General features: G+C 41.8%; 5 protein-coding genes across 6 annotated transcripts in view; 3 read left to right on the plus strand and 2 right to left on the minus strand.

Moving 5' to 3' along the window:
- The first annotated feature begins 1152 nt into the window (after positions 1 to 1152).
- Positions 1153 to 24894, plus strand: LOC141014827 (tyrosine-protein kinase Yes). The gene is made up of 12 exons (XM_073488750.1): positions 1153 to 1207; positions 12596 to 12903; positions 15499 to 15598; positions 16078 to 16176; positions 16374 to 16477; positions 17179 to 17328; positions 17802 to 17957; positions 19044 to 19223; positions 20024 to 20100; positions 20338 to 20491; positions 21788 to 21919; positions 23087 to 24894. Exons 2-12 carry the CDS (start codon positions 12609 to 12611, stop codon positions 23293 to 23295), a joined length of 1656 nt encoding a protein of 551 aa, XP_073344851.1. The 5' UTR covers positions 1153 to 1207; positions 12596 to 12608; the 3' UTR covers positions 23296 to 24894.
- A 702-nt stretch (positions 24895 to 25596) lies between these two features.
- enosf1 (enolase superfamily member 1) lies at positions 25597 to 32444 on the plus strand. The gene is made up of 15 exons (XM_073488737.1): positions 25597 to 25723; positions 25808 to 25910; positions 27927 to 28042; positions 29004 to 29090; positions 29188 to 29214; positions 29300 to 29372; positions 29472 to 29510; positions 29702 to 29784; positions 29858 to 29980; positions 30054 to 30188; positions 30973 to 31014; positions 31105 to 31234; positions 31451 to 31550; positions 31647 to 31728; positions 31848 to 32444. The coding sequence occupies exons 1-15, from the start codon at positions 25628 to 25630 to the stop codon at positions 31938 to 31940; spliced, it is 1329 nt and encodes a 442-aa protein (XP_073344838.1). The 5' UTR covers positions 25597 to 25627; the 3' UTR covers positions 31941 to 32444.
- Positions 32445 to 32492: 48 nt separating this feature from the next.
- tyms (thymidylate synthetase) lies at positions 32493 to 36017 on the minus strand. 2 transcript variants are annotated; one of them, XM_073488546.1, is made up of 7 exons: positions 35681 to 35978; positions 34607 to 34680; positions 34134 to 34308; positions 33420 to 33521; positions 33137 to 33312; positions 32975 to 33046; positions 32493 to 32887 (listed from the first exon to the last, which is right to left on the minus strand). In XM_073488546.1, the coding sequence occupies exons 1-7, from the start codon at positions 35892 to 35894 to the stop codon at positions 32750 to 32752; spliced, it is 951 nt and encodes a 316-aa protein (XP_073344647.1). In that variant the 5' UTR covers positions 35895 to 35978; the 3' UTR covers positions 32493 to 32749. The 2 variants fall into 2 exon arrangements, with proteins under 2 accessions (XP_073344647.1, XP_073344648.1); XM_073488547.1 differs by having other exon boundaries at positions 32668 to 32887; positions 32975 to 33312; positions 35681 to 36017.
- Positions 36018 to 37505: 1488 nt separating this feature from the next.
- Positions 37506 to 40405, minus strand: LOC141014139 (clusterin-like protein 1). The gene is made up of 7 exons (XM_073487805.1): positions 40315 to 40405; positions 40081 to 40229; positions 39272 to 39442; positions 38725 to 39181; positions 38510 to 38638; positions 38005 to 38216; positions 37506 to 37715 (listed from the first exon to the last, which is right to left on the minus strand). The coding sequence occupies exons 1-7, from the start codon at positions 40403 to 40405 to the stop codon at positions 37506 to 37508; spliced, it is 1419 nt and encodes a 472-aa protein (XP_073343906.1).
- Positions 40406 to 47088: 6683 nt separating this feature from the next.
- LOC141014337 (collectin-12-like) overlaps positions 47089 to 70700 on the plus strand; it is a 36416-nt gene continuing 12804 nt past the window's right edge. The window contains exons 1-2 of the mRNA XM_073488075.1: positions 47089 to 47133; positions 47808 to 47922. Coding sequence (XP_073344176.1) covers positions 47089 to 47133; positions 47808 to 47922 — 160 coding nt within the window. The remainder of the gene's footprint in view (positions 47134 to 47807; positions 47923 to 70700) is intronic.

Raw genomic sequence — 70700 nt, forward strand, 5'->3', positions numbered from 1 at the left:
TGGAGGTTGGTCCCTGCCTTTTGATTAAAACATATACAGTTTACAGCCCTGTGATGAACTGGTGACCAATGTCAGCTGGGATCAGCTCCAGTCCCCCCGTGACCCTGAAAAGGATAAGCGGTTACAGACAATGGATTGATGGATGGATAGTCTGTATGTGGCGGACCCTGCCACCTTTCTAGCTTCATTATTTATTTATTTTCCTCTGAGAACAGCTTGTTTATTCAGTTAAGTGGAAATAAATATTTATGTTTGTATTATTACCTCATTAATATTGAAAATATTTTCAATTCTGAGTTTGAATTTCTTCTCTAAAACTACACACTGCCCCTTTAACATCAGACACTTTAAGTACTATTTGTATGGGTGACTTTCACTTTTACCAAAGTCACATTCTAACATCTTTATTATCTTTATGTCCTCTCTCAAGCGTGATTTGTCTGACACCACTTATATCCCACCAGTTATAACAGCTGCACACTTTAAAGCGCTGCAGATGTGCAGCTGCAGTACCACCGCTGCACCAGCAGAGGGCGCCAGAGATCCGTACTGACATCGAGGTCGCTTCCAGTCCTCCTTTTTTTTTCCCCACATGAAAACCATCCTCCTCTTCCTCTTCCTCCTCTCTCACATGATCATCTCTTTATGATCCTCCTCCTCTTCCTCCCCCTCCTCCTCCTCCTCCTCCTCGGATCGTCTCCGTGCTGCTCTCCGGACCGGCAGCTGTACCGGACGGATCCGTGTCTCCAGCTGTGGTGGCTCCAGTCCCGCAAGGCAGGGTCGGCCATGTTGTTGTGTGGTGGTGGTGGTGGGGGTGGATGCAAGTTTAGTAGTAGGAAGTAGAGCGGCGACAAAGAGCTGGGACACTTCAGGGTCTCACTTTTTTTTTTTTTTCTCCTTCTCCTCTCTGCACATGCTGGCTGGATTCCTCCTGTGTGACAACAATGACCGTCTCCTCCACCTCCTCCTCCTCCTCCTCCTCCACCCTTCAACACTGTAACACCGCTCTGATTTAACTTCACAGTTGCTCTCCTGGATGGATGAAGTGAGGATGAAGGCGGTTCGGTCCCGTTTGGAATAACTCGGGATTTTTTTTTTATTATTATTATTTCTGTTTCCTGGATCTGATTGAAGGAGGAGGGTGGGAAAAACACCAGAAGAAGAAGAAGAAGCAGAAGAAGAAGAAGAAGAAGAAGGATCTGTGAAGGTAAAGAAAATCATACATGAAACGTGTCTTTGTCAGAGGATTAGATAAGGATGGGCCGAAAAGGCAGCTGCTCGCCTGTCTGACCTGTCATCAACAAAGGAATGAAGCTGTCTTATGATCAGACACACACATATATATATATATTTATGTATATATACCTGTCTGTGTTACTGTAATCAATGTATCTGTTTTATATATCAGTGAAAAGACAGCATGTGCTCCAAGTCCCTCAGGAGTATCAGTGCAACCATATCAGACAGCAGAGAAATACTTTAAACTAGGGCAAGGTCACCACACCACAGATATATTACAGTTTAATATCATTCGCATATGTGTGTTAATAACAGATGGTTTAATCAGCAGAGAGCTTAACTTGTCGTTTAAAGGAGCAACGCTGCAAAAAAAAAAAAAAATGTTAAAAGTTAAAGGAGCACTGTGAAGAAATTCAAACTCAGAATTCAGATATTTGCAGTATTAATGAGGCGATGATACAAAATGCAGACGTGTTTGTGTTTGCCAGCTGTTCTCAGAGGAAAACAGTTAGAAAGGTGGCAGGGTCCGCCACATATGAGCAAAGGATATGAGGTCGGTTTGTTTATTCAGTCGTGAAAACAAAGAGAGGTTGTTTGTTTAGTTTATAAAATAACACTCAGTGAAGATATTTATCCTTCCTCCACAAAACTACATAATGCTCCTTTAAAACCTGGATGAAAAAACAAAGACTTAATTGATGTTTGTGTCTGTTTTCATCACTGGAGTGAGGATCTCTCCACGTATTGTATTAATTTAAAGTCATATGGAGGCAAAAGTGCCAGCTCATCATCAAATATCAAACCCATCTTTGACTCATGCTGATTCAGATTATTTTCAGAGGAGGAGGAGGAGGAGGGGGAGGAGGTTCGGGCCCTTTAGGTGATGTCAGTCTGAATTCAAACTAACTGATCAAACAGCTGAGTCACAGTTTCTGTCCTCACTTTGTGCTCCTGCTTTATTATTCCAGTCCTGTCAAGTGTGTGACTGTGACTGTGAACCTGACTGGAGATCAGTCATGTAAAGGATGCAGCTCTGCACCTTCACACAGCTGTGACTGAATCATATGTTACTGTAAACCCATATAAGGGCAGGTGAAAATGGGGAGTTAAAGGGGGAATGCCGTGATTTCTAACATGCACGGTGTTAAAATGAGGCATCGCTGCAGAGACGATGAGTGGACGGTGACTTTGTTGACCCATTGGGCGAGTTCGTGTGATTTATAGTGTCATGAATAAAAGAAAGATTTGAGTTCCTGTTCGTTCGTCCTGTTTTATACGGCTTATTTAAAGGTGACAGCTGAAGTCAGGATGCTCTGATCCAACCTTCTTCTCCTTTTACAGATTCTCAAAACTCGATTCACGATATCGTCCAATACCGAAACTATTTGTTTTTTGTTTTTTGTGCTTACTGTCTCCTGGTGTTGAAATCACCAAGCATTAACTCATCAGAATTGAATCAACGTTAATATGAACAGCTGGTAAAATAAGCAAAGTGACAGAATACACTGATAGCTGTGGGTATATAAAGCATTTATAGTAACATTTTTAGATGTGATGATAAAGGCTTCACGAGTCTGGACATTTCAGGCTTGAAAGTGCTGCGTGAACCCTGAATTTACAATCCAATTTATCAGTGAAGGCACCATGAGGCACAGATTGAATGGCTGTAACTGATAGTGAAAACTGAATCTTAAAATGACATTGACCAAAAAAACTATTACGTAATTGCAGATCCCCAAACAGCTTACTGGGGTCAGTGTCAAGCTGACACCAATCTGGTGAATGAGATGGGTACTGTGATGTTTAATCAGCGTGGATCAGCTGATTCTGCTGAAGTTCTGTCTGTACAGCTTCAGGACGACTACTAAATAAATGTTAAAGGTGTAATATGTAAGAAAATTAAACTAAAATTATCAACAGAATGTGAAGAAATACAGTTTTGACTTCTATGTTTTGTCTATGTCTATGTTTTGTGTTGCAGAAATGTCTACTGAAGTTAGCATGCTAACCAGCTAGCACCCGGGCCTGCAGTCCAAAGGTCCTGTGCCAGCGGTGTAAACATAAACACTCTGGCTAGCTGCACAGCTAACTGAGCTAACACGTGTAATGTATTGCTTGCAAGGATAATACTTAAGTTAGCACACTTACCAGCTAGCCACCTCTCGTCCCAGTACTTGTTATGTAAACACCCCCGGTTCCCCCGATCTCCAGTACTACTCTAGTGATATGCTGCTGTCCCCTGTTTGTTTTGAGTATGTTTTCGACAGGTGGTCAATTCTTACATATTGCACCTTTAAGTACAGCGTCGTCACAACATAAAACTGGTTCCACTGGGTGGTTGCCAGGTTTGAGTGGACATTAAGCGGCTGTATAACCTTCCCTACTTTGCACCTTAAACATTTATTAGTTTTTGTAAGATTTACCTTCAAATAAGTCAGCAGCATTTGACAAATATACCCAAAACAAAGAATGGAAAGGCTTCTTCTGTTGTCCTGAAATGAAAGCTCTTTAAATCCTGCCAGCCAGGAGCAAAAATCCATTGAATTCACATATAAGGATTGGGCGTATTAATCCTTTACCGGCAGTTCAATACACACAAGAACAAAAACAGACAAAATGTGGTGGTAGTGGGTTTGGATATCGTTTTTCCAGCCTAATCCAGGCCACCACATGGCTCCTACAGTCACTGTGTTTGATGTTGACAGTTCAAACACTCGACCCTGTTATGTGCTGACAAACTGATGATTGCAGACACACTCACATTCCCAAAAATAGCTCACACTTAGCCCCGACTCAGGTGCCAGTATTCAGGTATTCCCAGAAGACCTGTTATTGTAGAAAAACCTGTGATGTCTGATCTGTGGCAGCACAAAAACTCAAGTAAAATTTGTGATAACATCAACTCAAATCTCAAAGCGAGCGTGAGGAATCAGGCTACTATGTTTTTCGAGTGAAACAGTCGAGCACTCTCAAGCCAAGTTGAGTTTTCTCTGCTTGCAACAGAGCTCCACACCCATCGCAGTGTAAATCTCATTATGAGCTCATTAATGTTCCCGTAGACGCTCTGAAACATCATCACATGACATTCCTCCAGACCCAGTTTTAACCCTTCGGCATCAGAGGAATGCAGTAGATGGTGGCAGGCAGCATCTGTTCCAGATCTGAGGCCTAGTAAAACTCCAGAGAGCCTCCCCGTCTTGCAGCCGCAGCGTCAGCTGCCGACAGCTGTCCGGCGGGATGCTGGGCAGCGTTTCACTCAGACCTGATGGATGATGGATGGAGGAAGTCCACCGTCGTGCCCCTCAGCCGGGCTGCATGACTGTCATCCAGCCAAATGTCAACTTCATTAGAGTCTAGATAATCTAAACCCCGGGGGAGCGGAGGCTGTTTAAACAAGCAGGATGCTTAAAGGACCAAAATATATTTGAGATTCAGGGTTCAGTTAATTTATAATGCATGATATGCAAAGGAGAGATTGAAAATGCATCTGCTCAGTCAGATTCTCCTGTGAACAGAGTGACTTAAAATATTCAATAATGAATGTCCAATAATGAATATTTCATGATTTCACAAGTTTGTGTTGTAACTTTACCCGTTTGATTCTGACAGTGTTGCTTCAAATGTGTCTCTTCTCGCCTCACTCCTCTGCGTAGACACTCCAGTTATACCCTTAAAGAAATTTAAGACGTGGAGGGCTCTACATAATGATTATTAAGTCTCAAATCACCCATCAAAATGCTTATTTTTTCCATATAATAGTGCAAAAAAGCAATAAAAAATAGCGAGTCCTCATTGTTGAGGAGCTTGAATCAGTGATGTTTTTAGCCGCGCTAACAAACGACTTTGAAACTCTCCTCCACTCTCGTCCTGATATAGTCACTTCTGGGTCAGGTCTTGAAATCAGCAGTCACAGTTGGTTTGCGCTTGTGTAACACAAAGATAGCAGCAAATCCTGATATTTTGCACGATAAGCAATCAGGCCAACCAGTTGTGCATTCTTTGCTGGTGAACTCCAGTAGAGAAAAGGCATCTCTTTGTTTCTGACCACCAGGACTGTAAATCTGGATTATCCTGCACTGTCAGCACACTCAACTGAACTTTTGTCTCTGCAGCTCTTCTTTAAAATTCTGAACCATGACCCGCTCAACCCTCCCAAACTTCTTCGTCGTCGCTATCAGCGAGCGCGAGAGAGAAAAAACGCAGCTCTCGTCCGTCTTATCAGCATTTTGTGAAGCCTGTGCTGAATTCTCACACTGTGGTCGGAGCAGGGGGAAGGAAAGCGTGGGCAGGTCGCTGATAAGAAGGGTGCAGGTTGGAGTTATCACTGTAACAGAAGAATATGTAAAGTTTTGGACTGCATAGCTTCAGAGCGCAGACAGCCGGCTCGAATAGTTCAGATAAATGTTTTCCTCCAGCTGCTGATGATGGAAACGAGCGGTCTGTTTTTGGTTTAGTGTGCAGAGGCAGAGGTATGCGTCGACTGAAATCAGGATTATATGAGCGTACAAAGGGGAAGCGGATAATAGCGAGCGTGCTTCTGTAATAGGCCTTAAAACTATGTGTATTTTAGGTGCAAACCAGCGGGGATAAGAGAGGTCAGGCCAGGCTTTGAACTGTGGCTGCTCATGAAGGACTCGGTCCCTCAGGGGGAACATCTGGAGCCTTCTCAGACTTCCACTAATACTTTTAGTTTTTGTTTATTATGTATTTCCTGTGCTACTTTTGGGTTGTTGCTGCACCTCTTGCATGGAGTGGGGCTGTATGGGCCATGCTGGAAGCTTGAATAATGCATCACAGCAAGTGGGTTGAATAAAAAGATTAATTTAGTGGATTAGTCAACTGTCAAAAAAGTTCATGGGTAATTATTTCATAATCAGATAAGCTCATTAGTCAGTTTTAGTGCCAAATAGTTGCTGTTTTTAGCTTCTCAAGTGTGAGTTTGATGCTTGTCTTTGTTATGAACGGCAGTAAACGCCCCCTGTGTGGAGAAGCAGCATGTACTGCACAGGCTGCTGTAAACAGTACCGGCAGCAAGACGAATATTAGCCACCTAAAAGAATATGTATCCGCTATATTTAGAATTTGTGGCGCTTTAAATTGCCGTCAGACAGCCCTTTCCTTCGTGACTACACTCCCTCCACCATAAAACACCCGTATCCCGTATTTTGAGAGAGTGGTGACCACAAACACACAGAGGACGCTGCATCAGAGCAAAAGCAGCACAATCATCGGTCCATTCCTGCATTTTATAGGTTTGTAAGTTTTACTTTTATTGCAAGTGTTAAACTTCATGACTTTGCTGTACAAGTTGTTATCTTTTGTGCACAGGATCAAATCAACACGATCATTTCCGCATTACAAACTGTCAAAATGATGATGATGTGACATTTATCGTCTTAACAGAAGATTTGTATGTCAGGACATCTCTGCAGTACTCGTAGCATATTTTACCTTTATCGACTGGTACTTCTGCAATTTGGATGTTGTGCTTAGCCATATTACGATTTTAATTATATTTCAATTAATTGTGCCGCCCTACTTTCTGGTTATTTGTAGTGACGCTATACAGAGAAGGACTGTTGTGTGTTCATAAATGGTAAAAAGTAGTGTGCACATGCTGCTAAATCTGTCTCTACAAGTTGAATTGGACATATGGGCTCGATGGCTGTGATGTTGTTCCACTAGTGTTGGATTTTTTTTGGATGGACATTTAACACAAAGATAGTTTAACGGTCGTTGTCAACAAAACAGTAGCATCAAAAATCAGCAATGAATTCCAGTTAAATTCTTTTCATTTCACCCGAGTAAAACTTCTTTAAAGTAACAGGACTTTTCACCAAAGAAAATCACAATTTATAGGCAAAAACGGATCATTTAATTGAGAAAATGCTTCCCAAAGGCTTCAGATACTCATATGAAAGCAGAAGATCTGCTGCCATAGCTCTCTTTGTGTAAATCAAGTCTTGCCAATTCCAAAAGATAATCATCCTTTTCGAAGTGTCTCAGGGCCGCTTTGTTTGTGTTCACCCTCCAGCTACCTGCTGGGGTAGTTATCATGTTCCAGACAGGTGTTGGCAAATATCTGCCTCGGTGAATACACCGATTCCCTTCCAGATATTAGTTGTACTGTTCTTGTTAGAGCAGTCTGACCCGCCTGGAGGAGGAATATTAAACAAATATGCCAGTAGGTTGAAAGTATAGAGAGAGATTAACATTTCGGGAGTAAAAGATGAACAGTAGTAGTAGTAATTTTTCTGTAGTTCACTCTAAAGAAAAGGCTTCTGCCAGCGTTGAATAAAAGAGTCTTTGTTAGTAAGATTTCGCAGTCATGTCGGCTGAAGAAAGGGGAATGTTTGCCTGTAGTGCCGGATCATTTCAAACAATCTGCTCTGATTCACGGCGCTTTGATTGAAGCTGAATGAAAACTGGAGCTCGCGCTGTCCTCATTCTCTGTCTCAATCTGTCAGAGGGGATCAGCGCTGAGACAATAGCACCGCGCCTTTTCCAATCAGATAGAGGAAGGAGCCTCGGTTTATACATGTTTGTTTTTCAGTGATGTCACGTAAACTTCCTCATTCAAACTCTTCCACCCCCCCATTGTCTCAACGTGGCTCTAGCTGGTGCAACTGGGAGCGCTCTGGAGGCTTGCATGCGATGTGCTGTTGTAGGTCATGTTTTCGTCCTGGGGGCAGTGGGATGTTGTCGGCAATAAGAATGAGTTGCTATAATTAGCAGCGAGGCAGATTTTCCTTTTGGTCTCGTGGCTGCGATGTTCAGGAATGATCTTGTGCTGAACCGAAGAGACCTGCAATAAAAAGGTCCACTCTTTCTGACTCTGTCTGCGCTGAAGACACATTATTTTTGGCGTAGGTTTTTACCTCAGGGTGGCTTCGTTCTCACTTTGGTGTTGCAATATGAAGTATGAAAAAAGCCCATGGAGCCATCATGTGATGGATGGCGGGTTTAAAGGTGCTATATGCAAGATTGGGACATCTTTATACAAATTGGAGGCAGCATATCACCAGGAAGTTGGGGTGTCCATTCCTGTTGTGAGAAACAAGGAAATGCTAACCGTTTCTTTCACCTAACATATATAAGACCAGCAGCTGTTTCCTTACCAATCTCGAAGAAGTGAGTTCATCATCAAATTTAATTAACTGATAATGAAAACGAAATGTCGCAGCCTTTATTCTAACCATACACTTGTGGCAAGAAACCGGGTACGGTGGCAAACAATGCTAACAACAGCTGCTAATGTTGGTAATTGTAGGTAGCTAATTGTAAATGTTACTGACAGTGCTAATATGTTTGCTAAGTTAGCTGTCTGTCAAAAGAAAGACCTGTGTGAGAGACCTTCCTTGTTTCTTACAATAGGCGTGGACACCCAAACTTTCTGTTGACCAGATCTTGTTCTTTAATCAATATGGCACTCACACAGGGTCAGATGAGCTGATTCAGAGGCTCTGCATCATATCATCTCAGCCAAGAGTCTGTAAGAGCCCACCAACAGAGATGCCTCTCAGCCCTGAAACACATCTCTCCGTTCATGCCTTTTCCAGACGAATGTGACAAATATTGAAGGTCGCTACAGGTCCGTGGTTGGCGCAGTTTCAGCCTGGTTGTCACTCCTTTTTTTTGTTTTCTGTCATTATCCTCTTTGGGTAAATCCTCCATCCTCATAATCCTCCTCGTAGCTCAAGCTGGTGGAGCTGGCACTGTCTGCCTGGTTGCCCCCCTCCCTCATTCAAACAACCTGCTGTGTCCCTGTTTCTGTTTGTCTCTTAGACGAGAGTCTAAATCATTTTCTTTATGCCCACACAGCCACTAATGGGAGCTACTTCGCAGTGCTCTACTTATCACCCTGGGTTTGGTGGGAATCAGACTGAGATATTGTGTTTTTAAGTGCATAAAGGCAATAATTTACCCTCTTTTACATTTTCTCCAGGAGAACTTATTTCATCTGTGATAAGCAGTTTTAGCTGAGCTCTTCATAACGAAGAGAAACATATTTCACGCTTTCACGCTTTCTAAATTTTAAGGTTTAAGTCCATGCTAGCGTTTTCAATAACACTTATTTTAATCATTGACCGATCTATTTCCTAATTATTTGGTAAATAGCTCCTAACTGCCTATAGACAGGTTTTTGCTTGAATATATATTATCAAGTAAATGTTGATTGCACTATATAATGGCTATAGAGTGATGACACCATCAGTGTACAGATTGGTTCGCTCTCACTGTGCAATTTTGTCTGAATCCGAGCTCAACATCTCCCAGGAAAAAGCAGGCTGACCATCAATTCAGTCAGGCTGGCAGCCTGGCACCATTTTCTATCTGCTTCCACGTCTCCATTCTAGAGTCAATGAATGAATAAACACATTTTGTCCACTGCTGTTGGTGGTTGCTGCTCCTAGGAAAACAGAAATGATCCAGTTCTCTATGCAACAAGAAGTTGTGATAATCTCAATTTTTTTACAAATAAATCTCAGGCGCACAGGTGATGACAATGTTTGGTCAGATTTTCCGGTGCATGTGCGACCTGAATAGTCGCCTCCTGCAGCCCTGCGCAAAGCAGAAGCCAGAGTATCACCAACGTCATTAGAATTCATTTTTAGAGTCTGAGACTGTGGACCTCTCCCGAGACGAAGCTTGGAAAAACACACCCACATGTAGGCTATTCTATGTGATCTCCTTTTGATAACTCATTTGATATATTTTCACTTTCATTCCATGATCCTTTCCCGAAACTGCTCAGAGCCCCCTTGAGGAGGCCCACCTCCCACTTTGAAAACCTTCATTCGAGGGACCTTGAATATCTGTAGCAAATTACACTGCAATCCATTCGATAGTCGTTGAGGTATTTCTGTCTGGACCGCATGGCTAAAAACGTATTGATTTTCTTTTTATAGTTATTTTTGGTGCGTGTTTATGCCTCTGTTATAGCTGACAGTAGACAGATGGCAGGAAATGAGCGGAGAAAGATGAGAATAACATGAAACAAAGGTTGGATGTGAAGCAGGGACAGTACAGTTCATGGTTGGCACCTTAAGGTTACATTAATCCTTTTCAGGAAAAATAATCATAATGCTAATTATTATAAGGCAAGCTTCTTATATGACAATATGTTAATCTGGTATTGTATTTTGTTGGAGGACTTAGATTCTCTTCAGAAGGCTCCATAAGTTCAGCTCAGTCTCTGTGCAGTTGTGATAATTTTGGAAGAGTGATGTCACCTCTATGAAATGGCTGATGTCTCCTTTTTGGAAGGGAAAAACATCCTCACATTAAAGTGCAAATACTCCTGGGACAGTGTCCAGTGTTTTATAGCGTGGTAAGTTCACTGCTGAGCCAACGGGCCAGGCTCTCGTCTGTGTGATGACGACACACAAAGCCCACCATCGTCGACTTGAGCCGCTGAGTGGAGACCTCTGCTTTCCATGTCACTGGTTTTATCTTGAGGTTAAAAGGAAAGTTTGGCTTGGAAAAAGTCTGTTTCCCATGCCAACATTCTCAGCGTGTTGGCTCTAACATCTGAGATTAGATTTATTGGCCTATTCCTTTGAAGACGTTTTTAAGAAGTCTGTTTTGCTTTGACACATCTCCAGTGAGTGACCACTCATAAAATGGTTTTGTAGACGCCGGCCAGTGTGCAGCACGAGCTGTAACCTGCAATTTAACCAGTTGTAGGGTTTTATTTGAGCAAAGTGTTCTGAATCTTTGGAAGGTTTCTGTGGTTTGTCCCCGTTTTGTTGATTTCCTTGGCAGTTCAGCTGGAGAACTCGATGAACCCTCGATGCGGAAAAATCCCTCCCACCTCGACACATCAAGGCTGCTGCTCCGAAATGAGTGAAAGGTGTATCGCTGCGCCAGCAGATATGCATGATCGTGACCCTGTAATTCAATGAAGTGCTGCCCTCGTCACTCCCGTCACCAGCTGTGCCACAATGCTGCTCAGTAGCACCGTGTTGATTCAGTCTCCTTTCATACTCCACGTCCTCTCCACACTGAATAAAAGCTCCGATTTCACTTCAATCCTCTATTGTTTTACTGTCTTGTAATGTGTCAACGCCAATTAACCAGGTCCAGCTCTTCGAGCAGCTGTTGTTCTTGGCGAATGAAAACGTTCTGATCTCCCCGAGCTCAGACGTCTTTACGAGCGTGTCTGATTGTCTCCACATTTTCCGGGCCTTCACCTCACAAAAGAATGCCTCAGTGTGACTCCGGCCAAATTATGTTAGGAGGAGGAATGACAACAACCACGCAGATGGAGACGCGCCGATGTTTTGAATCTTGTAGCGTGGTCGGGCTGAGGCGTGGACGGATCATGAGCCAGTGGACCCCTGGGTACAGACATGGAAAAGACCCTCCAACCCTCATACATGAGCAAGACACCCAGACTGTTTCTGTTACATTTTGACTCAGAGACACAAAAACAACTCAGAGATGTTATTTGTTGTTGTTTGGTGTCTCTTTGTCGTAATGTTGTGTTCCGTTATGGTGGTTTTGCGTCTCTTTGTGGTCATTTAGCCTCTCTTTGTAGTTGGTTATTAGTCTCTTTGGGGTTGTTTTACCTCTCTTTGAAGTGGTTATTAGTCTCTTTGAGGTTGTTTTACCTCTCTTTGTAGTGGTTATTAGTCTCTTTGTAGTTGTTTTACCTCTCTTTGAGTCTCCTTGTCGTCTTTTTGCATCCAATTTCATTGATTTTCCAACAAGAAATTATAACTGTCTTACTGTAAAGAGGCATTGACCCCTCCTGGCCACTCGCACCCCTGAGCCAGTGCCCAGGAGGCGAGTTAGTAATTCCTCCATGGGCAGAGGCCTCCAAAGAGGCCTCTTTGGATCACAACAAAACAGGCAGAAATGTAGAACATAGCCGCAAAGAAAGGGAGAAGGGTTTTATATTGGCTTTAATCTGCCATTGGTATGTAAATATTAAGTGATCTCTTCGTGGAACAACAATGACAAGGTCACAACAATATAAAATGATAATCACCTCTTTATCCCTGTGTTTTCCACTTGTTTTACCACAAAACATGCACGCAACGTTGAATCTACATGTTTGAGTTGACCGTGATTCAAAGAGGATTTAACTGAACCCATATGTCCCAGTTACCACATGGCTTATAGTCTTAGCGATTGCAACAACAACAAAATGATTCACATATTAATATCTGGTCATTAAATTTTTCATTTCATAACGCATGTTCCTACAGGCCGTATGTTGCAATCCTTAATCCCGCACCACCCTTGGCCCTTCGCTTTTCATTTATGGATAATGAAGCCGAGTCATGAAAAATATACTGCAGTCTTTGCTGTTTTGGCATCAAACTGACAGCTTTGTGTTGTGTCTGTCCAGGCAGGGCGAGACGATGGGCTGCATAAAGAGCAAAGAGGATAAAGGCCCTGCGATGAAGTACAGGCCAGAAAATTCCACGGGGTCTGACCCCAACGCCACCGCCGCCACGCCTCACGTAGGTCACTACGGACCGGATCCCACGCAGCTGCAGCAGAACCAGCCTCCCTCCTCCTCATCGGGCTCCGGGGCTGTAAACTTCAACCACACCCTCACGCCGTTTGGCGGCTCCTCTGCCATGACTCCCTTTGGAGGGGCGTCGTCCTCCTTCTCTGGCCCCGTGTCCAACTCCTTCTCTGGTGCTGTCTCAAGTGAGTTGTGAAATAATCTAATGTTTAATAATAATGTTTAATGCACATGTTTTAGCCCATTTATTTACTGCTGACCACATGTTTTAATAAGTACCACTGGGTTTTGACTTGTTGAATGTATTTTTGTTATCATCCAGCCAGCCACTCTTCTTCAGTCTGCTCTCTGTGGTTATATTTCCATAATGCTGTATGGTATTCAACCTTTAATACAATATCTTTATTTAATATGTATTTAAATCAAGTGGTAGAGACTTGACTTGCTGCAGATGTGTAATCCATCATGTTTTTCATCATTTTAAATCATGCTAGCGGCTTGGCTTAAAAAATGCTGAACTTCTAGTTCACAGGGAATAAAGCCGACTTAGTTTGGCGATTTCATATATTTCCACTTACTAGCAGCATGAGGTTGACATTTTTGGGTTTTGACTGAAATATCTTGACCATTATTGGACGGATTGCCATGAAATTTGCTTCAGATATTCATGAGGATCAATCCTAATAACTTGTGATCTCCTGACGTTTCTTCTCCTGCCACGAGCAAGCCAAACTTTTCTCTTATCCTGACCTCAAATCAGGTATGTGGCTCACAAGCGACTCATCCTAATGAATTTTGTGATTGAATTGGCACCACGTTTTTGGATTTGAGTAAAATGTCTCAATAAGTATTGGATGGATTGACTTTAAATTTTATACGTACATTCATGTCCCCCTCAGGATGAATTATAATAACTTTGGTGATCTGTTTTAATCTTTGGATTCTGACAAAACACATGCAAAAATGACATTCTCGCAGCCACAGCCGTACTTTGTGTTGAGTGCTTATTAGCAAATGTTAGCATGCTAGCTAGGGATGTGTGCAATTAGAAGTTGCTACCCACACTAGGCGGCACCAGAAATATCGCAGCCTACACATTTAAATCACCTTTTTGAAATAAAATCGCACTAAAATTTCATTTCTTCCTCGTCAAAACTAAAAACTAAAACAAAAACAGTGTTAGCTTCAAGTTGAAAACAAGGAGAATGGCCAGCAGTAATGTAGAGTGTTAATGTAAATGGGCTAAAACATGCAAACATACGTAACATTGACCTGATCTCCATGTCGGTGTCACAGCTAATGCCCCTGTCATTGTTATTTTAACTAGCTTTTCCTTGTTAGACCTAACACTGGTCCTGCTATCAGCTCTGATCGCTCTAAACGTGCCTGAGCAGCTTAAAGTGATCCTGAGAGCAAAGAGATGAGATTGAACCCTCCTGTTTCAGTGGGATTTAGGTTGTAATCCTCCTCCATGTTGGATTATCTGCTCTCAGAGGAGGGAGGGGGGTGAAGGTGGCACTGCCATGATATTTGCTTTCAACAGGAGATAATGGGATTACTGTTGACAGCATTGTTGTCAGCGGTGGGTATATGAATGTCATCTGTCGGGGTGCGAGGCTGCACAGTGGGCAGAATGTGTTACAGGATGCTGACATGGGCTGGGAGTCCTATAATTCACTCAACTCTGTCTTTTAATGTTTAATTTGAGCTTAATTTGAACACCTTGTGCCAATAAAATGATCATACCTATAGATTTTGACATTAAGGATAAATTATGACGTCTGTGTAACGTGTTGCAGAGATATCTACAGAAGTAAGCATGCTAACCAGCTAGCAACAGCTCAGTCTGGACCACTAGATGCATGGCTAATCGAGTTAAGTAGTTATTGGCACCAACTAGCCTGTGTCACGTTGGATGGATTTTAATCAGCAGTGGTGGTTGTTTAATGGTGTGTTTATTCGCCCTAAACAGCCACATTACTGTCCATTAGCCGTAAGCTAGTGTATTTAAATTAAGGTCAACTCTCAGTACACTCAGCACTCAGCAGAGACTCTGTTCCTCTTGCTTTCTTTCCCCTCTCCTCTGTGTAATGTCTTCATGAAGTAAAAATTTTACCTCCAGCTCCAGTCGGCAGTCAGCTTTACAGTACACAAACACCCGACAATGGAGGTCGCCTCTGTATATCACTGCTGCAGTCAGGCTGATAAACAGGAGTGAAGATGAATCCCCTTATTAATCCCAAATGTTTAAAAAGCTGATCTGACGTGACTCCGGGTGTTTATTCCTCCAGAAGGTCCGGCTCTCTGTAGCCCTCCCCACACAACACTCAGCAAATGTCTTTTGTTTTCGATAGACAGAAGCTCGCTGCAGATGTTACATATTGTGTTTTTAAGGGAGACTATTCTATTAACAGCTGGTTTGATTTACTGACTCTTCCTTGACTCTTGGTCTTGAGTGTTATTATCCATCTTTGTAGAGTCTAGTCACAGTCATACTTCCTTGCCGGCGAGGTTCTCATATAATACAGAATAACAAGCCGAAGAAAATCAATACAGTGAGAGCTCTCAGACCTTGGCGAGACAGATTTATCTTCTTTAATTGGCCTTTTGAATGGTCACACACAGACAAACAAACCCTCTGTGTCCTGATGTGGTCCCTCTAAGGCATTATAATGACCTCTACTCACGTTGCTGCCTGTTATTATCTGTTTACTAGCTTTCACAAGCTCACGAGGTATTTATTCATGTCACATGGGTCTGTTTTTTGTTTTGTTTACTAGGTGGTGTTACCTTCTTTGTGGCCTTGTACGACTATGAAGCTCGAACATCAGATGATCTTTCGTTTAAAAAAGGAGACCGCTTCCAGATCATCAACAATACGTAGGCATCCTTCGAGGTTTCCCTGCTCCTCGCTTTTATTCTGTAATCTTAAACTGCACCTGTTCCTCGTGTGTCTGTATTCATGAATGAGTCTGATTGCAACTGGCTTCCTGACGCCGGCTTTCTGCAGAGTGTGGTGAATCTTTTATTTAATTCAGGCTGTGGCAGAGATGTCGCCTGAGGTTACAGCATTGTAATGTAAAGTAGATTAGTCTCATTCAATCCCCTTTGTGACAGCTTTCCAGTCCTGCCTCACATGTTGAGTTCACGGTTTTTGTATCAAATTTGGAGGCTTAAATGAATGCAGTGGGGTTAATGTTAAACCCTTGAACCCTTAAATTATTAACCAATAATCATTATTAACCAGTTTTCATCCAGAATATAAATCATAGCAGGATGCGCGAGTACCAGGCTTTGGTTCAACCGTCAAATGAACGAGTCATTTGTCTCATCTCTCCTGTGTCAACGTCCTCCTGCAGAGAGGGAGACTGGTGGGAGGCTCGCTCCATCAACACGGGGAGGAAAGGCTACATCCCGAGCAATTACGTGGCCCCTGCTGACTCCATCCAGGCTGAAGAGTGAGTCTTCTTATAACCTCGTTACTCCATCCATGGCGACTGCACCAGGAGACTAATAGCACTAGCATGATCTGATCTCACGTGGCTTGCAACAGGCAGAGAGCTTGACGAAATAGATCAAGCTTCATAATGTGATTTTCATGCTCTTAGGTTTTGAGTTTGGCAATTTTTTTCATGCTGTTGCTTCCTCTTGATAGGTGGTACTTTGGTAAAATGGGACGCAAGGATGCTGAGAGGTTGCTGCTGAATCCGGGGAACAATCGAGGAACTTTCCTGGTGCGAGAAAGTGAAACCACGAAAGGTGATGATCGCTTAAAGGACTAATTCAGGCATCCATAAGATTCTAGGTCTGACTGGCTTCTTCTACATAGCAACGTCTGCTGAGGATTATGGGTGTCGTAGTATTTAAACCGTGAGCTAGGCAAGCAAGTGAACTTGATTTATTCAGCGCTTTTAAAGACAGAAGCATTCCAGGAAGAAGAAAAGTAAAACAACTGAGTTTAAAAGAAAGAAATAAAAGGTTTGTTACAAACTGCGAGTCTGCAGTCATGCTAATGGCTCTTTGAGCTTTGTTAGCATGCTCATATGCTCAATGGCAATGCTAATATTCTAATGTTTAGCAGGTGTGATACTCACCAAGCTCGCTATCTTACAGCATGTCTACACAGGAGACATTTAGCCACTTGTTTCAGTCATTGTTCATAAACCAAAGAAATGAATGGACAGATGAATCAAAAATAAAAAAATATTGTTAGTTGCCACTGTAGATCCATCTCTGCCAGACATTTCTGTGCCTTACAGAGTAATGAAATTCATTGGGAGCTATCAATGTGCTGATCTTTTATTTTATCAGTTTGTTTCTTGATCCATCGCTTCTAAAGTTGTTCTGATAAGAGTATTTAAAGACAGTGGCCAAATCTGCAGCTTTTACACTCAGCAAAGGGCCCAATCACTGACGCTTGAGTTTAGATAGATGAAGAACATTTCCCTCTTCTCCTCCAGGTGCTTATTCTCTCTCCATACGAGACTGGGATGAAGCCAAAGGAGACAACGTGAAACACTACAAGATCCGCAAGCTTGACAACGGGGGATACTACATCACCACGCGGGCGCAGTTTGACACCTTACAGAAGCTTGTCAAACACTACACAGGTATGTAGGGTGCGATGTTTCCCGCTCACTCTTCACTCGTTCATTATTCATCGCAGTCTTTCATCACACCTGAAAATTACTCTCAGTCACACCCGTCGCTCTGTGCCACCAGGAGTGTTACCAAGGGAGATGAATAGGCTGTAATTTTAATAACAATCGAGCAGTTATGATTTGGAGCCTCCTTCCTCGTCTGCAGCCCGAGGTGCGCTGAGGTGAAAATTCTGTGATCCCACTCCATTTCAACCCTGGCTCTGGAGAGGGTTTTGCCGTGTTATAAAAGCCACTTCATCTCATTTATATTTCATCACAGTTAGCATAAGAGTATAAATTCATCCACATCAAATGGAATGAATCGATGCATGAAAGAGACGGGCTTTAAACGGCTGCATCCTGCTGCTTCAAAGACTCTTATTGGTGTGTGTGTCTTGCCCTGCTGGGTGTAATGTAGCGTTTTTGATCTCGCTTTATCACAGAGCACGCCGACGGGCTTTGCCACAGGCTGACCACGGTGTGCCCCACGGTCAAGCCTCAGACCCAGGGGCTTGCCAAAGACGCCTGGGAGATTCCCCGCGAGTCCCTGCGACTGGAGCTCAAACTGGGCCAGGGCTGCTTCGGAGAGGTCTGGATGGGTAAGAGGAAGAGACACATGACATGCAGGAACATGTTCGGAAAATTCTGCATTTTGTTTTGTGTTCGGTCGTAATTATGTAGATATGTCAACACAAGACCGTCCCAGATTTATTTAGGAAATGCAGACATTGTGCGCATACATCGAACACACACAAACACTCTGAAGCCTATATTTATTGTGTCTATTTTGGGGGAAATCATCCACTTCCTGCAGTTGCTTCCTCTGTTTGTTGTATAATCTTAATCTCCAGAGATCGCCTCACTCAGGGGAACAGGAGACCTATCATGCTTACAGAAGAAGAAGCCGCAGTAACTGTTAGCATGCTAGCTACTGCCGAAGTGTTTGGCTACTACGTTGAATGTTTATAAGCATTAATATCGCTCTCTGACTCCATTTCACAAAAAGAGGAAAAACACAAAGCAGTTCAAGATAAATTTGATGTTTGATTAATCGTCCAGTAATCGTCCAGCACCAACAGAAGCTCCTCTCTCCCACAGAAAACACTGCTCCTGAAACGCCTCGTCAGTAGTCCCGCCTTTAATTCCGTGACTTGGTGACATCACACTACGTCACCATGTTTCACATTCGCATAATTTATGCATAGCAGCTAGTTTGACATGGAGGAATTGATTTAGCACAGCTGCTCTGTTGTTGTTAGCGGTGCTGGGTCAGGCGTGTGTGAGCTGACCAATCAGAGGAGAATGGGTATTCGGGAGAGGGGGGGCCTTAAAGAGACAGGAGCTAAAACAGAGTGTTTCAGTCAGAGGATATACACTGCTGCAGAACTGGACAGTATGAGAAAACTGATGTGCTTTTTGAGCATTAAAGCATGTAAACCTGCTCTAGTAGGAAACAAAAATAAAATTATGAACCTGAAAATTAGCACAACATGTCTCTTTTTGAACTGTGAGCTCGTATCCACTCATCCCTGGCATATCTTTTTGAGAGGAGCGCCTGCATGACAGCACATGTTTGAGCAATTACAAGACCTAATTAATGATATTGTCCTGCTCCCGCCCCCATTAACAACACTGATTACCCCTGCGGCCTGTGCGCTCATCTCTCCCTGTCTCCGTCTCTGCAGGCACGTGGAACGGCACCACCAAGGTGGCCATAAAGACGCTGAAACCGGGCACCATGTCGCCTGAGGCCTTCCTCCAAGAGGCTCAGATCATGAAGAAGCTCCGACACGACAAACTGGTGCCTCTTTACGCCGTGGTGTCTGAAGAGCCCATTTACATCGTCACGGAGTACATGGCGAAAGGTAAACATACCTGAAAAGCTATGGCAAGCTCCAGACTGGCATATTGGATGAGCAATTAAGCTGATTCTATGAGAGCCCTGGAGAGTAACAGGACTCAGCTGTTTCCTGTTACGTGACACTGATGAGGTCTATTTTTAAAGAAAGGCAAAACAACATCAAGCCTCAACAAGACTTTTTAAGGCGCAAATTGATCACGCAGCCTTGGCTCTCCAGGCACTGATGTCAGATATACGCATGGTGATTTCCTTAAAGGGAAAATGTAAATTTTTATGGGTGTTTTAATTAATATGCTGAACACATTGAAAGCCCTTGAAAGTCCCTTGTGGTTCCCCGAGGCCTGAAACTGGGATGTTTAATTGAAAACTGCAGTAGTTTAGTGGGAGGCTTTCATAGCTTCAGCTGCAATGCGATTCTTTTTTTTCTCAGGCTTTTATGAGTAATTAGATTTATGTGTGTGTAAATGTTAACTCTATGACATACGCCTCTGTGTGTGCAAGCGTATCTAAAAGCCTGCAGTTTGTTGAGAGCAACTGCTGTTATATTTTCCGTCGTTCCTTCCCCTTAATGAGGCACAAGTCATTAGATGAGTCTCATACCAATTCACAGCCAAGCTTAATTTAATATTCAGCTTAATTTTCCAGCCAGGTATGGTCAGGATGGAGGCCTTAATTGAAATATTTAACATTTCATATAGGAGCACATTAGTATGCAGGTGGCATCGTGGCTCTTTTTATTGCTCCTGCAGTATATCACGGCTGTCCTGCAGCATTTATGACTTCTCTATTTTTCTGTTTTAATAGGAAGCTTGCTCGACTTCCTCAAAGAGGGTGACGGCAAATTCCTGAAGCTTCCCTTGTTGGTGGACATGGCTGCACAGGTGAGACAAACCACAAACATCACTTTTTTTTTCATTTGAGCTTTTCTGTGCTATTTTAAGCCTCTGGTTTTAAAAAAGGAACGACAGCCTCGGGTAAACATGTCTTCCTCTCCCAGATTTGGCACTTTTGTTCTTTCATTATTAGCCTCCTCTGTGTGCCTCGTCTTTGTGCGCGGAGCTAAAAATTATTTGCCGAAGCGGCCGTCATGAGATGCTGTCAAACCGTTCTGTTTGTAGATCGCTGACGGCATGGCTTTCATCGAGAGGATGAACTACATCCACAGGGACCTGCGTGCTGCCAACATCCTCGTCGGAGACAACCTGGTGTGCAAGATCGCCGACTTTGGTCTGGCCAGGTTGATAGAAGACAACGAGTACACGGCGAGGCAAGGTGAGTACACGCACACGCTATATACTGCGTGAGTCACAGGTGAATGAGGGGAAATGGATAGGGTAGTGACCTCACAGCAAGGACGACTCCCTGTTGTCTGCTATCATGGTGAATTTGGGTAATAGTGGAAACCAGATGCTGCTGTGCTGTCTGATTAGTTGCGCTTTCTCACACACTGGGAGAATTTAGCTCACGGCCATCTCCTTAAAGAGCAGATTCACCCAAATGACAACCTTACAACCGTCTGGCTATGTGGATAATTTTAGTTTTATTTACCCAGGGTTTGAGATTTCAGCCGCCACCTTAACACAATGGAGGTATGCGAGCTAAACACACTTCCAAGAATGGTTGAAGAAAAGAGTTAGCCTCTTTCTAGTGGAATCATTTGTGAATTTGTTAAAAAAAAAAAGCATTGGACAACAAAGTCAATATAGTCAAATTTTAAAAGAGATATCACAGTCAGTAGATGATACGTATTGTAGCAAGACTGAGTGTAAAGCTGAGCTCGCAGCTCTGTGAGTCTGAACTAAGGCACAGCGGTGATTAGGCTAAATGCTAACATCAGCAGACTAACATGCCCACAATGACAAAGCTAATGTGCTAATGATTAGCAGGGATACTTTTTTCCTTAGACAGCATCTTAGTTTAGTTAAATACAGCTGAGGATAACAGGAATGTCCTTACTTCTGCAGGTAATTTGGTCATAAACTAAAGCACTGGACAACCACTAAGTTAGTAAGACACATTCTGCACAGCAGGGGTTCCCAACCACCGGGTCATTCAGTACCAGGCCACGAAAACCCAGTTGGAACCAACAGGGGTGGTAAAATTGCCATTTATGTACTGCAATGTGTTTTGTTATTTATTTTCCTGGAAATTGCAACAAGGTAAATCATTTTATTGGGCCTGTGGAAAGCCACTCTTGTGACCTTGGTTTAACATGGTTGAACTGACCCTTTAAACACCAAATAATAATCTCCTTTATGCTCAGTTTCATCCCTTCAATCTAGAATGTGAGAGCTGTAAGACTTTTCTGGGGCCTGTGTGAAACTGAATACCAAAAACTGATGTGATTAATGATGTCATTGTGGGTCACTGTGACCATTGTGATTTCCTGGAAGCAAGGAATGATGGAGGCTTACGCCCTCTAGTGGAATGAACTCACCCATCTCCTCTCCTCTCCTCTCCTCTCCTCTCCTCTCCTCTCCTCTCCTCTCCTCTCCTCTCCTCTCCTCTCCTCTCCTCTCCTCTTCCTCTTCCTCTTCCTCTTCTTCCTCTCCTCTCCATCACGTATAGGAGCTAAATTCCCCATTAAATGGACGGCCCCAGAGGCAGCTCTGTACGGCCGCTTCACCATCAAGTCAGACGTCTGGTCCTTTGGGATCTTACTCACCGAGCTCGTCACCAAAGGCAGGGTGCCCTACCCAGGTGAGTGACAGTGACACCACACACACAAACACACACACACTCCGGATGTGGGAAAAAAACGTGAGGTCAAGGTGGTGTCTGAGGGCGGTGATTCACGGCCGGAGTTATCAGCTTCCCGTCTGTCAGTCGACTACAAGCTGGCGTTCTCGTTAATGTCGGAGGATGAAGTGAAGCTGTCAGACATTGTCTGTGCTGGTTGTTTATGCCTCTGCAGGGGGAATAGTGACATCCACACACACACACACACATTTGAGATTAGATGAGACCATCTGGTGGAGGACGATCAGGAGATTGAACACCACTCTTGTTTATAACCATCTGCCAGACTGATATTGCCCCGGGGAGCAGTGCCTGCAGTGTTTTGCACCACCTTCACACAACTCCACTGTCTATCAGATGTAGCCCTGAAGCTACTAATACATTAGTCCATTGAGAGAGGAGTATTTATAAATAAAGTTTAAAATTGAGACAGACATGTGCACTTTCATGCTAAAAGTCAAATGAGAAGATCGACACCGGGTTGTTCCAGCAATGCTGAAGTTTCACCCCTCGAGGAAAGGTGCCATTAGAACCTTTTTAGAAAATGGCCGGCACAAAAAGTTACTTGGCAGATATGTAATTGCATGAACCATCTATCTGTCGTCGTCTATCAAAGGTCTAACCTCAACCAATCAGATCAACAGTGTGAGAGTGCGACCACTTGCGAAGCCAGTTGGTAAATCAAACTCTTAAAGAAATCAGTCGAGAGAAGAGCGAAAACATCTTTTTTCCATCCAGAAAAGCCGCCAGTGTCGTTCTTTGCTTTTCTTTCAGAGTAATAAACAGATGCTAAAGCAGCTACGCTAACCTCTTGAGGAGCCAGCATTGTTGTTTCAACAAAATCTGCCTAAAGCATCGCCAAAGCTCACTAGTCAATTAACATGTTGTAGTGTACCTATTCTTTTAACTATTTACATAACTATCAGGCAAAAAAGACATATTTTCTAGTTTGAGCCTCTTGAATGTTAGCATCTGCCTCTTTTCTCTGTTGTTTATGTGATCTGAAGACTTTGTGATGAGCACTTATGTATGCTAAAAACATCTATTGTTTGAAAAAATAACTAAAGAAAAAGTTATTTAAAAAAGAGTGATTAAAATCTCTGACTGACTTTTCTGCCTCCTCCTCAGGCATGGTGAACCGTGAGGTGCTGGAGCAGGTGGAGCGAGGCTACCGCATGCCCTGCCCCCAGGGGTGCCCCGAGTCCCTGCACGAGATGATGAAGCTCTGCTGGAAGAAGGATCCGGACGAGAGGCCGACTTTCGAGTACCTCCAGTCTTTCCTGGAGGACTACTTCACATCCACAGAGCCACAGTACCAACCTGGAGAGAACCTATAGCCTGTCTGGACTCTACCTGCTACGTATCCCTACGCCTGGGAGCGGATCTGCTTGACAACATTAGCTCTTAATTATATGACTGGAAACCAGGATAACCAGTCGCATGAACCACTACTTGCTCCACCCATTCTTGATTTATGTTTGTTTTGCTTTCAGCGTCCGCCACCATTTCATTTCATATTCATATTTTTTGTTTTCATTCATGGTACTACGCAAGTTTTAAGCTGTGTGAAATGATTTTAAATGTGGATTTATCACCGTGTACAATAATGACGCTGGCAGGAAGGAACAAAGTCATTTCAGTTCTGTGTATTGCTGTGAAGTAAGCTGTGATAATGCCTCGCATTAGAGAAAAACATGTTGTTGAGCGTGGCAGTCAGCTGTTGGGCTTTTAATGTGGAGATTTCACGCTCCACTCGCCTCCAAATTGTCTTCTTTTGTGGTGAATTGGTAAATTATGCATCAAAACTGTTAATTATTAACAGAGATAATATATTAAGCTAACAGGGAGAAGCTCTCAGGGGACTGGTGATCATTATCACAGTCCATTTGACTGATTATTTAAAAGTACAAACCCACACAGCTTCACTTTAGTCACATTTCATCAGCTACAGTGCAATTTTTTATATTGTGAGTGAGACTGTGACATGGTCTTTTACAATGCATATTTTTATATCATGTTCGTCTATGTTCCTTTGTCATCATTTGAATTTATTACCACACTTTATTCATATCACATGGACGTGGTATTATAGCTTCATTTGAAGACTTTCCCGACGGTCCATCATCTCTGCTGACTTCAGCCATAACTCTTTCTGTCTCTCGGTGCACAGGTTGTATAATCTCACTGTGATCACTGCACGGACATGCTTAGACAAAGACGGTCTGTGTGATGGGTCAGGGAGTTAAACGGTGATGAAACTCGAGGACTTGGGGCTCCTTGCCGAGCCAGAATGACACTTCATAAGACATTTATCCCACACAAGGACACACGAAGACTTTTAACGGCTACAAAACTCTTTCTGAAAGTGGGAGTCATGATCAAAGCCACCAAATAAGTTGGAAGCAACCATTTTATCTTCTAAAATGTGACTGATGAAGAACTTGAGACTCTTTCATGTCTGCAAAGACTATTTGTATTGCAGTTTTTTACAGTGATTTCATCTTTGCATTTCGCTCCCGTACGGACTGAAGGGGACAGCATTATAATGGGAATGACATTAATTGACGCCTGAGCTTGTAAAGAAGGGCTTTGTATATTATAAAATCCTCATTTTATAAGATTATTAATAAAATGGGCAAGATTGCAAAATATATTTGGGGAGGGAGGTAGTGGGCGGTATGGAAGCCCAATTCTGCCAATAAAGAAAAGAAATTATGAAAATGTAGCCCCGATGAAGAGAAAATCCCCGGTAAGTCATAGTTTTGAGATAAAAAATTGAAATTGCGAGGAAAATGAATAATTATGAGATAATAAAAGTCAGAAATATGAGACTAAAAGTCGAAATTACGAGATAAAAAGTAAAAATTACGAGATAAATGTAGACGTTTTATCATATTTGGAACTTTTTACCATAATTTTCGATAAAAAGTCAAAATAAAGAGGAAAAAAAATTAATTATGAGATGATGAGATACAAATTTAGAATTAGAATTAAAAATAATCGTGAGATAAAAAGTCGAAATTTCTTTCTGACTTTTAGTTTCATCCCATATTTTCACTTTGTATCTCTTGATTATGACCTTTTAAAACTCAATATTTTGATTTTGTGTGTCACAATTTAGACTTTTAAGATTAAAATTGTGAGCTAAAAAGTCGTAACTATGAAATTTTGTCTTTGTATCTCAGAAATTAGGGTTTTTTTCTCTCTTATTATGACCTTTTTAATCTCATAATTTAGATTTAAGACTAAACTGTCAAAATATTGAGATAAAAAGTCGTAATTCCAAGAAGAAAGTAAAAAGTCGAAATTATTGGACTGAATTTATAACTTTTTCTTTCATCATGATTTGTTTTATCATATTTTTGACTTTTTACATAATAATTAAGACTTACTTTGGAATATTTTTTTCATTTAGTTTAGTTTTCATGGTATATTTTGTCTTTTTTGGCAGAAATGGGCTTCCGTAGCTTGGACATTCATTGAGTGAATTTGTACAATAAAGACGTGATTTTCCAGTTCCGCACTGTTTTTATGAGTCACGTGTCTCTTTAAATATCACAAGGGGGGGAAATGTGTGGACCAATGACAGGCTGAGGTGGGCGGGAGATCCCTTCAGGAGGAAGCCAGGAGGAGAGGAGTCCAGGCTGCTTCAGTCACAGGACTGCTTCAATGTCTGTGCGAAACATGTTGCACAAAATAACCAAAGTGACGGTCAGGGACGTGAGATTCCCGACGTCTTTGGAGCAGCACGGCTCAGACGCGATGGTAAGCGATCATCTGGACACATGCACTGTGTTTACACCTGCAGTCACGCGTTAACTTCCTTCGCTTGAACTTTCCACACTGCAGCACACCGACCCGGATTATTCCACCGCTTATGTGGTGGTGGACACGGACTCCGGCCTGAAGGGCTTCGGCCTCACGTTCACTCTGGGGAAAGGCACAGAGATAGGTGAGATTTAGACTGAAGGAGCTGAGAGTGAATACAAGATACTGAGAGTGAACACAGGAAGAGAACAAACAGGTGGAAAACACAACAAAATGTGCACACAATGAACATGCACACACTCACTGTCCTGTCTTCTGAGGAGAGATTAGTCCACATGTTGTGCTTGATTTCATTTTCTTAGATTTATTTGATTTAGACTGTGGATATGTAATTTTAGGCTAATAATATTTGATTTTACTGCTATTATCCTTTATTTTATTATGTTTTATTACATACACTGTAAGGGCATCTGAAGAAACTGAATACAGTACATTTTAGGGATAGAAGAAAAAAACACTGAATAAAACCAAACAGGACAAAAGAAAAGTATTCCCATTGTAGTCTTAACCTTTTTATAACATCAAGTAAAGGTAAATGACATGGCAAATACACAAATAAATACAGCTCCTTCTGCTGTTAACTTTATGAAACCAAAGAAAACATTCAAAAGGCATAAAGTGAAATAATGATTCTACGTAAATCCTTCCAGAGCCTTTTGGTTTGGTTACAGCCTCCGGACATATGAAGAGGTGTTTCTGGGAGTACGCCACAGAATGAACAGTTTAAGATAATGATGGAGTGTCAGCTGGATGTGGAACCGGCACCACTTGTTTTTCTGCATTTTATGATGTAATAACCCCAGAGGTGATCACATCTGTAACAGCTCAACTATACTCCTTCAGAATCACTTGTATTTCATAATTTAGACTTTTTTTATCTCATTATTTTGACTTTTTTTTATTTAGACATTTTATCTAATAATTTCAACTCATTATTTTGAGTTTTTATCTCATTATTTTGACATTTTATCTCATTGTTTTGACTTTTCATCTCGTTATTTTGACATTTTATCTCATTGTTTCGACATTTTATCTAATTATTTCGACATTTTATCTCATTGTTTCGACATTTTATCTCATTGTTTTGACTTTTTTATCTTGTTATTTCGACATTTTATCTTGTTATTTCGACATTTTATCTCGTTATTTCGACATTTTATCTCGTTATTTCGACATTTTATCTCATTTCGACTTTTTATCTAATTATTTCGACTTTTTATCTCATTGTTTTGACTTTTTTATCTCATTGTTTTGACTTTTTTATCTCGTTATTTCGACATTTTATCTCATTGTTTTGACTTTTTATCTCATTATTTTGACTTTTTATCTCGTAATTACCATTTTCTATCTCATAATTATGGCAACAACATATTTAACAAGCTAAGTAAGGAATTCTGAGTAGCTAAGCATAAACCTATCATTATCAAGTACCTGAATCACCAAAAACATAAAGTGAGATGGCCCCTTATGTTAGACGGGAAAATACCTTCTGCCTTTGTTAACAAAACTCAGTCTATTGATAGATAAAGCCATCTATAAACAATGATTCATTTTTTCTTTGTTTTGTTTTGAATTGGATCAAAGATTAAGGCACATGTTCACTTCATGACTCCATCTCAACTACACAAACCGTATGTTTCAGTGTTGTTGCTGCTGCGTTCAAGTGCTTCTAAAAAGCTCAGAATTTCAACTTTCTGGATCGCAAATACCAATAATTGTGTTTGTGAATTCAACTTAAGAGACGTTGGATGAAACATCATATATCAGCTAATTATAAATACCAAAATGCTACTATTTTACTAATAAAGTTAAGTCACAGACACAATGTTCAACGTAAATAACTAGCTTATACTCAGCTTGTACAACCAAAGCAAAAAACATTAAGAAAACAAAAAACAAACATAATACAGACACACTAAACATCATGATGGTTAATGGAGGACTTACTGTTTAAGAATGAAAGGTGTCAGAAAAGTGTCCATGATTTTGACTGTACTTGAAGTACTCACACCGCACACCACCGTCTTGTGGGAATATTAATTAAACTACAACCGATTTCAGAAAGGTTTTGATAAAGTTTCAGTTTGTCTGGAGCTTTCGTCCTTTCAGAGGCTGATTGTTGCTGACTGTCACCCTGCAGTGGTGTGTGCTGTGAGGGCCCTGGCAGGACTGGTTGTTGGGAAATCCTTGCAGGAGATTGTGAGCGACTTCCGTGGATTTTACCGCCTCCTGACCAGTGATGGCCAGATGAGATGGGTAAGAACAAGCGCACAAGCAGGAAAAGGGCTACATTTATTTTGCATCCCCATACAGTCATTTTGCATCCCTTCGTGGTCATTGGTGTCTCTTTGTAGTCATTTTGGACACCTTTGTAGTCCTCTTACACTGCGTGAAAAATAACAATGTAACATTATATATAATTATGTAACAACTTAGAGCCCACTTTGGGTGCATAGTGAGCACTTTGGCTTTCATACTTTAAGAACATTTTCTTGATTATACTAACTCTGCATACTTTAACTTTAAAGTACGTATTCTCACTTGTTAAGTGTTTTAAATGTGTTGTATTAGCACTGAGGTACTAAAGTAAAAGGTTTTATTATTTCTTCCATCACTACAAATAAATGTGTTGTGTCAGCTGTGTGCAGAAGAGGCTCTTCAGATACATAAAAGCACTTTATACCTTTTGAAAAAGGTTAAGAAATGTGACAACAGTCTAGTTTTTGAAGTGGTTCAGAAGTGGTTGAACTGGTTCATTAGACCAAATTGGCCAAAATCTTTCAACTCTGCCCACAAATTCTATTTTAATGCAGTCTTCGACCACATCTTTGTTTCCATCAGGTCTCATTTTTGCTGTTAGTTTTCTGCCTCTTTCTTTGATGCATACTTCAGATAAGCACATTTCAATTCTGCTTATGTAATGCTGAAGTCGTTGAGCCAGAAAGACAGGCTGCAATGTTTGCGTGTTTCTCCCTTAAGAGCCTGTTGTGACGCAAGTGTGTGACTAAAGAAATGGACTGCACATTTTTAACAAATATTAGAGCAAAGGGAACAGCTTCCAATTAAAGCCAACGTCTTAATATCTTAAGTGGTTTTTATTTCAGGTGTTTTAGAGCAAGGCCGTAGGTTTTAGAATGCATTTTCAATGGGCGCCCATAGGTCTTAACGGGCCAAGGGATGGATGTCAAAGGTGACATTTAACTCTTGTCTGAACCAGTTAGGCCCAGAGAAAGGAGTGATCCACCTGGCCACTGCTGCAGTCCTGAACGCAGTGTGGGATCTGTGGGCGAGAGCCGAGGGCAAGGTGGGACTGCCATTATTAAAAAAAAAAAAAAAAACGCATTTCCTTCTTTAAGTGTGACATTTCATGACTCACGTTCCGTTGTCATCTTCTCCTGTAGCCGCTGTGGAAGCTACTTGTTGACATGGTGAGTCACAGGAAATGTAGATGTTTGATTTATGTCTGGGATGTGATCACAGGGGAAACAGTATGTCTTATGTTTGTCAATCCAGGATCCGAAGCAGATTGTTTCATGCATTGACTTCAGATACATCACTGATGCACTTACAGAGGAGGAGGCTCTGGGTGAGACGTTTTATAATGTATAGTTCGGGGGAATGAAAACACTTTTTTTTTTTTTGAAGGAAAGTGTCAGACTCTTTCTGCTTCTCCTTTCTCATTCAGACATACTTGTGAAAGCTCAGGAGGGCAAGCAGCAGAGAGGTGAGCACACTAAAAACAGTCATTAATTACATGGCTGAATGGGACTTTGCGGACCGAAATTGCCTCTTTAGAAACTAACAGGAGTGCTTTTAGCCTGCATAATCGGGCCCGGCACTCCATGATTGCTCTATTAAAGCACATTTCTCCTCAAGTGTTTATTACCTGTGTGGACTGTTTCTTCTGCCTGCCAGAGGATCAGATGCTGAAAGAGGGTTATCCTGCCTACACCACCTCCTGTGCATGGATCGGATACTCAGACGAGCAGCTCAAACAGGTCTCGGCGCTATAAGTTTGGACAAATCATATTCAAATAACCCTTGTATATGACTAACAGTGTGTTTCTGCAGCTCTGTACGGATGCACTTAAGAGCGGCTGGACTAAGTTCAAGGTGAAAGTCGGCGCTGATCTAGAGGACGACACACGCAGGTGCCGCCTCATAAGGCAAATGATCGGACCCGATAACACTTTGGTAGTCGTTTTTTCCCCCCTATCATTATATTTACATCAGGAAATACCAGTATACAAAAGTGTTTTTGTATTAGATGATTGATGCTAACCAGAGGTGGGACGTATCCGAGGCCATCGGCTGGGTGTCCAGCCTGGCTGAGTTCAAACCTCTGTGGATCGAGGAGCCCACGAGTCCAGATGACATCCTGGGTCACGCTGCCATCTCCAAGGTGAGAGAGAAGTTTGATTTTCCAGCTGGCTTGTGTGTTGGAGATGTGGACAAGACTAATGGGCCTCCGAGCACAGACATGTTAAAGGCCCTCACCCCTAAAATAAAGGAGCAAAACACCCAGACTGAAAGAGACACAAAATGATCTACAATTTGTGTTCGTTTTTTTTTTTGTGTGTCTGGTCATTTTGCATCCCCTTGTTTTAGTTGTTTTGTGTGTCTTTGTGGTCGTTATATGTCACTTCAATGTTATTGTGCATGTCTTTGTCACAGTTATGTGTCTATTTGTGGTCATTCTGTTCATCTGTTCAAAAAATGTATGTCTTAGTGGCCATTTTGTGACCATTTGTAATCATTTGGCATCCCTTAATATTCATTTTGCCTCTCTTTGTGGTCTTTTACATCACTCTAAATGTATTTCTGTCTTTCTGTGGTCATTCTCCTTCCCCTTTTGGTCTATGTGGTCACTTTCTGGCTGTTTTGTGTCTCTTTTTTTTGTTTGTGTCTGTTTTGTGATCATTTTGCATTCTTTGTAGTAATTTTGCATCCCTTTGTGGTCATTGTACGTCTTTTTTAAAGTTAGTTTGTTGCTCTTTGTAGTCATTTTGCATCCCCTTTTGGTTGTTTTGTCTGTGGTTTTTTTGCATCGGTTTTGAAGTTTAACATCTTTGTGGTCATTTTGCGTCCCTTTGTAACGTGTCATATCTTTTTTGTGCCTGGGCCTGTTCTCCGTCGGCCTTTTCAGTAATCCATCCACTAAAAGATGCTCGACTTTGTTGTTTCAGGCTTTGGCTCCACTCGGGATCGGAGTGGCAACAGGAGAGCAGGTTAAAGCTCAACTTTGTTCTAGCATACATATCACTGACTGATATTTATAGTATTAATAGTTTCTAGTTGGGCAACTGTTTCCTCTCCAGTGTCAGAACAGGGTGATGTTTAAGCAGTTCCTCCAGGCCTCAGCCCTGCAGTTTGTCCAGATAGACAGCTGTCGGCTGGGGAGTGTCAACGAGAACCTGGCTGTGCTGCTGATGGCCCACAAGTTCCAGGGTAACACAAGAGTAATATGTGGAGCCCAAAAAGTGACAGATGGGAGTAAAAGGTTATCAGACGATGTGTACTACTGTATGCAGTTATATTTCTGGATATGTCTGATAACCTTTTACTGCCTCTTTTCAGTGTCAGGGCTGCTTCGCATTATATACCAGGTGGAATATTTCTATTAAAAAGTGGCTACAATACACTCACTACATTTCTTTTCCCCAGTGCCGGTTTGTCCTCATTCTGGAGGAGTCGGTCTCTGTGAGCTCGTCCAGCATCTGATTCTGTTTGACTACATCTGTGTGTCTGGAAGTCTCAGCAACCGGTGAGAGCAGGATCTGTTTTTGTCCACAGTTAAAGCTTCTTGATTTTACACATCATAAACAGCACCTCTTTCACTGTGTTTACTTTGCCTCTCCAGGATGTGTGAATATGTAGATCACCTTCACGAACACTTCACCAGCCCTGTGGTGATTCATGACGCCCACTACATGCCCCCCAAGGTAAGATGAACTACAGAAGCCAGCTATAACTCGCTAAGTGAATCTCTGCATTACTCTTAAAAAAACCAATGTTTCTCCTTGGGCTGCTTGTTTGCATTCACTGTGCTTCTTGTTCTCAGGATCCAGGATATTCTTGCGAGATGCTGGAATCATCAGTGCAGAGACACCAGTACCCTGAAGGAGACGTATGGAAGCAGCACATAAACAACTGACTCAATATTAAGCATTAAGGCTGTTAGACTGTTAAGTCGAGTGAACTGTCAGATTCAGACTTTTGGGATATTATGTGGGTTGGAGGAGGGGTGATCGGAGTTATATTCATAGATTTGAAAAAGCCATTTTATACTGTCAATTCATAATTTTGCAGAAAATACTATTACATGGGTGACATCATATTTGAACAGTAGACAACACTGTACAAGAATTTAAAGTGAAAAACTCTTGAAGCCCTCCTTTATTTATTTATAGTACTGTCTGGTTAAATACTCAATTGTGATTGGCTGCAGGGTGTTAATTAACTTTTGACATACACCCAGTTAGTGTCCACACACAGACTCAAAGACTTTGAGGTGCGTTCCCACTTGAGCCATTTATGGCCACTTTTTATAAGTCTGCATTTCTGCAAATTTTGCTTAAGGGGACTACCCTTCATCTGGTATAATTTACTGTATGTGTTGTGCATTGTCCCTTCTAAATAAACAAATCATTAAATTGTGTTTTGCTGCCAGGCTCCTGTTGGGTCAATAACAGTTTTGTACAAATCAAGCTGATACAAATGAAAACTTTTTATTTACAAATATTGTTTAGAAAACACTTTTCGTAAGAACTCATTGTCAGTTCATGAAATCTATATAAAATTACTCTCTGACCTCGTTTTTGCAATTTGGATTAATTGAGCAAAGAAAATGGGAGTGAAAGACACATAGGATACAGTACCTGTAGAGCAATGTGATGATAGATTCTGTAAAGCATTTTCCACACACACAATAATTATTATTCGTCACATTTAAAGCCAGTTTTTCTACACAGCCATCTGCATCTTAATGGTGGGATGAGGGTTGTAGTCGCAGATCTCAAAGTCCTCTGCACGGAAATCATCGATACTCTCCACCTGTCTCAGGATCTTCAGCTTGGGGAAGGGCCGGATCTCCCTCTGAAGCTGCACATTCAGACAGATGAGCTTGTGTTAAGTTTGAAATCAATTGGAGAACATGGAGACAAGAAAATATGTCTTCAACTGACCCACCTGTACTTTGAGGGGTTCGATGTGGTTGACGTAGATGTGAGCGTCTCCCAGAGTGTGAACGAAGTCGCCAGGCTGACAGAGTAAAAAAAAAAAAGAAACACATGAGGTGATGAAACACACAATAATACTCAAAGAGTTCTGACAGAAGCACGGTGCTCTTACCTTGAGTCCTGTGATGTGTGCGATCATGTAGGTAAGAAGTGCATAGCTGGCGATGTTGAACGGCACCCCGAGGCCCATATCACCTGAGCGCTGGTACAGCTGACACGACAGCTCACCGTCACACACGTAGAACTGACACAGGGCGTGGCAGGGGGGCAGAGCCATGAAGGGCAGGTCTGCAACAACATCAGACACAGATTTAAAATGCTAGAACATCACTGTAAACCGATTTAAAGAGCTCAAGAGCAGGTAAGTTCTGGAGTAAAGTTTGCTCATGCTTCACCTTTTGGGTTCCAAGCACACATGATGATCCGTCTGTCCTCTGGGTTCTTCTTGATGGTGTCGATGACCTTCTGCAGCTGGTCAACTCCTTGTCCTGTGTAATCTGTCGAAGGAATTGATAATAACATTTTTAAAAAAAGATAATCTAAGATCTGATGCACAGTAATCTGGCTACTATATACACCATATACAGTAGGATCCATTTAAAGAACCAAAAACTACATTTTTCTTGTGCGCCCTTACCAAGAATTTGAGCAATATTGAATATACTCCATTTTATTTTTTTCAATATTTCAGTTAACCAGCACGTAGTAGTTTAACACAAAGTGCACAGTTTATACCCTGTTAGCAACGTCTGCTAGTTTTTGTTACCTAGTTGTTAGTGTGGGATGTGGCTTGATTGAGCATGCTAATTTAGGAGTTGCTTTTATTTATTAGAAGGGTTTTCAATTCCGTTTGTTTATGATATGGTGAATATATCCTCAGCAAATAACCCCAATAAATCCCTCTTAACATCCATTAAAAATGTTCAATAATACTTTGTGTGCTTAATTGTCTGCATGATGATCCAGCCAACGGCTTTTCCAAATGACTTTGATCGTACAGCTAAATCCACTTTTAGTTACCTCAAGATTAAAGAGAAATGGAAACTGGAGATAACTACTCACACACAAACAATGCACAGTAAACTGGGTGTGGCTGTGACATAATGTACCTGCATGCATGTTTGTGTACTCTGCACCAAAGTGCCTCCACTGGAAGCCATACACAGGCCCCAGGTCGCCTTCCTCTCTGTCTGTGAACCCAAGACCGTCCAGGAAGGCCCGAGAACCGTTGGCTTCCCAAATCTTCACTCCTTTCTCCGAGAGCTCTTTGGCGTTTGTTGACCCCTGCAACCACACAATTAAGAAAAAAATCAAACCGCAAATCGGTATAATTTAATGCACAAACTCAGACAGATATGGTGCACGTGAACTTGCCATTCTGACTGAGGGGTCATCAAATTAATCATGTTTTCTCAGTCATCTTTTTGTAGCCATGTGGATAATTTCAATAGGTTTTTAGAGACATTCATGTCTGAGATTTCTGCATCTGATCAATTACAGGGGGAGAGAATACAACTTTTTGGTGCTCTAAAGAATTTAAACGTAACGTCAACAATCAAGAGTGTCGTCTTATCATCCTCACCTTGATAAACCAGAGCAGTTCTTCAAGGATCCCTTTCCAAAACACTCTCTTGGTCGTCAGCAGGGGAAACTGATCTACAAACAAACAACAGGAACGGGTTATTTGAAATGAATGATAAAATAATTAATTAGAGCAAGTTGTTTCCAGATCAAAGTACATTTTATAGCCTGACAGATACTTGATCTTTGATTATTATTATTTTTTTAAAGTTTCATTAACACTGAGCTTGATATCTTGAGATATCTGATCAGCGAACATGATTAGAAAGATCAGCTATTTGACAAAGGCTCTAACAAATGAGCCTGAGAGTGCTCCCTGCTGGACAAACGATGCATTGTTTTTTTCTTCTTCTTTATCAGCAAACATGCATAATGCTGATAACAAAAACCTGTGACTGAAACCTTTGATTGAATATTTCCATTTTATGTTTGTTTTTTTAAACTGCTACATGCAGAAATATTGATATATTGAACCTCTTACTCCAGCAGAACCACAATGTCCAAAAGACTGAAACCATCTGCCGCCCAGGAAAGGAGAAGAAGGAAAGAAGAGGAAGAAAAACGTGAAGAAAGAGGTACAGTATGAATGAAACTAATAGTTTAATGCATCGTACTTACTATTGTTGGAGCAGAGTGTTAGCTTGCTAGCCTACTTTGGACGATAGTAGCGTTGTTTAATGATCAGTAAACAGCTGAGTCGACGTAAGTTAATGTTACTCCACCTTAAATTCATCAGGGACATTTGGAAAGTTGACGTCACCTGCTCAGGTGTTATTTTAACCTGTTGGCTGTGTCTCAGTTAAAATGCCATTAGTTTTCCGTCCCCTTTATAAATAAAGGGTAGTTGTAAGCCTTTGGTTTATTGTGTCACAGTTTTAAAGTGCACGCCCATTTATACACATCACTGCACGAACAATTATTATCCAGTATTATTTATGACGCAGCCAGTTTAATTTCATATTTTCAGGTACTTTCCCTCCTCACATTTTGAATGAGGTTTGTATTTCTATTACTTTTAAGCGTATATGAATACTTCCCCACATTAACATTAAAAAAAAAGTGAAAACTACCAGACCTCGCAGGCTGTATCTGGCCTGGGCACCGAACACTGAGATGACTCCGGTCCCGGTTCGGTCTCCCTTCCTGCGGCCGTGCTGCATGATGTACTCGATCTGGTCCAGATACCCGCGTTCATCGCACAGAACACCGAAGTTCTTCTTCTCCGGCGCCGTCATTTCACGGCTCTCTCTGGGCGTCCCCTCGGTGTGTATTTCTGAAGTGGCGGGCATGTTTTTGTGGATAAAAGTGGAGACCGGTTCGGAGCAGAACGGACTGAGAACTTCTGTGTTGTTGAGTCTCAGCCGTGAGTTTGTTCGCGGGTGTTTTTGAGGCCGACACGCCCGGTTGACCAAAAATCTCGCGAGAACTGGAGAAATGCGCGCTTTTTTGGAAAAGACGCTTTACTTCTTCCGTCTGAAAAACTCAAACAAAACTCAAACCTCTCTGTTGCCGTACTTTCTTCTACCGATCAGATCCACAAGTAAATGAGCGAATAATAATTAAAATATAGTAAGAAATAAATAATTAAGCAACTAAATAAACAGGTAGTATTGAGGCCTTTTACTTTACATTTGTAAAAGTAGCAATTCTAAAAATGTAAAAATACAAAAAACTACATTTAAATTCTTACTTAGGCAGAAGTACATGAATAAATAAATAACATATGATTAAAGTACAAAAGTAAAAGTAGGCTTTGTTACTGTCCTTGTTACATTATTATATATTATACTATTAGATTATGATTTAAATTTGTATTATTATTATTATTATTATTATTCTTGATGCATTAACATATAAAATGCCTTTTTATATTGTAACTGTCTGCTGAGCTAATTTGATCTTTTTTTTTTCTGTCTTAAACAACAGATATGAAAAGAATAGATCACCAAAATACAGGACAATAAGATCACTATTATTAACTGACTACATTAACAATATAGAACAAATATAGCAAAATAAAACAATCAGCACAACACTGAACTTTGTTTGATTCAGTGAGAGAGAGCCATTTCAACCTGCCTCAATGTAAATAAAATAAAATATTATAAGCAGAACTATTTTTAGCCTTTTTGTCATGCACAAGAAGAAGAAAAAAAACAATATTATATTGCTTATATTATTTCAAAGTCATGGTTTTGTTTTTTGTGCAACCGTACATACAGATTGTTCCCAAACTGAAGAAATGCTGCAGAAAAGGTGCTCTAATGCTTTAAAATCATCTTTACACAATGTGCAAATATTACATCCAAAAGAGGGTTTGTTTGTATGTTAATTTGTAGGATGACCTTAACACAAAATAGCAGAGCAGAGTGTATACAGTTTTATTGCAGAGACATTTAAAACTCTAAGAATAAACATACATGAATAATACGAATATGAGATGTGTATGTAAAGGTTTAGAGGTCTATATGGATTTCAAGTTTTACAAAGATCAGCTCCAATGTTCAAGAAAAATGGTACAAGACTCTTGATTCAGCATCCGAATGTTTGAATGGTGTTCACATTATTCCGTCCCTGTGTTAAGAAAAAACATAAAACACAGTCAAACAAATATTCTCATGTGAACACATACCAGTAATACACTTCATTCAGATTAATATTTTACTGCATGACAAATGAAGTGTGAAATGTATGATTGTCTCTTAGTTACCTCATCATTTTGGATTATTATACATCATCCAATTTGCATTGTTTCTCTCAGGATAAAATTAAATTAGAGGAGATGCACAGGGATTTGTCATCATGGCGTAAAGTTGGCGCTTTCAAACCATCACAATTAATTTTGCTCAAATTCAATTTGGAGCTCTGCCAGATGATGATGCTGGGAGCCAAATAATTAACTAAGCCACAACAGTGCCAGGATCAATACCTCTTATCTGCCGTTTATGGAGAGCCAGAGCCTCCTGAGCTGCGTACTGGATGAAAGCAGGATCATCAACATCCAGCGCTGCAGGGACTGAGACAGTTATTGGGGCAGAGTCCAGTAAGGTTACAATCACGATGCTGTCAGCTTTAAGTCTGATGTTCTTCATCTGTTGATGTGGATTCACCTGGAAAATTAGATTTAAAATAATACTTTTAGGCTATCTTGCACACAGTCAGGTACACTTTCATTAAACAGGAGGGGGTCTGGCTGTGGAGTTTCAATTTAAACCTTGTCAATTAATTTTAGAGACTAAGCCTATTATCTATTTTTCAAGTAACAGGATTATTTTTAATGTTCTGTGGAAAAGAAATTGACGTGTTGCAGGTGAGATTAACAGTAATCCTTGTTGATTTATCAGCCAAAGAGAAATGCATGACTAAAATCGGACTAATTCAACGTTGCTACAAACGTACTGTGATCACACTGAAGATGTGTGGGCCCACGGTGCTGTTGGACAGCTGGCTGACCCAGCCGTACTTGTTGTCCATGTTGCTGAGCCATCTCTGTGTGTCGGCTGTGTGTCTGTGAACCAGCTGCAGCCTGTCGTCGTACTGCTGACGGGAGGCGTTGAGCAGCATGTGCATCTCCTCCATCTCAGAGTGTAGCTGCTGGACTCGGGGACACTCTGTAAACACAAATGATACAGATGTGCGCGGTGAAGCCAGGAACAGAAAAACTGTACAAGTATATCAGGAGGCTTTTATTTTCTCTCCTCTTTGGAATAAAACTAAACTATTTTAATTAGACAATTTTTAATTGTCCCTCTAGGTATAAAGCTAATTATTTGGGTCAGAATTTGCATTTAAGGTCCAGATAGGAACATTTTTGCATATCTGTACAGTGTGAGTGTGTGAGATGAGCAGCTAACTAGAACTGGAACTAATCATTCCCACTAAACTAACTGTGCCAGTAATTTACCTTTTAACAGATAATCTTCACACGTCTCGCACAAACTTTGCAGCTTCCAGCACTCTGATGCTTGTCTGCGGAGTCGCCTGCACAGATGTCTGTTCTGGTATTGTTCCAAAGCAGACAGTGAGCCTGTGTCTTTGTAGATAAACATGCGAAAAACAGATGTTACAGTAGTTATCATGGGAGTCAATGAAGTGAATCTAAATATAGTGCTCGGATACCTCTGCTTGCTTGCTGGAAATAATCCTCCTCAGCTTCTTGTACATCCTCAAATACATCCACCACAGTGGAGCTGAACTCTTGCAGCACATTCCTCCCGAAGTCATACACAGAATCAACGATGTGATCCAGACCCACCGTCCAGAAGAAGCCGGGACTCGAGCTGCCCTGCACAGCCGACAGCGGGCTCGGTTGGAGCTCTGTGTTGAAGGCCACCAAGAAGGAAGGCCCGTACACCTGCTGCATCTTCTTGAACAGAGTGACGCTGTGGTTGTGCAGCCAGCTGATGTTTGACAGCAGCTGGCCGAACGACGCATCCGCCTGCAGCAGCTCCAGATCTGCTGCTTCGCCCTCTGTGACCTCAGGTGGGATGGTACGAGTCACATCCTCCTCGTTTTGATTGTAAACCTGCTCTGTGGCGTCCAGCTGGGCAGCCATTTTCCTGAAAAACTCCTCCACCTGCAGAGAGAAGAACCATCATCAGTCATTACTCTTATCTCTCATTTGAAGATCTGGGTCAGTTATAACAGGAATGTGTTGAGGTCAAACCTTGAATGTGAAAGAGGCGAAGCCACGGCGACATGTAGAGGTAAAGTAGGCCTTACAAGTATCTTCAAGACAGGGTCGACATTCCTCAAAGGAAGATCTGGTTAAATCTTGACACTGCTGCTCAGCCTCCTCTAGTTTCTGCTCCGTTTCCCGGGCCAACTGCATCGCCCCCTGAAGAAAACAGACACTTCTGTCACAGATACACCACCTCTTAATAAGCCAGACAGGATGAGATGTGGTTTCCAGCCCTGGTCTTTTATTTTGAGAAGAGACTAATCCACAGACAGTTCATTTATCCTGACGGCAGTAAAACTACACCCTGACTCCCTGAACCAGCCTCACTCCCACATGCATTATTCACTGTCTGCTTCGAGGTTTCTCTGTGTGGTTTTGTCTGTATGAGGCAGAAAACATGTGATGGGCTTCAGAATAAAGCACAGAGACTGGGAAGTAACTAACAGCTCCACTATAATGGTCAAGTTCTGTGAAAAGTGAGTGTTTAAATGCACAGAATGTAACAAAAGACGGAGTTTGATGATGTTGTGAAGGAGCATGGGATCATGGGAGTTGTTGTCTTGCCGATGACAATCTGTCTAACGTGACAGAAATGTTCATGTTGCAATTAGTTCACTTCCTTCCCCACTCTCTGATGAATAATCTGGTGTTTTCTTGGAAGCTATAGAGACGAAAGACTTAAAGGAAGAGTTCACCCCAAAATGAAAAAAAAAAAAAAATTTCACTTTAGGATGGACCCATTCTTAGATAGATATAATATATTTTCATGACAATGACAGAAACACAAGTTATACCTTCTTCTTGTCACTGCTGTGTCTCAGGGTGTCCATGAGATGTCTGTGCTTCTCCTCTTTCTTCTCCATCATTTCCTTCACCCGCTTCACCCCGAGCAACGCCCGCTTTATCTCCTCATCGACAAACTGCTCTCCTGCTGCAGACAGCTCTGTGCACATCAGTGAGTTATGCTGTTATTCAGTTCTGCAGCCATTATCAGTGAGAAAAGTGTTTTCTACTAATGAAGGCCTCACTTTTCAGCGCGTCCTCGCTTAGCTGTGGAGAGTCAGCAGAACAAAGCAGGACTTCGGCGATGCAAAGAATTTGAATAAGCAGCCTCCTCATTTTGTCTTCACCTCTGTATAGAGAGCAGAACTGAATCGTTATTCTGTTATGGAAATAACATACAGCGTCAGTTCTTAACCATCTGAACACAACAACACACTGACTGGTTTGAAGGCATGTTGTCTTCAGGAAAGAAACCAAAATTACATCATATAATCGTAGCCTGAAAGAGTAAAAATAGCAATTATCGTATTTTTCATATATCTGAATCATGCTGGACAAATCATTGTCATTTAAAATTACACCAAAAATAAACACATTTGATGCACAAATCAGATCCTGGGAAAAAGAAAACGCAGTTGCTGGACTCATTATGGACAGTCAAAAAACAAATTATCAGATTTAATACAGCAGAAGCAGAGATAACACCTTTTTTATTCAGTGCAATCTTTCTTTCCTTTTCAAGACCTGGCACCTACATTACCCACAATGCAACTTAGCCACCGTGTGACATCTGGGAGGCAAGACCCTAAGACCTGTAAACACACTATAATGTGTCAAATTGGTGGAGTTGTCCTTTAAAAACATGCTTGGCTTTAGTTGCATGCTACCTAAGCAGCCACAAGGTGGTGCCATTTCTCAACTGTTTTCGTTTAGACGCCCCTCAAAGTTGACCACAACGTTCAGAGAAACGAAATCCCAGAGGACAAAAATGTTTATTCATTATGACGAAATATCACATGAGTGTCTAGACAAATAAACATGACTATGTCAAGAGATCCCCATTAACTGCAGTATACTAATCACATTACATAACAAGGATAATAACAGTAACACAGTTGAGTTGAAATGGAATTATTTATATTTCTGAGTTAAAGGTGCACCGTGTAGTTTTGAGGAAGACATTTTAATCAGAAGAGAAAGAGTTTCATTGACTAAATTTTTTTAATGTCTAAACAAACTAAATAAACAAACTCTCTTTGTTTTCATGACTGAATAAACTGAATAAACAAACTGACCTTAAAGGGCAACTTCATATTGTTTTACTTTGTTTACATGTGGCGGACCCTGCCACCTTTCTAGCTTCAAACAGTGTTCTGGACCTTTTTTACCTCTGAGAGCAGCTTGTTTATTCAGTTATGGAACACAATTTGAGTTGGTATTTTTATTAATATTGTAAATATTAAAATTCTGAGTTTGAATTTCTTCTCCAAAACTACATTGTGCCTCTTTTTTACTAAATTACTGAAGCTCAATTGACTTCTTCAACCTTTCCTGAGTAAATAAGTTGAATTACTCTTGTTAAAGCACCTGTAAAGGTTCAGCAACACTCTGCAACTCTTATAATATACATCACATGTCTGTGTGTCAGTAAAATTAAGAGAAAGAAAAAACAGAAAGAGTCACATGGACCAAAGTCAGAATCTGCCCACATAATTTCTTTCATTAATTTTTACTGAAAACACGTGCATATGTCCCAAAATCAATCGTACTCAAAGATATAACTGTATTTGATGCTATGAGTGGAGAAATAGCTTCTCCAAGTTGACTGTTAAAGAGCAAAGACTGAATTGTGCCAAAGTGAAAAGAAGTGTAAAATATTTACCTTGACAACTATGAAAGCTGCAGGTTGTGCTGTTGGAGGGATGAGACTGAGACGCCGGCTTCTTCTAAGGATTGTTTCTATTTTTATGGATCTACTCACCAGCGCCGATCCTCTTAGTGTGTTTGCATTATTAAGCCTTACGCGCTCCGCATAACTACAGATCAGCTTATGACAGGCTTTAAGGCACGGTGAACATTACATGCTCAGTTCTCTGCGGGTCTATCTCACTTAACTGACTCCAACATACTCCAGAGCCCCTCTCAGGTAAAACACGCGGCTCTAATCTCCATCAGACCAACAGTAAGCCTGAGCTCCCTGCAGAGACCTGGCACACACGGGCATGGTCCTGGCTAAGCCCTGTAGGCCACGAGAGGAGCAGGAGGACTGGATGCACATGTGCAAGCTAATGCAAAAACATTCCAGAGGAAAAAAATGTGTTTGCAACTATCAACTTTAACTACAAACTATGCATTATAAATCTCACACTTTTAAATGCATGCTGCACAGATTTAAATGTAACATGCAAATTTCAAAAACACAGACGCATGTTTTTTAGGTTAGCTGTGATTTAAAGGGTTATTGCAGTGATTTGGTATGGCACTTTCATAAAGCACTTCAAGAAACTGGTTCTCAAGTGCATCAAAGACAACATCCCGACCAGCCTGGACCCTCACCAGTATGCTTTCAGAACCAAAAGATCCACAGAGGATGCCGTATCCACTGCCCTCCACTCAGTCTTCATTCACTTCGAAGATAACAACAGCAGTTTGTTGACGTCAGCTCAGCGCTCAATACAATCTCAGCCATGAACCCAAAAGTTCTTGGCGACTGATGAGGAAACACACTGGGCGGTGTCTGCTCAGGCCTGTGAGAGCTGACCAATCAGACCGGACTGTGCTTTTCGGGAGGGGGGTCTTTAAAAGACAGGAGCTAAAACAGAGAATTCGGACAAAGGATGAATAGAGGTGCAGCAGAAATGGACAGTAAGAGAAAAATACTGTGTTTCCTGAATATTAAAGCATGTAAATATTTTCCAGTAGACACCCTAAATGAAAGTAAAGAACTAAAAAAGAGCAAATTATGGGACCTTTAAATGAAGCTACAAGGATACGACACTACCAACTTAATTTTTATGCTACAAATGCTAAGCTACAGGCAGAGAAATTCATGTTAAATAACAGAAATCTTACAGATACAGTCATTTCAGACTTTCCTGCAAGTCCTTAACTAACATACTTAAAACCATCCATCATACTGTGTCAGCACTGTATGAGTAAAAGTCATTGTGCTTCCTGTGTTTCTGCCTCTACCACCAGCGACTCCCTCCTGCAGCATACAAGACAATCTGAGTTGTTCTTATCAAGATATCTAAACATGGCAGCGGCGTGGTAAATGTGGAATTCCTGTGTGCTTTTTCAGCCCTCTGTTAATCCGAGCCCACTGCTGAAAGCCTTGACCCAGCAAATGAGGTCCCAACCTCTGAATGAGGACCAGCAGGAGCGGCGCTGTAAGATACCTGACCCTCAGCTGCTTTTTATCAGCTCGCCACGATCCCTATCTGAGCCCTAATACCAGCCTGCTGCTACCATTACAGCCGACAGTAAAATAACAGTTTTGAAGCCTTTAGGAAAACAAGTAATTAGTAGCTTTATCATCTCAGGCTGGTCTGGAGACTAATATGTGGTGGACTGGGTCAAACTGGAGCTATTAGCACTGAGCCTGGGTTTGAAGGCTCTGTTATCCAAAGAAAGAGGAAAAACAGATCCAAGTTTGATGTTTGTGTTGTGTTTTTTTAAAGCTCAGAGGATTTTAGAGCTGAGACCGTCTGGTGATCTGTAATTTTGTCCGGTAAATCATTTGGTTTGAGTATAAATGTAACCCAGTGACGCTAACCTGCACGGAAACTCCTTTCTTTGATGTGTGATGAATCTGTTTCAGCCTTTGATCAGTGATCTACATCTGCAGGCCGGAGAGATTATGGACACAGGAACTGTTGGTATTATCACTGCACCTGGAGGAGTTAAAGGGAAATGGCCGCTGGTTTAGCCTTAATTTTGCTAGATTATGGTCAATCTTAGCTGCCACTGGGACCGTTTTTAAGCAACAGAGCTTTTATGCAACAGGGAACACCCTTAAGGCAAAAGTAAACAAATGCAAAAGATCTTTATCATCTTATGAAAAAGTTCTGATGGATATTATATATCATTGGAAAGCAAATCAGTCTAGTTTTGTATAAAAACACAAACAGGGGAAGTACTTCAAAGCACATGATAAACCTATAAAGCCTGATAGAGATAGTAAAATGGAAAAAACTACATCTTCATCAGGTGTTTGTTTTGTTGCCTATAATTAAAGGTGCAGTATGTAAGAACTGGCCATGAACAAAAGAGGGCAGCATATAAACCAAGTAACCACTAACTGCTGTGACTGTAACCACTGTTAGCTAATTAGCTCAGTTAGCCGTGCAGCTAGTGGTCCAGACTGGGAGCTTGGAGTGGTATTGCGAGAAAGGACGGGCTAGGGCTAGCTGGTTAGCATGCTAACTTCAGTAGATATCTCTTTAACACAATACGTCTGACGTGATGTCAAAACTCTTATTTCTTCACATCATTGATCATTTTAGTTATTTTTCTTTCTTGAAATTTAAACTAAAATTCTTACATATTGCACCTTTAAGTCAAATAAACTTTATTTTTGCAATCATAGTAAAACTATTTATTTAAACCAATTTAATCCATGAATTTCCTCAATTTAGTTGTCATTTTTCTTGATTTTAATGAAGCAAACATGTACTTATTTCTTGCAAAAGTTGTTTGCACTGGACCAAAATGAAATAATTTAGATCTGTTGTCATGTGTTTTCTCTTCTTTTATGGAAATAGTGGAAAAAATGTCTTGAAAGTATTTCCATTTTGCAGGAATATGAGATTATTGTGGTAAATAAGTTGATAAAATAATAGAATATAAAAATCATTCCTCATCCTTAATGGAAATGGGATGTCAAAACACAGGAACTGCACTGAACTGTCGCAGTTTCAGTGTCTCTCCACCTCCCCAAACCTTTGAAATGATCTTTAATGGGTACCAGCTTTTCTCCGGGGGACGCGATTGCCATCAGCCCCCAGAAACTTAATCTCATCTCCGGCTGGATGACTGCGGCGCAGCACGACGTCCCGCTCCGCCGGGGTCTGCGGTGATGAAAGCAGCCCGCACCTCCTCTCTCCACACCGGGGGGAGACACGGCGGGAGAGGACGGTCAGTCCCTGCCGTGACTTCAAAAGAGTGAGTGGGACAGTGGAGGTAACTGTGACGATGTGAAGTCACAGAGAGACAGCTGGAGAGAAGGTGAAGACAAACCGGAAACGCGGCACAACAGCCTTCAAAATAAGAGCATTGTTTGTAGAGACCTGTGACAAATGTGAAAGTGAGCAAAGTTTAAAATCGGAGGTTAATCCATAGAAATCCACCCAAATGCACACTCAAACTACTAAAAATGAAGCCGAACAGAACGAGGAAAGCATTTGTTTAGCTTGGCATGATGTACGGTGGATGCTGAGGGTCAAAACACAACATTTCAGAAAACACATTTCAGAAGACATAACATTTTTCTCCGAAAAGGCCAAAACTCAGGGCCAAAAATTGTGATCATACTTGTGGCTTTTCACGAAATTAAGTTCACTGTTTTAATAAAACAGCATGGCACTGTTATGATCTGCAAATTGCAGTAAACATTATTGTTCGGCCCTAAATATCTTTTAAGCTCTGAGTAGCACAGTTTGTTTGAATTGTGTCATGAATCACACGTTTGTCATTTTAAAAGCTAATTTTCCAAGTCAATAGAGTCAATGTGGTGAATGTGGTAATGTGGTAAAACTAATGAAATATAAGACTGTTAAATCACGTAATTATAAAGACATCCAGCCATCTGTCTTGTTAGTGACGTCATCTCGTTGAACACTCACCAAAACCCGTACCTTAAACTTGTAAAGTCAGTCTTGTATATCAGCAGCTCACAAAACTGACCAACTCTCCTTTCACATAACTGCAGTTGTCAATATGAGCAGATTTATTGCGAAATTCATCTTTTTAAGCACCTTTTCTGTGCAGAGTTTGGCGGCCATGTTGGTGGCGTCACTACAGGGTCCACCGAAAGGGGCGTGGCCTCGACTGTCTTTTAGCATACTCCCCAAAAAAATGCTAATCATTCCTTGAATGGCGAGTTTGTGTTTGCAGATAAATATATAGAGTGAAAAGAAATTTAGAAGCTTTAAAAGTTTAATATATACATTTTTAATATAGTTTCAATATACATTTGTGCTTTCTCCACAAAAGACTATTTAATTCTGAAAACCTCACCGGATGTTCAGCCTGTCGTCGCGTGTGCCTTCACACTGGCGGTAACTCCTTCCTCCTTCAGCGCAACATCACATCACTGCTGCAGAAACTCCTCGGAGGCAAAGACGATGGGATTTTAAAACTGAAGACGCAACATGAAGACTGACTCATAGCTTCACTACTCCTGTTGTGTTCGTGGCGCGTGGGACAAGTTTACACCTTTGCACTGGATGCTGAGATGAGCAGAAAGTGACATCTCTTCTAAAGTCCTCAACGAGTTATAAAACGCCATGAAAGGTATGTTTTCGTTACATTTTAATCCACACTCACAGATTCAACTTTTTTTTTTTCAATCTGTGCATATTGTTGTTTTTTTTTTGTTTGGGTTTTTTGTGGTGCGTGATTTCACATCTGGATGTCATTACGGTACAGCCGTGCAGAAGTTGTGAAAGTTTTTTTTCTCTTTTCTTCCAGCAAATAATGTTTGCACAGTTAAGTAGTGTGAACTGACACTTAATGCATGAAAAATCCTTTTTTTAAAAACTAATTTGGCATCTTTGAGAAACAAAAAGTTCAAGCTGCTGTTTCCAAAACCAACTTTATCACTCTAAAGAAAATATTTTGTATATGTAGCATCAATAATTACAATTCAACAGAGAGAAAGTGAGGTGAAATAACTGATTCAGTTGGCATCCATGTCTCTTCATCCAGTCTAACCCCCTCTGACCCCCCACCAACAAACACACCCTCCGCTCATCCCTCCTGTCGCCCCCCTCGGTCCCATCTGTTTACCATTACCAGTGATGTTCTCTGAGCCCAGCTCCAGCCTCAGTGTAGTGCAGCAGAGTGTAATTAGAGTTTACTGTCAACAACCCAGAGAAACCGCAGCCTGTGGCTTTTACAGTCCTCTGGACCTCCTATCTCCACACACACACACACACACACACACACACACACACACACACACACACACAGGCTCTACTTGATGCTCTACTATCAACCATGCAACCTAATGCCTTGTTGGCTGATCGCTGTATTGAGGAGTGTTTTTGTAGGTTGGCCTTCGTTTTGGGGGCAGAAATAAGCTTTTCTGGGAAAACTTGTGGTGCACAGATGAAGTGGAGTATTAGAGACAAATGCGAAAAGCTTGAATCCATATAAATCCATCCATTCACAGCACCGATAAAGAGAGCCTTTCTATCTTTCTAAGTGAGAAGATCAAAACTACACTGTCTGGTAAATACAAAGCCAGACAGAATGAGGACAGTGTACGGTGGGCACCAAGGGTCAAACTACAGTGATACAACATTTCACTGAACACAAGGACATTTGCGAAGACACAACAACATTTCAGAAGACACAACAACATATCAGAAGACATGACATTTCAGATAAGAGAACATTTTTTTCTGAATTGTTGTTATTTTGACCCTCAGGCCGACCGCAATGAAGACTTAAAAAGGAGGGAGAGAGCGGGTCTTTAGTTTGAAACGTATGCCCGTACTAGATCACTGTATTGAAGGATAACATAAATTCACTATTTATATTAATTTACTATTTGTCATGTTTCTCATTACTTCACACAGACGACTTTGCAGACGAGGAGGAAGTACAGTCTTTTGGATACAAGAGGTTCGGTAAGTGAAAGATAAATTTTTCTTTAAAGGGGGTAGAGAGAAAAGCGGACACACTCGGATCTCTGATCATAAAACTTGAATTGTTTTCAGAATAAAATGTGTTGAACTGAAGCCACTACATGTGCGGGCTTGTCTCTTTTCCTCTTTTCGATTTCTATTTACCTAGAATTACATTTGTGTTCCTGTGATCGAAAGACGCGTTTCTCATGTCAGGACTGTCCTCATCTTTCCTGATGTATTGGCTCGGATGGTAATGGTTCTGCAGGGCTTGGGTTGAACATAAATGTGGCCGACAGTCTGTGAGGTCCAGCCCACCACAGGCCCGACGACTGCTGACAGAGCTCACCAGATCAAGAAGAACCTCTCTGCTCTCTTTTATCCACTTAAATTGAGCCACTTAAACACATTGACTCACACAAACATGCCCTCGGACCTCAAAAATGTGGAGCTACTCAAACTGAAATTGTAGTCAACATATATCTTATTTTTGTGGTGCGACGCATGCAGACAGAGTTCACATGGATTTGGTTTGTGTACAAGTGCACTCTTGTACGTGAAGCATGGTTGTGTAGCAGTCTGGGGTTTCCCAGCAGACTTTTACACTGGGACTGAAACAGGGAAGATGGTTGCATTTTTCCCAATTTTGAGTCATCTCTGACGTATTTAGCTTCAATACAACAGCGGCGATTGTAATTTTGTTTCTGATGCTCAAAAGTGCATAAAATACATCAGTGACTTGCTCCAATTGTGATACCTGTAACGGAAATGCCTCCATTCATGCCTAAAATGCTGGAGTCTGTATCGGCAAGTACACAAGTCTATTCACACGGCGGCCATTTTCATCACACTCAGAGTGGGAAGCTCATGCTAGTCGTATAAACACAGGGTTTCTGATAAATTATTATCATTTCACTTCTTCTTGATTGATCAGCACCTGAATAGGGATATTTTTAATGAGCTAATGAGAGAATTCCAGTCATGTTTATGGCGACAGAACCAGGTAAGCCAAAACATGATCTTCTCCTAACCCTAACCAAGTGATTTTTGTGCCTAAACCTAACCAGATCATAAGCACCGCGTCCTAACAACATAAAACTGAAAATTGAGCCTAAAGAAACGTAAAGTTGCAACATGTCCACAGTTTGCAAAAACATACACTGCCAACATTTATTCCGGCGATAGGGTTGCCAGTTGCAGCTGTTGGGTTTTGTGTTGCCTAATGTTTTCCATTGAAAGCTTTTGGATGCAGCAAAGGGCAAACACTGTGTCACACACACACTCAAACACATCATTATTACTCTCCTTGGAGACGTAGCACGTGCTCCATCGCTGTCAGGTTGATTCAGCATTGATCTTGGATCAGGAGTCTCTGTGTCTCTGTATTCAGGGTGTTGCCGCAGGATGACTCATTCACACGCAGTTCGGCTGAGGTCCACGAGAGTGGATGTGAGGCAGCACCAGCAGAGACGAGTTCAAACTGCGTTTCATCCGAGTCACCCGAGTAGAGGCATCCTGTTTGTCTTTCTCCGTGAGCGCGTGCGAGTCCCGCTCATGAATTAGATTAGAGAGCGACAGGGTGGAGAGCCAAGTCCAGCTCACTTTTAACTTTATTCAAATGAACTCTTGACTTTTGGAGGAATCGGAAGAGAGAGCTGCTGAACTCTGAGCAGAGTGCTGTTGGCCCTCTCAGGGACACGGCAGCTGTTTGGAGGGGCCAACTCCGAGGGGTTCGCCTCACCACTCCAGAGGCTTTGTTGTGCAATAGAGCTGCATTCATGCAAACCATCACAAACGCTCATTCCTCCACTATTAGCGGTATAATGTCAGCACTCGAGGGAAAACAAGCGGTTATTTCCTCCGTGCTTGTTTTGCTTTAATTCATTGCAATCTCCCAGGAGACTGATTGTGTTGAAGTTGTTGTGATGTGTCGAAGCTGTGACTGCAGATCTGAGTTCAAAAGAGGATGATGTGATGCAGACACAGAACCCTTAATCCTGCTGGCTTTAAATGCACAGTATGCAACTTCTGCCGCTAGGGGTCTCATTCAAAACAATGAAAACAAAAGACCTTGTGAAGTAGTGTGAGATAATGGCAGGTGTTGTCTTCATTGTTAAAGATCCACCGTTGACTATGAAAATCTATGTGGAGCAGCAAATACAATACCAGTGGGCTTTTGTTTATCTTCGCATGTACATTTCACATACTTTCTGTAAGTGCTCCATTGACTTCCACCAATTCCAGTGCACAATGAAAACCATCCTGCACAGGTTTGAAACATGGATACATGTTCCATCTTCGACTATGTAGCCACTTTTTAGTCAAATTTACATGATTGTTGTGCATTATGCAGCGTCACGCATGAACTGTAGCAATTCCTTGTTGTTTGGACTTCCTCAAGAGGTACAGCCGCTTACATTGTTGGCAGTTTGATTCCTGGCTTCTCCTATCCCCATGATGATGAATTTGGATCTTATTTTTCATGCAAGCACTTGTATCACATAGAGAGTACCTCTTTGCAAATGCATGACCATGCGTCTTCTCGTCCCCGGAGTCATAATCCTGAACGGAGTTGCTGTTAATCGCCTCCGTACTGTATCCTCTGTCTTCAAACTGGCATCTGTTGTTCTCAGAGGCTGTGTTCGGTCCCAGTCTGGTGTCCAGTCGTGTTCACTGGGAAGCCAGCTGGTTGAGCTGAGCCCTGTTGACCGCTGTGACTCCCCGCTTGATCCGACATCGCCGTCCAGAAAGACTCCTGTCAGCTAATAGGGCCACTTAGCTCCACAGCTAAATGAGCTAATGATTAGGAATGATTAGAAGTCAACGATTGCTATAGAAGAAAATAATGCATTGCTGGAAGTTAATTGGCTAAATTGCACAAAAACACTGTGGTCCTTCCAATTGGATGCTTCAGCTTTGTGGGATGAAGAATTGGGAGGCCCGTGGCTTCGGTGCTGTAAGTCTTCTCCATAAAAATGCATGAGGGAAGATGAAGGAGCAATAAAATACCATATGGTCTGATGGTCGGCTTCATCTTCCAAGAAATATCTTCATGAAAACTCTCCTCGAATTCCTTGAATTCCAACATTTGACGCACTCATCTGCACTTCAGTTATAAAATCTGACACAGCTTTCACACTGTTTCATCACCACTTTGGCTGACCGGCCTCCAGCCGCTCTGTAAAGACCTCTAAAAGCTTTGTATTAACAAGTACAATGTGTGATTTCAACACACTTATACAAGTAACACACGGTGACCTTGTTGTAGAAATATCTTTAAAGTACCTTTGGGGGTGTTTGTACATTTGCTGACTTGCACACACACACATCCACACACACACACACACACACTCTTTTTTTAAACAACGTGAACTGTTTCTGATTCTCAATCTTACACAAACGTCATCCAGAAGGCATGCATCATGTGTATTTACACAAAAAGGCACATAGATGCACATTTTTCCACTTGTTTGTATACTAGTGGAAGTTTACAACACACACACACACACACACACACACACGCACACCATTACATTCACTGAGCGGATTCATATGGTAATCCCATCTCTCTTCCTGCCAAGCTGAAGCCAGGCCGGAATCGCCTCCACAGTGCTCAAGGTTTAAACATATTTATTGTCCGGCGGGGGGTTGACATAAGAAGGCCATCAGAATAAAACAGAAACGTACCTGAGCTTTGGCTGAACTCTTACAGCCCTGTTAGAGCTGGTACAATCATCGTTCATTGGCTCGAATCACGCCGCGAACCTTCCAGTCACAAAGAACTTGTAACTAGAAAGTTTATGTCACATCTTCATTAAAGTGGAAACAGACAACTTTTCCCCCAAGTGGTATTATTGATGGTGCCGGTGTTGCAGAGACAACAGGATTGCTTTATGTTTTCCTCAGAGTTAGCAACTAACAACAACACAGGGCAAAACATGAGAAAGCAGATAGAAAACGGCGCCAGTCTGTCGGCATGTGGGATGGTATCTTTCGGGGAAAAAAGAAACCTGAGACGAGGCAGAACATTTTGCTTCTGGTTAAACATTGCTTAACTTTGACAAGCGAACATCCACTGTTTGTGCCTCCCCTTCAGCACCGCTTCCCCTTCTTTTTTCACCCCGAATCCGTTTTGACAACAGCAGATGAGCCGCATGTGGAGGAAGCTTGTCATAATTAAGCAGCGTATCGAAAACCAACATGGTACCAAATGAAAGTGCGACAACCAGGTACATTTACAAGCTTGCATGAAACAACGGCATATGTTGGCCTCCGTTAAACAGGAAAGGTCGCGTCACAAAAATGTAGGTCCTTTGTGGTACAGTACATAGAAGTGTGCCTGCCAATTTGAACTGTCTGGGGTCTGTTTGTGAGTGTGGTACTTAAGCCCAGAGTGTTTAGCTTCATGGGTGAGATGGACGTAGCTGTTCATACTCTCCAGGTGTGTGGAGACTGAGTGGAGGACAGTGGATATGGCATCTTCTGTGGATGTGTTGGTTCTGATGTTAATGCAGAATTGCAATGTGATGTACAGTGAGTTAGAAATACAGACGACAGGTTGAGTTAAGTCAGTACACCAAAAGTAAATTAATGAGGATGTTGCAGTGAGTTTACAATTACTACTGACAGTATATTTTATATATATGTTTCATGTCGTGCCTTTCTGGATGGTATTACTTTACTTTATGCTATTTTTACTGGAGGACCTGCACGCTGGTCTGCAGGTGGGAGTCAGGGCCAGTCATGAAATAATAGAGGCTTGATTACTCCATGCAGCATGTCCTCCTGGGACCTGCGCTGATGTCTGGATGGGGGTCTTACTCCCTCTGCTGCTGCGTCTCCTGTTCCCACACATGTGGGTTTGGAGAGGCCGGGCTCAGGAGGTTTGCGGCTGGTGTGGAACCCAGAGTGCACTAATCTATTTCCTGCACTTGTTATGGTTTCTCCAGAAAGGCCCGGAACATTCCTGGAGCCGAGCACGGTGTCGGGCCGTCTGTGCCTGGAACCAGCTGTGTCAGCACAGCCGGGGCTCGGTTCGGTCCGGTGGGCTTCTCTTCACAGCCACCTTCAGCTGTAGTCATAATGACACCTCGCCCACCACCTCATCCATCCTGGTTAACATGGATTCAAACATGGTTATGTTAACATCACTAGCCAGCTTTTGTCAGACACGTTTATGCTGTCATGTGATACTTTGCAGTGTTTGTCAGAATGTCTGATGAGGATTTTTATGCACTTTGCTGTGGTTTCTTGGTCTCTTTTACAGTGTTGTGTTGTGGTCTTCCCAAATTCTGTCTCCTAGTTCTTTCTTAAAATTGCGTGACAGGTTTCGAGCACTTCATACGTTTGTGAAGTGTACAAAGCCTTCTTCACTGTCGGCCACACCGCTGTCAGAAATGTTCCTTTGGCCTTGAGACTACACAGTCAGCATGCCTTTGTAACATATTTATTGTCGGTGATGCTCAAAAAAATGTATCCACCATTTCACTGCTGGTTTTTTCACAATAAAAGCTTTTTGGGCCCCAGTGCATCAAGTGTCCTTGAATTTACAAAGGTTGGTCACTATGTAAAATTGGCTTCTAAGCCTGGCGTTCATCCTGTGGGACCTGCATAAAAATTAGGCTATCAAATAACATATAATCTTTGTATCATTCATTTGATCTCGCTCCGAGATGGCAAAGCCCTCAGTGCTGGGAAAAAATTGTTTAAAATCAAAAATTTGTATCGAATGGGGCCTCAAAGGTCCACTCTGTAAAAAAGTTGATTTTTTTATTATACTCCCAATGGCAGCTGACCCAATCGACAATCCTAAAGTATTTTGAGGTGTTGTTTTGCAACCCAAAAACCACCTTTCCTTCAAAGTGAACCTTTAAAATCAAAAGCAAATTTGGAGAATCGTGCAAACCCGAGTTTTTTGTCGAAGAAACAGTCAAACATCATTTTTAGCCATTTCTGACAGCCCTGATTCACAGTGATCCCTGTTGAAATGAGCTCTTGTTGAAGCCTCCAGACGCAGACTGACCTGAGAGTGCAGCGGGTTAAACACCTGTTGTAGAGAGCGGACAGAGATGGGAAACCACTTACCGAAGCCACCTGCTAAAATGGTGCAGAGCAGCAGTAAAACGCAGGGTTTGCCTTTGACTTTCAAGGGCTAGTCTGGTAAAGATCAGGAAGGAAAAATTGGCCTCTGGGTTAGACATCGCCGAGGTCTCGTGTTTTACCCATAACCTTTATGGCCGAATCATTGATTTTAAAGCTGTGTTCTCCCAACGTAAACATCCATCATTCTCTCACATGTAAAGTAAGTGTGCAATTGGGTGCTCTTTTTATGATTTAAAGGTGATTTCAAGGCCATAAATTCTTTTTTAAGCATTTTCAAGGACACATTTTCCTCCTATTGAAAGGCACAATCCCTCGTCCCCCCTCCCCGTCTGCTGTCACAAGCAGGAGATTCGCTTCAGCCCGGGCACAGATCTTAATTTTTGATTGATTTGTCTTGAAAAACGCTCATACCCACAAGCTCTTCAAGTATTTTAAAAGCTGTGGAGAGCCCTGAAAGCATGTCAAAGCACGCTCGAGAAAAACTGAGAAGCTGATGTGGTGAAAGAGGAGAATTAAGTGTGCGTGTTTGTGTGGGTGAGAAAGAAAAATGTAGGCAGAAAATACAAATTATGCTTCCCGAGGAGACACCCAAAAACAATGAAGAATAATGTGATTAGAAAAATGAAGTCAGATGTCAGCCAGTGGCTTACAGAAACCAGCTCCACGTCTCAGTTTCTCATGTCAGGCTTATTTTCTTTGTGCCTTGAGGTATAAACAAAAAGATGATCTACAGACTAAGGATGAGGGATTTCCTCGAATCTGGCTGTGGTGGGGATTCTCACACCACCGGACAGGACGGGAGGAGATAACACCGGGATGCTGAATGAGCTGGAGGAGCAGAGGGTACTTTATCCCAGGAGAGGAGAAGGGGAGTGAAAAGGAAGTGGGAGAAGGTGGAGGAGACGCAGCCGGTTGTAAGAGAAGAGCAGGAAGTGGATGGATGAACATGAGAGGAGGTCTTTGTGAGGAGATAAGAGTTTGGGAGTGTGTGATGGTAGTAGATAAAGAAAGAGGAGGTGACGGTATACGATCCAGCTGGAAGTGTTTATACTCATACACCTTTATAACATACGAGCACGCTCACTCACATATACAATTTAAGAAAAAAATCATTAGTTTAGAGCTGCAGTTTTTCAGGTTCTCAGACATTCAGAGACTCTCTTATCTCCGTTATAATTCAGTCCTTTCAACCTGGAATCCACAGAACTGTCTGAATGTAAAGAGACGCCAAACAGGGATATGGCAGCAGATCACAGAGGAAATTTACGAACATATCAATACTTCTGACAGCGCATGAATGCACGATACTTACCAGAAACTCAGTTCCTTTCTGTTATCCTGCGCTGTCTTATCTTCACATCTCTTCTGTGTGTTCGTGAAGTTAAGTACATTTCCCGGTAAATCCAGTAATTACAGTGCATAACAGTGGATTTCAGACAGGTTGAGAAGCAAGAACGAAGAATGAAGATAAATCCACTTTTTAATCCCACAAGATTAAAAAAAACAAACTCTGTGCTGTCCCTGGGTGTTTCTTCCTCCAGAAGCTTCAGGCTCTGCCCACAGCTGTCTGTCAGTTATCGTTTGTTTATCCGAAATACCAGCATCTGTCCCGCCACTCTGGTCTTATTACAATTAGCCGCATATATGTTGTAGGCTGTATGTCTGCTGTAGATTTGGCCATTTTAACATGGGCTCTTATGGGGCAACTGCAGTTTTTTGTACTTTCATTTTTCAGCCCTGGAGGTTGCCGCTTGGTTGTAATTCAGTCTTCCTGTTAAAAGGCCAGTCCCAAACTGTGACACCTGAGTGATTTAGGACTTTAGACAGCTCCTCCAGAGCCGTGCAACAATTCATACAACTGCTTTCACAGGCAGAGAGTGTAAGTCATGGTTTGTTAATCAGCTTTGACATGTATAATCAGTGGACTGACACTTTCAGTAAACGATCTGAATACGTCCTTCAACAGGTAGAGAAACAGCAGCACAATAGATGGTTTTAACATCAAAGTCAATTCCAAGGGATCCTGTAAACTTCTGTCCAAAACTTTCCACCCCCTCCTTCTCCGTCCTCCTCTCGTCTTCATTAGGCTGAATAAAACAGCAGTAGCGTGACTCCGGGCGCTGGATGCGAAGAGCAGGCGTCGATCGTTGATGTTTTTGCCAGAACGGCACATGTGCTGGTAGTTAGCTGCTATTTTCAATCCGGCCTGTGATCATCCGAGTGTCAGCGACTTTTCTGACTCACCTTTGAGAGTGAGGAAAAGCAGCAAAACCCCCATCGCGGTTCCCCTCGTGCTCTGACACACCATAATAACCCCCGGTGTCCTTGACGTGACCCACATGCAGATGTCAGGGAGGGTTTCTGGGTTTAGTATGGCTTTTAGGGTGTCTGAGTCACTGATTTAGTGATTAAGTGAAAGAATAGCAGAGCGGAGAGAAGGCGCTCCAAGACACCTGCGTTCCTTTAACGCCTCCCGTGGAAAGGCTTGTGTTCGACTTGGCAGCTCTTTGTTCTGCAGGGAACACACTCGTACATTAGATCTAACATTTGTATTCTCTCCAATGTGTGTGTGAGCCTCGCAACAACACACAACATCACACTTTTGTAATACAAACTGATAACTTTATGCATGCGAGTCTCTCGTGTCGGTGCGCACTTAAAGTTCTCCAACACCTCCGGCGGCAGAACACACAGGCACACTTTAACAATGAATTTGGGGTTTCTAGTTTCTTTTCTTTTTAGTACAAGTAATAAAACCTCCTAAATCTGTTCCTCGCAGTCCAAAATGTTAATGAAAGAGGGAAAAAATGACTGCGACTGTTGCCAAGATCAACCTACAGCTTCCTGGTTTGCAAAAGGGAGTTGAAGCGAGAGAGAGAGGAACAGTGTTCGGCTCCAAAACTCTGTCAGCTGCATAATGACTATCACATTTTCCATGTGTGGTTGAGACTGCAGACAGAGAGAACTCAGCTAGATTCTGTTTCTGGCACCTCACAGAGCTCTGCACCGCGCTCGTCATGCATGCATACGATAATTAACAAATTAAAAAGGCCAAAGATCACACACCTGATTGGATTTAGCTGCTCCATGCTGTGTTAAACTGACGCTGAACATGCAGAGTTTGAGTTAATGTTGTCCGCATTAACAATAGTCTGTGTTGAGTGCCTACAGCTTCTCATCTATGGCAGTTCAGTTTAAAGATCAGTAATTTGCCCAAAATAGAAGATACACAGAAACAGGACGTCACCCACAGAGCAAAGGGACTGTTTAAAGGGAACACGAACAATTATAACAGTAACTGTAAATATATTGTTCTGAAAATCTTTATAAATCAAGTGGATGGTTGAGTTCATACCACAACTAACGACAACAACAATGGCGAACAATATCGGGATCACTCTCAGAGCGCTCTGATTAAAGGGGCGCTATGTAGTTTTGGAGAAGAAATTCAAACTCAGAATTTTATTATTTACAGTATTAATGAGGTAATAATACAAACACAGAAATATTCAATTTTTCCATAACTGAATAAACAAGCTGTTCTCAGAGGAAAATAAGATCCCCAGAACACTGTTTGAAGTTAGAAAGGTGGCAGGGTCCGCCACATATAAACAAAGTAAAACAGTATGAAACTGTGTTGTCCTTTAAGGTCAGTTTATTCATTCATGAAAACAAAGAGAGTTTGTTTAATTAGTTTGTTTAGGCAGAAAAAAAAAACAGTCAATAAAGATCTTTCTCTAGTTTGATTTTAGGGACACTGTTCTACAAAAATAATGTTGCAGGAGTTTTTTATAATATTGGTTTCTAACTCTTTATGTAAGCTAATTCATGGCATTCAGGAAACGCTTTTTTGTCCAGTCTAAAGTCCACTTATTTTCAAAATGTCAAAAAAGCCATGCTTTCAGTTTTGTGGGAATGCATTTTGCAGATGATTCAATTACTTTGCAAATGGTTTGTTTGGCTAAAGAAACAGGAGAATTGTCTCAACTCATAAAGGAGCACTCCCTCCTTCAAAAACACCAAATTTGGAGTTTTGACTGGACAGCGACGTTATGTAACATGACGGGAAATTACACATTAAGAAGTAATTTTACCTGAAACATACTGCCAAACAGTCTTTGGCGCTGATGGGGTCCCTGAAGTTCGCTTAATCTTTACCGATGTCCTCTTTGACGAATGCTTACAGAATGTTATCGTTCATCAGTGTGGATGCTCACATCGTTATCTTTATAGTTATCACTATAGTAACTGTTCTTGGGGTGGACAGCCCTTAAGACACAATAAGCAAACTATTAACATTACTCCATAAATGTAGAGTAGTTTTTACTGGAGTTAGGGTTAGCTACTTATTAGCCACTTTGGTGATGCTGTTTTGAGGGTTTTGTGACTTGCTGACATTTTTGACACCCTTTTTTCGAACTTTTGAGATGTATTTTTTTATAGATATATGCGTAAGAGAAACATTTTTGTTACTCAGTCAATCAAATTGTTAAATAAGAGTTTGGGATCTCATTAGGCCTCAGTGCTCCTGTGTGGTCTAAGTGCTGAATGTTTAAGGAACTGATTAAACAGACACGGCCGCCACTTATTTGTAATGTCTGATCTAACATATGTTGCAGTAATGGTTTTATTGTTGTGTTTTTGGAAACATTTCAGAAGAATCTTCTGACAATGAAGTTAAATCAAAATCAAATAGAAATGAACTTATATCTGATATCCAGGAGGGCAAAGTCGAAGGTAACTAGACTTGCCTAAAGTAGATTATTGAAGACGGCTTTGACTTCGCATTCTTCTAAGATTTACTGTGATCTGTATGATGGAGAATCTTCACAGACAAAGATATGTGATTTATCTTATTGTAGTAATCTTTGTACCCTGGTATGAATGGAATGGCAGCACAGCCACGAGTCCAAACCAAGTTTTCTCTACAGACGCTAATAAATTAATATCATTTTACTGATTTATGTTTGCACAGAAACTTTGCTTTCTTTAAGGACTTCAAATGATCAGAATACATTATTTTGCTTAGCATCCCATTTCGGCATAACACACGTTGCTAAAGCTCAAAGAGAAGGTTGTGAAGGCACGGCAGTTTGATGACAAATTGTTTTTGGTAATCAGATCTTGCTGTTTGTAGTAATAAAGTAATCATGTGCAGCACAGATTCAGTTCTTCCATCGTTCAGCGAGGAGTTTCCCTCCCCGCCACTTCGTCTAAATTACTCTAAACAAACAGTCGAGTCATTTAAAGCCATTGTCTGGTGTTGATTACTGCTCTCAGTAAGTGGAATCTCCTCCGTGCGATTCTCTGCCCAGATGTCAGACGGCTCCTCCTGCCTCTCGATGCGTCGTCCTGACTGCAGGCTGCTCTGAGGTGAAGAGCGTGTCTGGAGCGCGTCTGTCTGGACAGATTTTGGCAGTAAAGCTTCCTCGTCTTCCTGACCAGCGGCGGGAGAAGATGGCTTGTTGTCATTCAGCCTGACAGACCACGCCCACACATCCGACCACAGACATGGCGGGGCCACCCAGAAGGAGCCCATGATGCCTCATTACAAAAGGCATTTCCATTGTTTCACCCGCCTCAGAGAGCATCGCGTCGCTCTGAGACCTGCTCCTTTTTGTATTTCCTCTTGCTGACTTTGGCGGAAAAACATATAATTTTGTTATTTGTGGTTTGCACTTGAATACGAAATGTTTTACTGAGCAATTCATCAAAATGATCATAATTTTTTTCCACTCTCTGACCAGTACATATTTTGCTTTCTGCTTACATTTATTAAAGGAGCAATTTGTAAAATATGGCCAGAATTTTTTATTTAAAACTAACATTATCAACAGAATGTAAAGAAACAACAGCGTTGACATTATGTCAAAGACATCTGTGTACTGTGTTGCAGAGAAGTCTACTGAAGTTAGCATGCTAACCAGCTAGCCCCAGCTGTGCTGTCTTGTAATACCACTTCGTACCACAAGAGGCGACAGACTGATAGCAATTGCACAACTTCTGAATTCAAGTTTCACTTTCTTTACAAAATAAAACTCGCCAAAACAGTCTTGGTGTGTCTTTCCACAATCGCCTCTGGTTTGGTCGAAATAAGTCCTCACATCACTGATGAAGAGGTGAAAATATTCCGACTCAACACGCCGTTTACACCTGCTTCGAATGCCAACTCTCTCTCGCTCCTCTGCCTTTTGAATTTTTGCCACATTTTTCAAATTACACTATTAAATTCATCCATAAAGTTAAAGAAAATGTTTAACCACAAGGCCAGACCGAAAGCTACACGCACATCCACTTCTTACTGATTCACCCATTTCACCTCATGTGTGACTGAAGTTATTCTAAGCCCCTTTGATTCACTTTAACCACCTGACAACACACAGACCACAATCGTATTCACATTTTACTGCCCTCCATGTTCTCTCAAAGCCACCGTCAAATGATAGAGCGTCTTATTACAAGCAACCCTGAAATCACAGAGCGGCTCGCTCCACGATGACCATAATGTTATACCGACTTTACCCACAAGCGACACCAGAGCAGAAACCACCGGGTTGGGGAGAAAACGTCAGTCCAAGACAAGAACGTAAGAGGCGCTTTGGTGATCCGGTCCATATGGCAGAGTCAGTGACGGATGTGGTGGACACGGTGATGAGTTTGGCTGATGTGGCCTTGGTCTGTAAAAGAACTGTCCCATAGAGACTTCTCCCAAACGGCTTTCCTTCAACTATTCCAAAAATCTGCACAGCTCTTTAAAACCTTCCTGGTTTTATCTGGCAGCACCTCAGCAGAACAGGAACTGTAGCTCAGTACATTTACATTTCAGACACTGTTTTAGTAGAACATGAAGTGCGACAGCAGACTGAGCTTCACATTCACAACTGTTACAACTGGAGTGGATACAGATGATTGGATTTTGATGGCAAATCCTCAGTTGCATTTAGCAGCTACAACCCTGAAAATGAGTGCAACCACAGTGAAGATAAAAATGTCTTTTGGGATTTCTCTGCAAACCACGGATATGTTGGAAGTTTACACCAAGCTGAAGGTCTGATTGGGTTGAGGCACATAATCAGTTTGTAGGGTTAGGAAAAGACGATGCTTTGGCTTACCTGGTTCTGTCTCCACAAACGTGGCTGGAAACTGCCCCAATGACTCATCAGAAATATCCAGTTTCATTACCACTAACACGAATGGAAAATGTCCCAATGTCTCATCAAAAGTATCTGGTTTTATCGCCACTAACATAATTTGTTGTTACTCAAAATACCTGGTTTTGTCTCCACAAACACAGCAGTAAAATGTCCCAACATCTCATCAGAAATATGCAGTTTGATTACCACTAATATCACTGAAAATGTTTCGATGTCTTGTCAAAAATATACAGTTTGGTTACCACTAACATGGCTGGAAATGTCCAACACCGACTTTCCATATTTTTACTCAAAAAACCTGGTTTTGTCTCCACAAACACAGCTGGAAAATGTCCTGACGGTCGCTAAGAACGCCATCACCTCCTTCCAGATAACAGAGTCAGCTCATATAGCTGTAATCAGAACGTGATATGATGTTGATATGATGAAACATACAAATTTAACATATCCATGATTTGCAAAATGGCAACATTTAAAGTATACAAGACAGTTAACACCACCTTCTTTACCACAACCACAAAAAGTATGCTGTTTATGGTGTACCAGGGGACTAGGTCAAACGTTTTGGACAGTTTACAAAGAACAGAAAGATGTAGATTTGCCATTTTGTGGTTTATTATCCCAGCTGCTCATCAGAGGGAAAACGTCACGTTATTTATTTTATCTCTGGTTTTCTCCGACTGGTAACATTTGGATGTTTGTTTTTCCTTGAAGTGCTTGCCAGCGCTCCGTCTGCACTGAGAGGTCTTTGTGGTGGTTCTCACATTTTGACTGGCACCTGAAGCAACCAGCTGGAGACCTGCAGGGAGGGTAGACATCGATTAGGCGAGGTTTCAGAGGAAGAAACGTAAAACCAAAAGGGTTCTGGATCCTTTGGGATGCTGACTGAAAGAGATTTACGGATTCTCAGTTTTTCTTGTGTTGCAGTTTTATTTGAAATGGAATAAGATTAATATCCACAAAACTTGTGGTTATGTTGTGAGGTGCTGCACTTTGTGATCATTTCTCACAGTTGAATGGCAGCTGACTGAAGACGAACAGCCTTTGGATCTTGTTTTTCACTGGATAAAGTGTTTCTTCTGTTTTTCTTGTCCTGCTCTCCTGCATTCTCACTTTGAACCCGCTGCTTCTTTTTGCTGATGGTGTTGTGTTTCCTTCAAAGTTGAGCGTAGGCAGGCTATCAAATTCTGGATGCTAATGTGATGGTCATTAACCAGTGGGCCACACACACACACACACACACACACACACACACACACACACAGACGAAAAGAAACACACACACTTACAAGAGAGCTGCAACGTTTGGGGTGCTTAAGCTCTGATGTTTTGCTTTGTAACTAAAACCCAAGTCGCTCCGTGGGCCCCAAATCCCTTCGCTGAGTAAGACCATTCCCGCTCCCCGCTCCATTGTTGATGTAGTTTTCTGGAAAGACGACCTGTTTGTGTAACTGCAGCGAGCGCTGAGTCTGTGCAGAGCCAGGCGGGGGCCTCTGGGCTCGTGGGAGGGGGCTGGGCTGCAGGACGGGAGAGGCCGTGGATACTGTGGACGCCTGCGTGCCTGTCTGACCACAGCTCATCTGAAAACCATTTTGGAGGTGTTTATTTCTCTACCTTTACTATCAGCTGGTGAGATGTCATTAAGGTGGGATGAGGAGTGGGTAGCTGGTGAGCTGAAGGACCTCCGTGACATAACTTATAACGGATGTTACATAACTCACTCACATGAGTGATCTGGACGAACGAGAAGCTATTAAAAGAACATTATATAAAATAATAGACAAGAAATCGTTTTATTTGAAATCCCAGCAAACATATGGCTCGCAGATGTTGGCGCAATGAATAGAAGACACTGCAGAGACGCCGACCTCTCGGCAATGTCTTGTCAGTTAGCAAACGCTCCCCACACTACATCTTCCGGACGGAAACTCGCAAGTATGTTAACAAGAAGTACAGTACATGTGCTATAGGGGATATTTTATTCCATTCTTCGTAAACATTAAGACATCTATACAGCAACATATCATCATGCGTGTCAGTATTTCCCATGGCGTCCTAAAAGGGTGTTGTCCGTCGTCCATCTACCTGAATCTGTATGAATGCAGCATCAGTTCTGCAGAGAGTTTTAGCGTCTTTTTAACAGCCCACAACTCCACTCTCATCAACCGTGTTTCCAGCCGCTTTAATAAACTCACTGCACAGTTAACTTTGTCTGTCCATCACCAAATGCCGGACAGAAAAAGCTAAATATTTCCTTCAGGAGCTGGTGGAGACCAAACACAGAGCTACAACCCTGATTCCAAAAATGCTGGGACGCTGTGTAAAACATAAATAAATCCTTTTTGACATATACAGGCAACATCTATAATGTTTTAGTTCATCAACGTAAATAATTTTTGTAAATAGCAACATGTTTCAACTGGGAAAGTTGCAGAACGCTCCAAAAACGCCTGTTTGGATCGGCTCAGTCGTTCACAAGCACGAGAGGGGCGAGGTTCACCACTTTGAAAACAGTTTGCTTGCAAATTATTTACGCTTTATACGTGTTGCACAATGTCCCGACTTTTCTTTTTGGATTCAGGGTTGTAAAATGTAAAGATGGAAGGTAAATATTGGACATGCCTCTCAATGAATGCTGGTGTTGCTCCGTGGACGTGTGAGTAAGCATCTGTAACACATTCACATTCAACAACTTTATAAGGTGATAATGTCAGTGTTTTCAGCTCGCCCCAAGTGGCCAAATAAAATAAATTAAAGCAACCTTTAAACATGTCCTGTATATTTTTTTACAGCCTCAAAGAAGTGTTGTCTCACATAAGAAGAGATTTTCAGCATGTGGAGTCTGATAGAAGTGTGTTTGCACTCGGTAAGACATAATGCAACTTTATGTGTCGACAAAAAAACTCATTTTCAGCTTCTTGCCTTTTTAATACGTGTCGAATGTAAGCCCATAAACCTGTCACTGGATCAAAGCAGATCTGACACATGAATTAGTAAATCTTAATGTGGAAAACAAACCTCGCTCCCCCACAGCGAGGCGGCAGACAGTTGGAGCCAGGGAGGGCTGCTGGATGCTGCAATCCCGGTTGCCTCACAATCTGACAATGCCTTGTGTTGGACGTGATACAGACCTCAGTCAGAGATATACCACGTTTCTTCCCTTTTCACCGCTTTTACGTGGACGATCTGGCCCTTGTCATGGTCCCTGAGAGGTTCTTGGCTCGCTGTGGATGATGTGACAGGTTTAAAGTTCATCCGTCACTGCTTTCTCTCCACCCTTTCAGATCTTTAAATCATTTTGCCTCCCCACTTTCTCACATTTTTTTCTCCAAAGTCATCCATTTTCTGACGGAGCGTTGGCCTTGTCCTGCCTGTCTTCACTCCTCTCACCCTTCCTTCATTCACTTATTACCGTGTGCATCATGTCTCGTGTGATGGCAATAGGGGCGTATGGTTTCCATCACATGTAATAAAAGAGATGGAGCTGAAATCAGGCCACACATGGAGCCAGGGTGGTGTCGGTTTCCTGAAGGGCCCCAGAGCCATCCCATGAACCCAGAGCCGTAATTCTGCACTTCCTCTGATTGCGTCATTGGCAGGTAGAGCCTCGAAGTGAGCGCAGTGGGCACGCTGTAGGACGGAGTCTCCAAGCTGTTAAACAGTCAGTTATTAGATGGGGTAATCATGCAGCCAGGACCTCCCCTGCGAGAGAGCTTTGTGCATTGGCTGTGGATTGTGTTTTGCATGTTTCTTAAGAGAAAAATCAAACCGAACATAGAGTTGCGAGAGCTGGTAGTGATGTGATTTTCATTTCTACATCTATGTTTTTGTTTGGTGGCTGCAGACTGCAGACCAAAATCCGATTTTTTTGCAGGAATATCTCCTTGATCTCCCTCTTCCCAGCAACAAACACATAAAGTTTACTTCTGATGTCTTCTTGGAAATTTTGCAAGAAGAGATATGTGTCACCAAGGGAGGTTGAGGATAAGAGGATCACACCAAGGAGACAAATTAAACCACATAACTTCTCCTGCAATACATCAAACATCACAGATCAAAAGTACTGTTTGAGTGTTTGAAGATCCAAACAGGGAATATTTCTTTTAAAATCAAAGTAACCGCAAGAAATGTCCAAAAGTCCCTGATTTATGTCCACCAACATTGAAAAACATGCACCGACACACTTGTTCAAACACACACACATACACACACCAGTGCAGCACATGATTCAATGCAGGCCACCTCAGCACGCTGTAGAGAAAGCTGAGCGGTGTATGACTCATTCATTGAGCCATCATCTCCCTCCTGACTGTAAAACATCTTGGCTTCCATTACAGTGTATCAGAGATCTTGTAAAAACTTCTCATTTCTGTTGGAGTAATGCAGGACAGATGGCATGAAAGACAACTGCGATTTAAAAAAAAAAACATATGAAAGCAAGCAAAACAAAAATAAAACTGATTTCCCCAACAGCAGACATACTGTTTCTGTTAGTGGATAACTGTCCACTGTCTTTGGGATGTGATTAGACTGTCGGTGGCGTAAAGATGCATTTACTCAAGTTCTGGACTTTTGAGAGATGTGAGCCACACAGTTTTCACCATAAGTGTGTCATCTTACATCAGTGTCTCTGGGCTGGATCTGTTGGATGTTGGGAAATACGTTACGTTGTGTTACGTTACATTATGTTATGTTACATTATGTTACATTACATTATGCTACGCTACGTTGTGTTACGCTAAGTTGTGTTATGTTACGTTGTGTTATGTTACGTTGTGTTACGCTACCCTGCATTGCTTTGGGTTATGTTATGGTGTGTTACGTTGTGTTGTGTTGTGTTATGTTACGTTGTGTTACGTTGCGTTGTGTTATTATGTTACGTTGTGTTACGTTGCGTTGCGCTACGCTATGCTGCGTTACACTACGCTGTGTTGCGCTTCGTTGACTTGCGTTATGCTACTTATGTTCTGTTACGTTGCGTTACGGTACTGTGTGTTACGTTACGTGTTTTACGTTACGGTGTGTTACTGTGCACTGCATTATGTTGTTTTACGTTATGCTATGTTGTGTTAGGTTATGGTGCGTTACGTCACGCCGCATTACGTTGCGCTGCGTTACATTGCGCTGCGTTACATTGCAGTGCATTACTTTGTGTTGCATTACATTATGTTGACTATTGGTTTCACGCGGGACACAAACATTGGTATCCTGGGGAAGTCAGAGCGTGTTTGACTCATCCATCAACCACAGTCTTCAACCAACGTCAATCTTCTCCCTATGTCAAATTCAGTATTTTACGACAGCTGACAATCTCCTCTGCTCCCGTCATAATTACGAGGGCCACTAGAGGTTGCCACCTAACAATGAATAAATAAGTTAATATGGGGAGGAATAAGCCGCTTGCAAAGGTCAGGGACAGCCTGCAAAAGCTGCCTCGTCGTTGCTCTATGACAAATTATCGAGAGTGTAAGATAATTAATTCAACATGTACAAGACTCTTTCGTTTCCCAAAAACATTTGTGTATGTTGATGCCCATTAGTGGTCTTAGTAATTGTGAAGTCACACATGCAGGAGGTCGAGGTGGTTGGATGAAATGTTGTGGAGACTATTGTTTGTTTCTAGGCTGACAGTCAGTGTTAGTTTCTTTCAATCGTGACCGGGTCATTCTCCAACCATAACCACATATTACTGTAACCATGATGACGAAGCAAAATTGTATCCCAAACCAAGGTGTTTCCCCAACATTATCGACTTATTTTAAGCCAAATCATGATCTTTTGTGCCTAAACCAAACCATACCCGATCTGTGCAGTCGTCACATCGTTAAATGTATTTTTCTTTCTGTCTTTCTCTTCCATTGTTTCGTCTCTGACCCTCTCTGATCCTTCTTTGCTTTATGTCTGTGCTTTTTGGCATTTAATTCGTCTCTCTTCCCTTTTTTCTTCCTTCTTTATTTCTTTTTGTCCCTTTTTTTTCTTTTTTACATTATTATCCTTCTTTGTCTCAAACTTACTCTGTCCTTCCTGTCTGCCTTCTTTTGTTCGTTTATGTTCTTGTTACCTTTTTCTTTCTGTCCTTCTTCTGCCCTGAATTAGTGGAAACTAAACATAAAAAGTTACCACTCCTTCACATAATTCTGAATACTTGTAACAGAGTCCCACACTCATTTACTTTCACTACACTCAAGTCTTTTAAGGACTTCTTCCTCCACCGCTGTTCTTTGTCCTGATCTCCTCTCTTTGTCTTTGGTGCCAGCAATAATTCACTGATTGCCCTCTTGGAGTAATCTGCACTCTGGTGGTTCTTGGAAAGTGGTTGAGAGTGTGTGTTGGGCAAGGCAGGGGTCCAAATCACAGTTTGTGTGACCTCAGCTCACAGCTTTGTGTTCTCATCCGTTACTATAGCGTCCCTTCTGCTATTTACTGTAAATAAACATTGTCTTTTAATGAGCGAGGCCCACGTATCCGCCGTGCTCTGCTGTGGACGTTATTACGGCACGTCAGAGGTGAATTAATGGGCGTGTTGAGATGAAAAAGATGATGTTCTGGTAATCCTTTGTTATAGGAAACGAGGCTGGTGAAAGACACAGCCTTGGAGACACTTAATTATCTCCAAGGTGGACATTGTCTGGATGTTTTTTTAACATTTTGCAGAAACAATGGGTGACTGTATCCTGCCAAAACACATAATAACACGAGAATCCATTCGCATTAAAAAACCCACTTGTTTTGGAAAGGCTCTTTGTCTTTGGAGCATCCTTTTCTTTGCGCTTTGAGCAGTAAAAGTGTTGTTGTCAGCTTGTGGTCGGAGCATCCTGGACGATGGTTGTTTTTGCGGTCGCGGTCGGTCAGATCCGACTACGTCTGACCGCACAGGCGAAGGGGAAAGATGACGAATCAGTGTCTGATTTAATGACAAGCAGCCAAACTAAAGGAAACAGAGTCTCTGATGTTAAACTGTGAACAAGGAGGTCAGTGTTCACGTATGTTTTTCCACAGTTCTCGATTATTCATTAAGAATAGTTTCACTCCAGACGAGTCCCAACGTAGCTGCATTTCATGTCAAAACCTCAAGATATTTTATCCATGTGTGAGGATTTGTGCATCTGGGCTCTGTTAGCGTGACAGATATTTGAGAACGTGTGAAAGATGTTTGTCCCGACTGTCTCATATCCATCTGGACATTTGTCATGTTCACAGACAGTTAGAGAGCGCTGACATATTCCAAGTGTCTCTGTGTACTTAATGATGTTTGGTTTGGTTTTCTTATTTCGATTGTCTGTCGCTTTTTCAACGCGCAATTTAGTTTTTGATCCTTTTCGTCATTTTGAAACTCAGACTTAATATCTTAATATCTCTGCTGCCAGAGTAAGAGGATGTGACAACGTACTCAGAAAGCCACGTCTCATGTGAGCATGGTTGTGGTAATTTGCGGGTTAAAAGACACCTAGGCGTCTCGAGCTAAATTTGGTTGAAAACCAAACCTTTACAGATGTCTACAGTTACTTATAACCATCATTTTAACTGATTCTAATGTGTAGTTAGGATCTGCTTCACGTTGAAATGTCTTCATTTAAATGCTGTTGACAGAACAGTTATAAGTTACCTAGACGGTTACTTTTAAACCCATTTTAACCTAGTAAAAACCTCAGCTCAGTGGTGGTGACTGACAGTAAGCAGAATCTAGCATTACTAAGGATTAACGCAACGTTATTGAAACGGAGTACTTTTTTGTTACCGACCAAAATGTTTACAGTTCTTTCAAGTGTTGACAGCTGACAGACCGGTTGTTGTGTTTGGCAGGATTTAATGAGGAAAATATGTCTTTTGCAAAACTAAGAACACAAAAATGCAAACAAATGAGTTTATTTATAAGTACTGCATAATATATCTAGGCAGTAAAGAAAGATAAGTGACATAACCAGACATTAATGCGAGTATACAGAGTTGACAACAGACCAACAATCATCAAAAACAATGTACTAAAACTTGAGGGTTAGTTTCATTAACACGTTAATACAATTGTAAATACTGTATAACTTACATGTGAAGCCGTATTAGTGGACTTTAATGGGAGGATGAAGAGGTTTGCTGCACTTTTACCCCTCTTCCTTACTAATGCAGCTACCTGGCGTCATCACTAGGTGGTACTAAAGTACGAACAAAAGAAACAAAATCGACAATTCCACGACAGCAAGTATATGCAGGTTTTTTTTAATGGGGGTAAATCCAGTTACAGATAAGCAATTGACTCCTTTCCCATTAAAGAGTCAGAAACGCCAGATGTTAGTGGGTGTTACAGGGGTTTTGTCCAGTGCTAAAGGGGTATTCTTTACTTTGTCTTTGATCACTTGTAGTTTGTCCCCTCGGAGTTGCCGTAAGGCGTGAGGAGTCAGCTCGCCATTGTAGTCGCCAGCAGAGAAAACTGTCTCCATCACTGACACACATTAAATGTTTCTTCATGCAGCACACGCCGGTAACTCGGTTGCGTTCAGCTTTAAGGGTCGAGACGAAGTTAGCTGGCTCGCTGCAATGAGGAAGATAAGCTAAGAAAACTCAAATAACACACTCGCAGCGGTTTGCAGAAAAGAAACACAGCGGCCACCAATGTAACCAAGTCTGTTGGGTTCACCTAACTAACGTTAACTGTTGATTTTCTCTCCCACATGTCACAAACACCAGTAACTCTTGCCTTTCTGCAACTCTGAGGGGACATACTACTTGTTTGTGCTCTGGTGAAGCATCTCTTAAATCACGATGATTGGCCAAACCCTGATAACAATTTCCCAGAGCCCAAAGGGACGTCTTCCAATTGCTTCTTTTGTCCAACCAACAGTCCCAAACCCTTTTCAGACTCTTCATTTGCTATCATGAATGTCAAAGAAAAGCAGCAAATCCTTTCATCCTTAAGAAGCTGGAACCAGCAAATGTTCGACATTTTTGCTTGAAAAATGTCTGGAAAGAATAATCGATCATCGAAATAGTTGGCAACTGATTTTCCTTCCATCGAGCTCAAACACCAGTCATTATCCTGACGCCTCACTCAGCAGTCCAGACCAGCATCTGTCTCCTTATTTGTCCTGCTCATCCAGGAAGCGACCCGCTGGGAAATGAACAGCAAGCAGGTCGTAACCCCTGATAGAGCCACAGACAGCCCACCGGTGCGTCGACACTCGGGGGGGTTGAAAAGATTACAGCTGCTCCATCTCTCGTCTGCTCGTAGCTGTGAAACCCAAATCTCTCCTTTGTTGCCGTGTTGTCGGCGGCCATGTGTTTTGTGTTTTGCCAGGTGTCCTCCATATTTGACAGCCAACTTGAAATTCTCCACTGAGCATCTGAAGCTCATCAGTCAAGTGTAGCGGTGAAATGGAAAAGTGTGTAACAGTTTATGCCCTTACAAAGTGTTTAGGTATCCTTTCAGCGCAGCACATTTGTAAACACTGTCGGCCTGTTTGGATTGGAGCAGCGAATTTGTGCAGCAGCGCTTTGATTGCTGTGAACTGATGACCTGATATGTTTTGCTGT

This window comes from Pagrus major, chromosome 19, assembly GCF_040436345.1.
Source record: "Pagrus major chromosome 19, Pma_NU_1.0".
Lineage (NCBI taxonomy): Eukaryota > Metazoa > Chordata > Actinopteri > Spariformes > Sparidae > Pagrus > Pagrus major.

Bases quoted from the DNA above. Each gene is read 5' to 3' on its own strand.
- enosf1 (XM_073488737.1), top strand. From the start codon at position 25,628: ATGTCTGTGCGAAACATGTTGCACAAAATAACCAAAGTGACGGTCAGG. The intron at 28,043-29,003 runs GTAAGAACAAGC...TGTCTGAACCAG, and splicing joins GTGATGGCCAGATGAGATGG to TTAGGCCCAGAGAAAGGAGT. The intron at 29,981-30,053 runs GTAGTCGTTTTT...TTTTTGTATTAG, and splicing joins TCGGACCCGATAACACTTTG to ATGATTGATGCTAACCAGAG.
- tyms (XM_073488547.1), bottom strand. From the start codon at position 35,894: ATGCCCGCCACTTCAGAAATACACACCGAGGGGACGCCCAGAGAGAGC. The intron at 33,522-34,133 runs GTACATTATGTC...TTCCTTCGACAG, and splicing joins GTACACAAACATGCATGCAG to ATTACACAGGACAAGGAGTT. The intron at 33,313-33,419 runs GTGAAGCATGAG...ATGTTGTTGCAG, and splicing joins GTGTGCTTGGAACCCAAAAG to ACCTGCCCTTCATGGCTCTG.
- LOC141014827 (XM_073488750.1), top strand. From the start codon at position 12,609: ATGGGCTGCATAAAGAGCAAAGAGGATAAAGGCCCTGCGATGAAGTAC. The intron at 16,177-16,373 runs GTGAGTCTTCTT...TCCTCTTGATAG, and splicing joins GACTCCATCCAGGCTGAAGA to GTGGTACTTTGGTAAAATGG. The intron at 17,329-17,801 runs GTATGTAGGGTG...GCTTTATCACAG, and splicing joins GCTTGTCAAACACTACACAG to AGCACGCCGACGGGCTTTGC.
- LOC141014139 (XM_073487805.1), bottom strand. From the start codon at position 40,405: ATGAGGAGGCTGCTTATTCAAATTCTTTGCATCGCCGAAGTCCTGCTT. The intron at 40,230-40,314 runs GTGAGGCCTTCA...TGATGTGCACAG, and splicing joins AAGCGAGGACGCGCTGAAAA to AGCTGTCTGCAGCAGGAGAG. The intron at 39,182-39,271 runs GTTTGACCTCAA...TTCTCTCTGCAG, and splicing joins TCGCCTCTTTCACATTCAAG to GTGGAGGAGTTTTTCAGGAA.